The sequence below is a fragment of the Aegilops tauschii genome, chromosome 5 (genome assembly GCF_002575655.3).
Source record: "Aegilops tauschii subsp. strangulata cultivar AL8/78 chromosome 5, Aet v6.0, whole genome shotgun sequence".
NCBI lineage: Eukaryota > Viridiplantae > Streptophyta > Magnoliopsida > Poales > Poaceae > Aegilops > Aegilops tauschii.
The window spans coordinates 409468404-409539932 of record NC_053039.3 but is presented as its reverse complement, the minus strand read 5'-3'; the positions used below and the strand labels follow the sequence as shown (position 1 = coordinate 409539932).

Sequence of the window (71529 nt, the reverse complement as noted above, 5' to 3'; positions counted from 1 at the left end):
ACGATCTTGATGTATCGCGAGCTTTGCTATTATAGTTGGATCTTATGATGTTTCTCCCCCTCTACTCTCTTGTAATGGATTGAGTTTTCCCTTTGAAGTTATCTTATCAGATTGAGTCTTTAAGGATTTGAGAACACTTGATGTATGTCTTGCCGTGCGTATCTGTGGTGACAATGGGATATCACGTGATTCACTTGATGTATGTTTTGGTGATCAACTTGCGGGTTCCGCCCATGAACCTATGCATAGGGGTTGGCACATATTTTCGTCTTGACTCTCCGGTAGAAACTTTGGGGCACTCTTTGAGGTTTTATGTGTTGGTTGAATAGATGAATCTGAGATTGTGTGATGCATATCGTATAATCATACCCACGGATACTTGAGGTGGCATTGGAGTATCTAGGTGACATTAGGGTTTTGGTTGATGTGTGTCTTAAGGTGTTATTTTACTACGAACTCTAGGGCTGTTTGTGACACTTATAGGAATAGCCCAATGGATTGATCGGAAAGAATAACTTTGAGGTGGTTTCGTACCCTACCATAATCTCTTCATTTGTTCTCCGCTATTAGTGGCTTTGGAGTGACTCTTTGTTGCATGTTGAGGGATAGTTATGTGATCCAATTATGTTATTATTGTTGAGAGAACTTGCACTAGTGAAAGTATGAACCCTAGGCCTTGTTTCAACGCATTGCAATACCGTTTGTACTCACTTTTATCATTAGTTACCTTGCTGTTTTTATATTTTCAGATTACAAAAACCTATATCTACCATCCATATTGCACTTGTATCACCATCTCTTCGCCGAACTAGTGCACCTATACAATTTACCATTGTATTGGGTGTGTTGGGGACACAAGAGACTCTTTGTTATTTGGTTGCAGGGTTGTTTGAGAGAGACCATCTTCATCCTACGCCTCCCACGGATTGATAAACCTTAGGTCATCCACTTGAGGGAAATTTGGTACTGTCCTACAAACCTCTGCACTTGGAGACCCAACAACGTCTACAAGAAGAAGGTTGCGTAGTAGACATCAAGCAGTTTCTGGCGCCGTTGCCGGGGAGGTGAGTGCTTGAAGGTATATATTTAGATCTTGCAATCGAATCTTTTAGTTTCTTGTTTTATCAATAGTTTATATTATAAAAGAAAACTACAAAAAAATGGAATTAAGGGTGCCTCATATGCTTCATCTTTTTAATATCTTTCGTGAAAATGATGGGAAGGAAAATTGTGCTCAAGTACTAGAAGAAGAATTACATAGAATGCTTGGCATAAAATATGTGAATAATGACCATGATTGCAATGTTGTTAGTATTAATTCCTTGAATACCCATGATGCTAATGATATGCAAAGCCACAAGCTTGGGGATGCTATGTTTGATGAAGATGATATGTTTAGTCCCCCAAGTTTCGATGAGCAAATTTATTATGATGAAAGCATGCCTCCTATCTATGATGATTATTGTGATGACATGTATGCTATAAAGAATAATGATAACCATGAAACTTGTCATCTTGATCTTAATTTTCATTCACATGATAGTTATTTTGTTGAGTTTGCTCCCACTATTATTCACGAGAAGAATTTTGCTTATGTGGAGAGTAGTAAATTTTCTATGCTTGTAGATCATGAAAATAATGCTTTATGTGATAGTTATATTGTTGAATACATTCATGATGCTACTGAAAATTATTATTAGGGAGGAATATATGCTTGTAGGAATTGCAATAATATCAAGTTTCCTCTCTATGAGCTTAAATTTTCAAAGTTATGCTTGTTTTGCCTTCCTATGCTAGTTGATTATTGTTCCCATAAGTTGTTTCCTCACAAAATCCCTATGCATAGGAAGTGGGTTAGACTTAAATGTGCTAGTCATATTCTTCATGATGCTCTCTTTATGTTTCAGTTCTTATGTCTTTTGTGAGCATCATTGAAATCATCATGCGTACCTAGGGGCGTTAAACGATAGCGCTTGTTGGGAGGCAACCCAACTTTATTTTTGTTTCTTGCTTTTTGGTTTGGTTTAGTAATAAATAATCCATCTAGCCTCTGTTTAGATGTGGTTTTATGTTTTAATTAGTGTTTGTGCCAAGTAGAACCTTTGGAAAGACTTGGGTGAAGTCTTTATGATCATGCTGTAAAAAACAGAAACTTTAGCGCTCACGAGATTAGCTAAAACTTTTTACTGGAGAGTGCTATTTAGTTGATTCTTTTTGCACCTGATCACTAGACAAATTCCTCACGTCCAGCAATTTATTTCAGAATTGTTTGAGTTCCAGAAGTTTGCGTTAGTTACAGATTACTACAGAGTGTTCTGTTTTTGACAGATTCTGTTTTTCGTGTGTTGTTTGCTTATTTTGATGAATCTATGGCTAGTAAAATAGTTTATAAACCATAGAGAAGTTGGAATACAGTAGGTTTAACACCAATACAAATAAAGAATGAGTTCAATACATTACCTTGAAGTGGTGTTTTGTTTTCTTTCGCTAACGGAGCTCACGAGATTTTCTGTTAAGTTTTGTGTTGTGAAGTTTTCAAGTTTTGGGTAAAGATTCGATGGACTACGGAATAAGGAGTGGCAAGAGACTAAGCTTGGGGATGACCAAGGCACCCCAAGGTAATATTCAAGGACAACCAAGAGCCTAAGCTTGGGGATGCCCCGGAAGGCATCCCCTCTTTCGTCTTCGTTCATCGGTAACTTTACTTGGAGCTATATTTTTATTCACCACATGATATGTGTTTTGCTTGGAGTGTCATTTTATTTTGTTAGTATTTGCTTGCTTTTATTTAGATTAATTTTTTTCATCTTTATTTTCAATAAAGTTGTCAAGGATAGCCTTTACAATGCTTATTTTGCAAGTATACATGTTGCTGTTTCAAAACAGAAAGTTTACCGCTGTTGCAAAAATTCCCTAGAAAAGTCAGAATGTGATAAAATGTTGAAATCTTTTGCATAATAAGCTCTGATAAATTTAATACAGTGGGAATTTTCTTTCATAATTTTTGGAGTTAGGGAAGTATGGTGAATCTTGCATTCTTTACAGACTGTACTGTTTTGGCAGATTGCTGTTATGTTTGCATTGTTTGCATATGTTTGCTTGTTTAATGATTCTACTTGATGATAGGAGTACTAAATATGCAGAGGCATTTAGTATGCAATGTTGAATAATAACTTTAGTGATTTGCTATAGTAGAGTATGATAAAGTTTTTGCATTGGTTTATACTAACTTATCTCACAAGTCCTTGTTGAGTTTTGTGTGGATGAAGCTTTTGAGATTTAGGGAGACCGTGATATGAGAGGAATTAAGGAGACACAAAAGCTCAAGCTTGGGGATGCCCAAGGCATCCCAAGATAATATTTAAAGAAGTCTCAAGCGTCTAAGCTTGGGGATGCCCCGGTTGGCATCCCACCTTTCTTCTTCGACAACTATCAGTTAGTATCGGTTGATCCTAAGTTTTTGCTTCTTCACATGATGAGTGCTATCCTTGAAATGTCATGTTATTTTGTTTTGCTTGCTGTTTGAATAAAATATCAAGATCTGAAATTCTTAAATGAGAGATAGTCTTCACATAGCTACATAATTATTTAACTACTCATTGATCTTCACTTATATCTTTTTGGAGTAGTTTGTCATTTACTCGTGTGCTTCACTTATACCCTATGAGTAAATGGTTGAATGATTTGAATGTCATAAATCTGAAATTATATATGTTTCATATGCTTATCCCATGGGGAGTAATGCCTTCACATATAAGAAGTAGAGGTGGTAAATTTATTGAAGGTTAGCAAACATTGTATTGGTCTCTTGAACAATTCATGAAAGAATATTGAAGGAAGAGAGATTTAACATATAAATATACTATCTTGGACATCTTCTATGATTGTGAGCTCCATTAATTATTTTCAAACCTGAGCAAATTAGTTGAAGTTGGACAAGGAAGACAACGTAATGAGTTATGCTTGGGTATATTTGTATAGAAGTTATATTGTTATGGATCCTCTAACATGTGGTGCTTGCTATTTAGAATCCTTTGCTAGCCAAAATATCTGTACTAAGCGGGAATACTACTTGTGCATCCAAACTCCTTGAACCAAGTTTCTTCCATGAGTGTCCACCATATCTACCTATATGCGGTATTTACCTGCCGTTCCAAGTAAATTTGCATGTGCCAAACTCTAAACTTTCAAATAATAATCTGTTTTGTATGCCCGAATCGCTCATGTAGCGACTAGGGGCTAGCAGTATCTTCCATGCTAGGTGGGTTATTCTCACGATGAGTGGACTCCGCTCATCATTCACAAGAAAATGGCTAGTAACTGGGATGCCCAGTCCCATGCTCAAAAGATCGAAATCAAATCAAAAATAATTGCAAACAAAACTCCCCCAGGATTGATGTTAGTTGGAGGCACCCGTTGTTTCGGCAAGCCATGGATTGGTGATTGTTGGTGGAGGGGGAGTAAAAAACTTTACTTTTCTGTTTGGAACCGCCTATAATGTATGTAGTATGAAAGATATTGGTAACTCTTGGTCGTTATGTTGACAATGAAAGCATACCTCTCAAAATTATTTTCATCTCTGTTTTTGCTTCGAGCTCTGGCACCTCTGCAAATCCCTGCTTCCCTCTGCGAAGGGCCTATCTTTTACTTTTATGCAAGAGTCAGTAATATTCCTTCTCATTCCAACCTACTCTTTAGTTGGAAAGCATCATATGATGGAAAGATCTAAGCATATATGGCCATTCAAATATATTTGATCATGAATTATTACTGTTGACATTACCCTTGAGGTAAAAGGTTGGGAGGCGAAATATTAAGCCCCTATCTTTCCCTGTGTTCGATGAATACTATTTGTTCTAAAAATATGCTTTGAGTGGTAGCAATCATGGAAGACTAAATGATAGTTGAGTATGTGGGATTTGCTAAATCAAAGCTCTGACATAGACTCTTCCTGAAAATAAGATGGATTGATTGTTTGATGACTAATAACACGGTTTGTTAGTTTTCAAGAAAGTTTATGATCTATACTTTAACATGTGAATAGTTTGTTACTTGATCATGCAAGGTTTTATGATATGAGCTACTGTTATGACACATAATGATGCTAGAAAAGGTGATTGAAATTATCATTGATCAAACTTATGCACCTGCTAGCATTCACACTTCATAAATTCTTTCTTTTATCATTTACCTACTCGAGGACGATCAGGAATTAAGCTTGGGGATGCTGATACGTCTCCAACGTATCTATAATTTATGAAGTATTCATGCTATTATATTATCCATCTTGGATGTTTATGGGCCTTATTAAACACTTTTATATCACTTTTGGGACTAACCTATTAACCCAGAGCCCAGTGCCAGTTCCTGTTTTTTCCCTTGTTTCAGTGTTTCGAAGAAAAGGAATATCAAACGGAGTCCAAACGGAATGAAACCTTCAGGAAAGTTATTTTTGGAAAGAAAGCAATCCGGGAGACTTGGAGTGCACGTCAGGGGATCAACGAGGAAGGCACGAGGCAGGGGCGCGCCCACCCCCTGGGCGCGCCCTCCACCCTCGTGGGCCCCTCGTGGCTCCCCTGATGTATTTCTTCCTCCTATATATACCAATATACCCTAAAACCATCGGAGAACAGAATAGATCGGGAGTTCCGCCGCCGCAAGCCTCTGTAGCCACCAAAAACCAATCGGAACCCTGTTCCGGCACCCTGCTGGAGGGGGGAACTCTCACCGGTGGCCATCTTCATCACCCCGGTGCTCTCCATGACGAGGAGGGAGTAGTTCACCCTCGAGGCTGAGGGTATGTACCAGTAGCTATGTGTTTGATCTCTCTCTCTCGTCTTCTTGAGGTGGTACGATCTTGATGTATCGCGAGCTTTGCTATTATATTTGGATCTTATGATGTTTCTCCCCCTCTACTCTCTTGTAATGGATTGAGTTTTCCCTTTGAAGTTATCTTATCGGATTGAGTCTTTAAGGATTTGAGAACACTTGATGTATGTCTTCCCGTGCGTATCTGTGGTGACAATGGGATATCACGTGATTCACTTGATGTATGTTTTGGTGATCAACTTGCGGGTTCGGCCCATGAACCTATGCATAGGGGTTGGCACACGTTTTCGTCTTGACTCTCCGGTAGAAACTTTGGGGCACTCTTTGAGGTTCTATGTGTTGGTTGAATAGATGAATCTGAGATTGTGTGATGCATATCGTATAATCATACCCACGGATACTTGAGGTGACATTGGAGTATCTAGGTGACATTAGGGTTTTGGTTGATGTGTGTCTTAAGGTGTTATTTTACTACGAACTCTAGGGCTGTTTGTGACACTTATAGGAATAGCCCAATGGATTGACCGGAGAGAATAACTTTGAGGTGGTTTCGTACCCTACCATAATCTCTTCATTTGTTCTCCGCTATTAGTGGCTTTGGAGTGACTCTTTGTTGCATGTTGAGGGATAGTTATGTGATCCAGTTATGTTATTATTGTTGAGAGAACTTGCACTAGTGAAAGTATGAACCCTAGGCGTTGTTTCAACGCATTGCAATACCGTTTGTGCTCACTTTTATCATTAGTTACCTTGCTATTTTTATATTTTCATATTACAAAAACCTATATCTACCATCCATATTGCACTTGTATCACCATCTCTTCGCCGAACTAGTGCACCTATACAATTTACCATTGTATTGGGTGTGTTGGGGACACAAGAGACTCTTTGTTATTTGGTTGCAGGGTTGTTTGAGAGAGACCATCTTCATCCTACGCCTCCCACGGATTGATAAACCTTAGGTTATCCACTTGAGGGAAATTTTCTACTGTCCTACAAACCTCTGCACTTGGAGGCCCAACAACGTCTACAAGAAGAAGGTTGCGTAGTAGACATCAATCACCAGGGTCATCTCGCGTGATCTTATACCACAATGCACTGCATACCGGGCGTGCATTCAAATCCTCGTATGCACCGCGGTAGAGGATGCAGTCATTAGGGCATGCATGTATCTTCTGCACCTCCAATCCTAGAGGGCATACAACCTTCTTTGCTGCATACGTACTGTCGGGCAATTCGTTATCCTTTGGAAGCTTCTTCGTCAATATTTCCAGTAGCTTCTCAAATCCTTTGTCAGGTAGACAATTCTCTGCCTTCCACTGCAGCAATTCCAGTACGGTACCGAGCTTTGTGTTGCCATCTTCAAAATTGGGGTACAACCCTTTTTTGTGATCCTCTAACATGTGATCGAACTTCAGCTTCTCCTTTTCACTTTTGCATTGTCTCTTTGCATCAACAATGACCCGGCGAAGATCATCATCGGGCACATCGTCTGGTTCCACTTGATCTTCAGCTTCCCCCGTTGCAGCATCACCGTATTCAGGGGGCACATAGTTGTCAGCATCCTCTTCTTCTTCGCTGTCTTCCATCATAACCCCTCTTTTTCCGTGCTTGGTCCAAACATTATAGTGTGGCATGAAACCCTTATAAAGTAGGTGGGTGTGAAGGGTTTTCGAGTCAGAGTAAGACCTCGTATTCCCACAGCTAGGGCATGGACAACACATAAAACCATTCTGCTTGTTTGCCTCAGCCACTACGAGAAAATTATGCACGCCCTCAATGTACTCGGAGGTGCGTCTGTTACCGTACATCCATTGCCAGTTCATCTACGTGCATTCTATATAATTAAGTGTGTCAAAGACCATTGCAAGAACATCATGAATAGATAAGTGACCAAATTAATAGAAGTTCATCGTCACATTAAAACCAAAGTACATACATAGTTCTCATTGAACAACATATAGCTCTCCAGAGCATCTAATTAAATCATACATTGAAACTATGTAAAACATTTCAATGCAACAACAAATGCGATCATAATCGCAACTAAGGTAACAATTGATCCAACGGCATAATGATACCAAGCCACGGTATGAATGGCATATTTTCTAATCTTTCTAATCTTCAAGCGCATTGCATCCATCTTGATCTTGTGATCATCGACGACATCCGCAACATGCAACTCCAATATCATCTTCTCCTCCTCAATTTTTTTTAATTTTTCCTTCAAGTAATTGTTTTCTTCTTCACTAAATTTAACCTGTCGACAATAGGGTCGGTTGGAATTTCCGGTTCACATACCTCCTAGATAAAAAATCTATGTCACGTTGGTCGGCATAATTGTCATAAACACTAAATGAACCAAATAGTTATAAAAGATAATATATACCACATCCGAATCATAGACATGACGAGGGGCGACGGAGGCGGATACCAAAACTATCGCACTATATAATAACAAAAAATAATAAAAGTAAGAAAAATACACAAGTATCTATCTAAATCATACAAGTAAGAACTTTTTTTAGAAAGAAGATAAGATCAAGAGGCTCACCACGGTGGTGCCGGCGACGAGATCGGCGCAGGCGATCGACGGCGGTGAGGACGGGGACGAGACAGGACGGACCGCCAAACCTAGACAAATCTCGAGGAAAGTGGAGCTTGGACAAGGAGCTTCGAGAGGAGAAAGCTTAAGTGTGGCTCGGGCATTTCATCGAACACCTCATGTGCATAGGAGGTGAGCTAGAGCACCACAAAGCTCTCCCACGGCCGGCTAGAAAAACAGAGCACTCCACTGCTCTGCTCGTGGGCGAGGGGGTATATATAGGCATCTCATTGGTCCGGTTTGTGGCTGGAACCGGGACTAAAGGATACCCTTTGGTCCCGGTTCCAGCCACGAACAGGGACCAATGGTTGTGGGCCAGGAGCGGGGCCCATTGGTCCCGGTTCGTGTCTGGAACCGGGACCAAAGGGGCCAGACGAACTGGGACCAATGCCCCACGAGGCTCGGCCGGCCCCCTGGCCTCACGAACCGGGACCTATGCCCCCATGGGTCCCGGTTCATGACTGGACTGGGACTAATGGGCTGGCCCGGCGTGGACCAAAGCCCTGTTTTCTACTAGTGTTGAGATTTGTTAGGGTTTGTCTCCTGCTCAGGAAGGCGAGACGGCGGCGGCTCCCGCCTAGTCCCCGTTTCGGTGGTGGGCCTAACATTGTTGGTGGGCGTGTGAAGGTGTGTCTCCGGCGAATCTATCATCGATGGATTTATTCGGATCTGATTGTTGTTCGTCTATGTTCGTGTTTCTTCAAGTTGAATCCTTTTGATCTACATTATTCTTCATCGGTGGCGGTTGTTGTTCTGGTGCGCTGGTCCTATATGGGCCTTAGCACGATGACTTCCTGACTGTTTACTACAACAAGTTGTGCCCGACTCGGACGAGGGAGGGGCGATGACGGCGGCGTGCCTTTGGCTCGCTTCGGTGCTTGTAGTCGTCGCTAGGTGGTCTACGGACCTGAACGTAATTTTTAGTATTTCTGGTGTTCGGTGTACTGCTATGATTAAAGATGAATAGATCGGAAGTTTTTTTGAAAAAAAAAAGTTTTCTGGATACAAAGTTCTCTATCTATTCCTCGCCTGTCATCATAGTACAAGGTATACCAGAAATAATTAAAATTACATTTAGATCGGTAGACCACCTAGCGACGACTACAAACACTGGAGCGAGTCGAAGGAGCGTCGCCGTCATCACCCCTTCCTCACCGGAGTCGAGCAAAATTTGTTGTGGTAGATAGTTGAGAAATCGTCATTCTAAGACCCCTCGGGACCAGCACACTAGAACTACAACCGCCGTCAATGAATAGGAGGGTAGATCGGAATGACCCAATTTGAGGACACATGAACAAAGACAGGATCCACGGAGATCCATCGAAGACCAACACCGATCGAATCCCACAAGATCCGTCAGAGACACCCCACACGTGCCCTCCGATGATGCTAGACACATTGTCGGGAAGGGGGGGCTAGGCGAAAAGGACATTATTCAATGTTCAGGGAGCCGCCACCACCTCATGTTCCTGAGCAAGACATAAACCCTGATCGACCTAAAAACAGCTAAAAGCAGAGAGGAACACTCTCCCCGATAAGGATCAAGATTTAACGTGTCTCCATGGCCCTAAGGCCATCAAAGACAAAACAGATGAGCGGCACCATCGATAGGAGCAGAAACCCTAGTTTCCTGAGTTGTCGTGAAAGAGGCCAAGGGATGTAAGTTTCTTTGGATACGTATGCTCCTTGTGGCAAATATATGAAGAAAAAATGGGATTATTAATGCTAAGTATACGTGTTTACAGGACAATATGCAGTCCCCTGGGACTATGATGTGATCATCTTGACATAACATTACAAAATACTGGCTGTGCTAGCTCTTCCGGGAAAGGAAACATATGCCTAGTCGACCACTAGCGTTAGGTCAGGGTTCCAAGGAGGTTGCTTGCTCCATGCATGAGACGAGATTCGCCGTGATCGTCACCAATGACCTCACAATCACTCTGGTGTACAATTTATTTTCTCTGGTTTAATTAATCCCATGATAACCTGTCGGTTGCACTTGCCGTGGAGAACAGTTGGAATCTCTTTCTTTCTCGAAGTGTCTTTACTTTTCTTTCAATGCAGAGAGAAGCACTGAATGCACTAAAGCATCTACATTCGGACCCCTAAATATCCGTGGACGTGCCCGAAGCTGTAAGTGCATCTAGTGCCCCTTAGTGATTTTGGTGTATTGAAGACTTATAGGTTAAGGGACTAATGCGTTTGTGAGTGTACATAGGTCTATAAGTCTATGAGGAGTTTGATATTTACAGAGAAAGTCGACCCCTAAAAATGAATATCTTCAACTAAAGACTTTGGCTTTCTGAAGACTTTGAAAGTGAAGAAATTGGTGTGACCGTGAAGACTCTATATTCATGCGAGGAATATGAAGCATGAAGACTTTTGTTTTCATAGTTTAGTTTTCTCTTTATTGAGTCATAGGAAACACCGTACTGTTAAAGGGGGTCGAGGAAAAACTAAGGAAAAGTTTCCAAGTGATGCTCATCTCAAAATCCTACTACTACCAATCCCTTCGAGTGAAGCCATTGGAAATCTCATACAGTTCATTCAAGTTCTTCAGTAACAGAGACGAAGTTCTTCTGGTCTCTGAGGAATTTTTTCTGACTTAGGAGTTAGGAATTCGCCAGTGCAGATTGCCTACAAGTGAGGAACATGATAGCCCTAAGGAATTTGAACCTCACATTTCCGACCGTTGTTGTGCTATGTGCTAGCTGTCCCGAAATATCTTACTCACCTAACGGTCATAACATTGAAGGGCATTTATGTCTTATCATGTCGGGCTTCTCCCTAGGCTATAAATAGCCACCCCCTACAACCACTAGCTGGTTGGCTGCTCCGAGAGAAACTGACACTTGTCATTGGGAGCATCCCATCCTCTGAGGACTTTGAGCGAAAATCATCAAGTGAGGAAAACCCAAACCCAAAGTGATTGAGCATCACTGAAGAGATTGTTCGTGTGTGGATCCGACGCTTGTTACGTTTGAAGGCTGTGCATCTTCCAGACGGTTAGGCGTCATGGTCTAGAGCATCCAAGAGGAAATTGTGGATCGCCGAGTGACCGAGTTCGTGAAGGTTTGGAAGTCACCTGAAGACTTACCACGAGTGATTGGGCGAGGTATGTGTGATCTTAGCTCAAGGATAATACGGTGAGGACTGTGTGTCCGGGACTGTGTGTCCTCAGGTTTAAATACCTAGCCGCTCCAACAATACGTACAACTGTCACAGCAGTTGGAACTGATCTACCAAATCACTGTCTTCACCAAGCCTACTGGTTCTATTTCCTCAACCCTTTCATTTCCTCATTACTATGTTGTGTACTTGATCGTTACTATTTGAAGACTTTGACTGAAGACTTTCTCAATTTCCCTAGTTCAGTTTCTTTAGTCAGTTTGTCTTCAGCCTGCTTATCCTGTGTTTACACTTTCTGTACTCTGTGCTAGTTTTCATTTCATCATGATGACTGTGCTTATGTTATGTTTTGTTTGCATCTGAGTACTTATTCCGTTGCAAGTCGTTCGTGACTTAGGAATTTCCTCACCCTGAAATTCCTCAGTGATGAATTTGTAAAAATTGCCTATTCACCCCCCCCCCCCTCTAGTCGATATAATGCACTTTCAATTGGAATCAGAGCGAGGTACTTCCTTGTTCTATGTGATTTTGGTTTAACCGCCTGGAGTTTTAGTTATGTCGGCCGCAGGTATGATGAAGGTCTCTGCAGGGTGTCCTACCTTCGATGGGACGGACTACCCCTACTGGAAGAATAAGATGAGAATGCATCTTGAGCCAATTGACAACGATCTCTGGTATGTTGTGGAGAATGGTGTTCCCTCTGTCACTCCTACCATCAACGCTGCTGACGTGAAGAGATTCAAGCAACTTGGCTCTCAAGCGAAGAACATCATATGTGGCCATCTGAGCAAAGGGCAGTATGGCAGAGTGAGTGCTTTGGAGACAGCTAAGCTTATCTGGGATAGACTGTCCAAGGTCAATGAAGGAGTCTCAACACAGCGTGACTCTCGAGTTGACGTTCTTCGCAATCTCTTCAACCGCTTCAAAAGACTCGACAATGAAAATGTTCACCAAACCTTCAATCGCCTCACTGACATCTAAAATGAGCTTCAAGCACTTGGTGCCACTGACATCACCGACCACGAGGTGGTGAAGAAATTGCTGAGATCACTTGATTCCTCATTTGACACCCTTGCACTGATGATACAAGAGCGTGGAGACTACAAGTCACTTGATCCCGCTGATATCCTCGAGAGGCTAAACACTCATGAGTTCCAGCTTGCTGAAAAGAGAGATCTCTATGGACCAAGCTATGGCAGATCACGCGCTCTGAATGCCAAGGAAATGTCTGAATCTGAAGGTGAAGATTCTGGTAGCAGCCTTGGTGATCCTGAAGAACTGAGCCAGGAGCTAGCAATGCTCGTGAGGAAATTTCAGAAGTTCTCAAGGCGTGGTCGCTTTGGAAAATCTTCAAGAAGTGATGACGTACAATCAGATTCCTCATCCCGTGACTACAAGAAGAGAACTTGCCACAAATGCAAGAAACCTGGTCACTACATCCAAGATTGTCCTCTGTGGGAAAAGGAATCAAAGAAGAAAAAAAAGGATTACAGTTCTGATGACTCAAAGAAGAAGAAGAAATCTTCAAAGTCTTCATCATCAAAATCCTCGAAGTCTTCATCTCACAAGAAGAGCAGTTCTAAGAAGGCTCGGGCGTTCATTGCCAAGGAAATGGACTCTGAGGCTAAATCTGAGGAAAATGAGGAAGAGGATGTTGGGGAACGTAGCAGAAATTCAAAATTTTCTACGCATCACCAAGATCAATCTATGGATTAACTAGCAACGAGAGAGAGGGGAGTGCATCTTCATACCCTTGAAGATCGTGATGCGGAAGCGTTGCAAGAACGCGGATGAAGGAGTCGTACTCGTAGCGATTCAGATCGCGGTTGATTCCGATCTAAGCGCCGAACCACGGCGCCTCCGCGTTCAACACACGTGCAACCCGGTGACGTCTCCCACGCCTTGATCCAGCAAGGAGAGAGGGAGAGGTTGGGGAAGACTCCGTCCAGCAGCAGCACAACGGCGTGGTGGTGGTGGAGGAGCGTGGCACTCCAGCAGGGCTTCGCCAAGCACCGCAAGAGACGAGGAGGGAGAGGGGTAGGGCTGCCATGAGGGAGATGTTCTCGTGTCTATGGCAGCCCCAAACCCCCACTATATATAGGGGAAAGGGAGGGGCTGCGCCCCCACCTAGGTTTCCACCTCTAGGGGTGGCGGCCAGCCCTAGATGGGACTTGGAGGGGCGGCCAAGGGGGCAGAGAGGGGGGCGCACCACTAGGTGGGCCTTAGGCCCATCTGAGCCTAGGGTTTCCCCTTTTCCCTTCTCTCTTCGCCTTGGGCCCTAGTGGGGGGCGCACTAGCTCACGTAGGGCTGGTCCCCTCCCACACTTGGCCCACGCAGCCCTCTGGGGCCGGTGGCCCCACCTGGTGGACCCCCGGGACCCTCCCGGTGGTCCCGGTACGTTACCGATAGCACCCGAAACTTTTCCGGTGACCAAAACAGGACTTCCCATATATAAATCTTTACCTCCGGACCATTCCGGAACTCCTCGTGACATCCGGGATCTCATCCGGGACTCCGAACAACATTCAGTAACCACGTATATCTATTCCCTATAACCCTAGCGTCATCGAACCTTAAGTGTGTAGACCCTACGGGTTCGGGAACCATGCAGACATGACCGAGACATATCTCCGGACAATAACCAACAGCGGGATCTGGATACCCATGTTGGCTCCCACATGTTCCACGATGATCTCATCGGATGAACCACGATGTCAAGGATTCAATCAATCCCGTATACAATTCCCTTTGTCTACCGGTATAGTACTTGCCCGAGATTCGATCGTCGGTATCCCGATACCTTGTTCAATCTCGTTACCGGCAAGTCTCTTTACTCGTTCCGTAACACATCATCCCGTGATCAACTCCTTGGTCACATTGTGCACATTATGATGATGTCCTACCGAGTGGGCCCAGAGATACCTCTCCGCTTACATGGAGTGACAAATCCCAGTCTCGATTCGTGCCAACCCAACAGACACTTTCGGAGATACCTGTAGTGCACCTTTATAGCCACCCAGTTACGTTGTGACGTTTGGTACACCCAAAGCATTCCTACGGTATCCGGGAGTTGCACAATCTCATGGTCTAAGGAAATGATACTTGACATTAGAAAAGCTTTAGCAGACGAACTACACGACCTTGTGCTAGGCTTAGGATTGGGTCTTGTCCATCACATCATTCTCCTAGTGATGTGATCCCGTTATCAACGACATCCAATGTCCATGATCAAGAAACCGTAACCATCTATTGATCAACGAGCTAGTCAACTAGAGGCTTACTAGGGACATGGTGTTGTCTATGTATCCACACATGTATCTGAGTTTCCTATCAATACAATTTTAGCATGGATAATAAACGATTATCATGAACAAGGAAATATAATAATAACGAATTTATTATTGCCTCTAGGGCATATTTCTAACAGTCTCCCACTTGCACTAGAGTCAATAATCTAGTTCACATCGCCATGTGATTAATACCCAAGAGTTTACTAGAGTCAATAATCTAGTTCACATCACCATGTGATTGTAATGAATCCAACACCCATGGGGTTTGTTCATATCTCGCTTGTGAGAGAGGTTATTAGTCAACGGGTCTGAACCTTTCAGATCCGTGTGTGCTTTACGAATATCTATGTCATCTTGTAGATGCAGCTACCACGCGCTACTTGGAGCTATTCCAAATAACTGCTCTACTATACGAATCCGGTTTACTACTCAGAGTCATCCGGATTAGTGTCAAAGTTTGCATCGACGTAACCCTTTACGACGAACTCCTTTTCCACCTCCATAATCGAGAAAATTCCTTAGTCCACTAGATACTAAGGATAAGTTCGACCGCTGTCATGTGATCCATTCCCGGATCACTATTATACCCCTTGACTAACTCATGGCAAGGCACACTTCATGTGCGGTACACAGCATAGCATATTGTAGAGCCTACGTCTAAAGCATAGGGGACAACCTTCGTCCTTTCTCTCTCTTCTGTTGTGGTCAGGTCTTGAGTCTTACTCAATACTCACACCTTGTAACACAGCCAAGAACTCCTTCTCTGCTGATCTATTTTGAACTCCTTCAAAAACTTGTCACGGTATGTATTCATTTGAAAGTACTATTAAGCGTTTTTTGATCTATCCTTATAGATCTTGATGCTCAATGTTCAAGTAGCTTAATCCAGGTTTTTCATTGAAAAACACTTTTCAAATAACCCTGTATGCTTTCCAGAAATTCTACATCATCTCTGATCAACATATACTCATCAGAAATTCTATAGTGCTCCCACTCACTTCTTTGGAAATACAAGTTTCTCATAAACTTTGCATAAACCCAAAATCTTTGATCATCTCATCAAAGCGTACATTCCAACTCCGAGATGCTTACTCCAGTCCTTAGAAGGATTGCTGGAGCATTGCATACTTGTTAGCATCTTTCAGGATTGACAAAACCTTCTGGTTGTATCACATACAACCTTTCCTCAAGAAAATCGTCGAGGAAACAATGTTTTGACATCCTATCTGCAAGATTTCATAAATAATGCAGTAACTGCTAATACAATTCCAACAGACTCTTAGCATCGCTACGAGTGAGAAAGTCTCATCGCAGTCAACTTCTTGAACTTGCCAAAAAACATCTTAACGACAAGTCGAGCTTTCTTAATGGTGACACTTACCATTATTGTCTGTCTTCCTTTTAAAATCCATCTGCACCCAACAGCCTTACGACCATCAAGTAGTTCTTCCAAAGTCTATACCTTGTTTTATACATGGATCCTCTCTCGGATTTTATGGCCTCGAGCCATTCGTCGGAATCCGGGCCCACCATCGCTTCTCCATAGCTCGTAGGTTCATTGTTGTTTAGCAACATGACTTCCAAGACAGGATCACGTACCACTCTGAAGTAGTACGCATCCTCGTCGTCCTACGAGGTTTGGTAGTGACTTGATCCGAAGTTTCATGATCACTATCATAAGCTTCCACTTCAATTGGTGTAGGTGCCACAGGAACAACTTCTTGTGCCCTGCTACACACTAGTTGAAGTGACGGTTCAATAACCTCATCAAGTCTCTACCATCCTCCCACTCAATTCTTTCGAGAGAAACTTTTCCTCGATAAGGGACCCATTTCTAGAAACAATCACTTTTGCTTCTAGATCTGAAATAGGAGGTATACCCAACTGTTTTGGGTATTCTATGAAGATGCATTTATCCGCTTCGGGTTCGTGCTTATCAGCCTGAAACCTTTTTCACATAAGCGTCGCAGCCCCAAACTTTTAAGAAACGACAGCTTAGGTTTCTAAACCATAGTTCATATGGTGTCGTCTCAACGGAATTGCGTGGTGCCCTATTTAAAGTGAATGCGGTTGTCTCTAATGCCTAACCCATAACCGATAGTTGTAATTCGATAAGAGACATCATGGTATGCACCATATCCAATAGGGTGCAGTTATGATGTTCGGACACACCATCACACTATGGTGCTCCAAGCGGTATTAGTCGTGAAACAATTTCCACAATTTCTTAATTGTGTGCCAAACTCGTAACTCAGATACTCATCTCTATGATCATATCACAGACATTTTATCCTCTTGTCACGACGATCTTCAACTTCACTCTAAAATTACTTGAACCTTTCAATAATTCAGACTTGTGTTTCATCAAGTAAATACACTCAGCATCTACTCAAATCATCTGTGAAGTAAGAACATAACGATATCCACTGCATGCCTCAGCACTCATTGGACTGCACACATCAAAATGTATTACTTCCAACAAGTTGCTCTCTTGTTTCATCTTACTGAAAACGAGGCCTTTTAGTCATCTTGCCCATGTGGTATGATTTGCATGTCTCAAGTGATTCAAAATCAAGTGAGTCCAAACGATCCATCTGCATGGAGTTTCTTCATGCATATATACCAATAGACATGGTTCGCATGTCTCAATCTTTTCAAAAAACGAGTGAGTCCAAAGATCCATCTACATGGAGCTTCTTCATGCGTTCTATACCAATATGACTCAAATGGCAGTGCCACAAGTATGTGGTACTATCATTACTATTTTATATCTTTTGGCACGAACATGTGTATCACTGCAATCGAGATTCAATTTAGGTGCAAGACCATTGAAGGTATTATTCAAATAAACAGAGTAACCATTATTCTCCTTAAATGAATAACCGTATTGTGATAAACATAATCCAATCATGTTTATGCTCAACGCAAACACCAAATAACAATTATTTAGGTTTAACACCAATCTCGATGGTAGAGGGAGCATGCGATGTTTGATCACATCAACCTTGGAAACACTTCCAACACATATCGTCATCTCACCTTTAGCTAGTCTCCGTTTATTCTGCAGCTTTTATTTCAAGTTACTAACATTTAGCAACCGAACCGGTATCTAATACCCTGGTGCTGCTAGGAGTACTAGTAAAGTACACATTCATATAATGTATATCCAATATACTTCTGTCGACCTTGCCTGCCTTCTCATCTACCAAGTATCTAGGGTAGTTCTGCTTCAGTGACCGTTCCCCTCATTACAGAAGCACTTAGTCTCGGGTTTGGGTTCAACCTTGGATTCTTCACTAGAGCAGCAAATGATTTGCTGTTTCATGAAGTATCCCTTTTTCCCTTGCCCTTCTAGAAACTAGTGGTTTTACTAACCATCAACAATTGATGCTCCTTCTTGATTTCTACTTTCGCGGTGTCAAACATCGCGAGTTGCTCAAGGATCATCATGTCTATCCCTGATATGTTATAATTCATCACGAAGCTCTAATAGCTTGGTGGCAGTGACTATGGAGAACCATCACTATCTCATCTGGAAGATTAACTCCCACTCGATTCAAGTGATTGTAGTACTCAGACAATCTGAGCACATGCTCAACGATTGAGCTTTTCTCCCTTAGTTTGCAGGCTTAAGAAACTTGTTAGAGGTCTCATACCTCTTGACGTGGGCATTAGTCTGAAATCCCAATTTCAGTCCTTGGAACATCTCATATGTTCTGCGACGTTTCAAAACCGTCTTGTCGCCACAATTTTAAACTGTTAGCATCACACACTGAACTATCACGTAGTCATCCAAACGTGTATGTCAGATGTTTCATAACATCTACAGACGACGCTCGAGGTTCAGCACATCGAGCGGTGCATTAAGGACATAAGCCTTCTGTGCAGCAATGAGGACAATCCTCAGTTTACGGACCCAGTCCGCATAATTGCTACTATCAACTTTCAACTAAATTTTCTCTAGGAACATATCTTAAACAGTAGAACTAAAGCGTAAGCTATGACATAATTTGCAAAGACCTTTTGACTATGTTCATGATAATTAAGTTCATCTGATTATTTAATGAACTCCCACTCAGATAGACATCCCTCTAGTCACCTAAGTGATACATGATCCGAGTCAAACTAGGCCGTGTCCGATCATCACGTGAGACAGACTAGTCATCATCGGTGAACATCTCCATGTTGATCGCATCAACTATACGACTCATGTTCGACCTTTCGATCTCTTGTGTTCCGAGGCCATGTCTGTACATGCTAGGCTTGTCAAGTCAACCTAAGTGTTTCGCATGTGTTCCGAGGCCATGTCTGTACATGCTAGGCTCGTCAACACCCGTTGTATGCGAACGTTAGAATCTATCACACTCGATCATCACGTGGTGCTTCGAAACAACGAACCTTCGCAACGGTGCACAGTTAGGGGGAACACGTCTCTTGAAATTTTAGTGAGGGGTCATCTTATTTATGCTACCGTCGTTCTAAGCAAATAAGATGTAAACATGACAAACATCACATGCAAATCATAAAGTGACATGATATGGCCAATATCATCTTGCGCCTTTTGATCTCCATCTTCGAGGCGCGACATGATCACCTTCGTCACCGGCATGACACCATGATCTCCATCATCGTGTCTTCATGAAGTTGTCTCGCCAACTATTACTTCTACTACTATGGCTAACGGTTAGCAATAAAGTAAAGTAATTACATGGCGTTTTTCATTGACACGCAGGTCATACAATAAATTAAGACAACTCCTATGGCTCCTGCCGGTTGTCATACTCATCGACATGCAAGTCGTGATTCCTATTACAAGAACATGATCAATCTCATACATCACATATATCATTCATCACATCCTTTTGGCCATATCACATCACATAGCATACCCTGCAAAAACAAGTTAGACGTCCTCTAATTGTTGTTGCATGTTTTACGTGGCTGCTATGGGTTTCTAGCAAGAACGTTTCTTACCTACGCAAAAACCACAACGTGATATGCCAATTTCTATTTACCCTTCATAAGGACCCTTTTCGTCGAATCCGATCCGACTAAAGTGGGAGAGACAGACACCCGCTAGCCACCTTATGCAACTAGTGCATGTCAGTCGGTGGAACCTGTCTCACGTAAGTGTACGTGTAAGGTCGGTCCGGGCCGCTTCATCCCACGATGCCGCCGAATCAAGATAAGACTAGTAACGGCAAGTAAATTGAAAAAATCAACACCCACAACTACTTCGTGTTCTACTCGTGCATAGAAACTACGCATAGACCTAGCTCATGATGCCACTGTTGGGGAACGTAGCAGAAATTCAAAATTTTCTACGCATCACCAAGATCAATCTATGGATTAACTAGCAACGAGAGAGAGGGGAGCGCATCTTCATACCCTTGAAGATTGCGATGCGGAAGCGTTGCAAGAACGCGGATGAAGGAGTCATACTTGTAGCGATTCAGATCGCAGTTGATTCCGATCTAAGCGCCGAACCACGGCGCCTCCGCGTTCAACACACGTGCAGCCCGGTGACATCTCCCATGCCTTGATCCAGCAAGGAGAGAGGGAGAGGTTGGGGAAGACTCCGTCCAGCAGCAGCACAACGGCGTGGTGGTGGTGGAGGAGCGTGGCACTCCAGCAGGGCTTCGCCAAGCACCGCAAGAGACGAGGAGGGAGAGGGGTAGGGCTGCGCCATGAGGGAGATGTTCTCGTGTCTATGGCAGCCCCAAACCCCCACTATATATAGGGGAAAGGGAGGGGCTGCGCCCCCACCTAGGTTTCCACCTCTAGGGGTGGCGGCCAGCCCTAGATGGGACTTGGAGGGGCAGCCAAGGGGGGAGAGAGGGGAGCGCACCACTAGGTGGGCCTTAAGCCCATCTGAGCCTAGGGTTTCCCCTTTTCCCTTCTCTCTTCGCCTTGGGCCCTGGTGGGGGGGCGCACCAGCTCACCTGGGGCTGGTCCCCTCCCACACTTGGCCCACGCAGCCCTCTGGGGGCGGTGGACCCCCGGGACCCTCCCGGTGGTCCCGGTACGTTACCGATAGCACCCGAAACTTTTCCGGTGACCAAAATAGGACTTCCCATATATAAATCTTTACCTCCGGACCATTCCGGAACTCCTCGTGACGTCCGGGATCTCATCCGGGACTCCGAACAACATTCGTTAACCACGTATATCTATTCCCTATAACCCTAGCGTCATCGAACCTTAAGTGTGTAGACCCTACGGGTTCGGGAACCATGCAGACATGACCGAGACATATCTCCGGCCAATAACCAACAGCGGGATCTGGATACCCATGTTGGCTCCCACATGTTCCACGATGATCTCATCGGATGAACCACGATGCCAAGGATTCAATCAATCCCGTATACAATTCCCTTTGTCTACCTGTATAGTACTTGCCCGAGATTCGATCGTCGGTATCCCGATACCTTGTTCAATCTCGTTACCGGCAAGTCTCTTTACTCGTTCTGTAACACATCATCTCGTGATCAACTCCTTGGTCACATTGTGCACATTATGATGATGTCCTACCGAGTGGGCCCAGAGATACCTCTACGCTTACACGGAGTGACAAATCCCAGTCTCGATTCGTGCCAACCCAACAGACACTTTCGGAGATACCTGTAGTGCACCTTTATAGCCACCCAGTTACGTTGTGACGTTTGGTACACCCAAAGCATTCCTACGGTATCCGGGAGTTGCACAATCTCATGGTCTAAGGAAATGATACTTGACATTAGAAAAGCTTTAGCAGACGAACTACACGATCTTGTGCTAGGCTTAGGATTGGGTCTTGTCCATCACATCATTCTCCTAATGATGTGATCCCGTTATCAACGACATCCAATGTCCATGGTCAGGAAACCGTAACCATCTATTGATCAACGAGCTAGTCAACTAGAGGCTTACTAGGGACATGGTGTTGTCTATGTATCCACACATGTATCTGAGTTTCCTATCAATACAATTTTAGCATGGATAATAAACGATTGTCATGAACAAGGAAATATAATAATAACAAATTTATTATTGCCTCTAGGGCATATTTCTAACAGAGGAGGCATCTGAGAAGTCAGAATCTGGTGTGGCAAGCCTAGCCCTCGCTATTGCGTTCGTCAACAAGTCCATCTTCAACGCTGAGGAAAATTGCTTTCCCAACAAGGCTGACGACGGTGATGATGACTACGCTCCCACCTATTGCTTCATGGCAAAGGGTGCAAAGGTACTCAAATATCCCTCCTCTGAATCATCTGAGGATGAATCTGATGAAAACGTCAAGCCTAGCTACTCTAAACTTGCTAAGATTGCTGTGAAACAACAAAAGGCTTTTGAAAAGGTTCAAAATATGCTAGACAAAAGTGATGACCTGTTGGGTGAAGAAATGGATTGCACTCAAACCTTGACTGATAATCTTCAGAGACTTCAGTCCAAGTTTGATAACCTTCAGAGTCATCATAACACTCTCTTATCTGATCATGAGAAGCTTTCTTATGAATTTCTTCAAAAAAAAGCAGGATCTTGAGAAGCTAAGGGGGAGTTATGAAGATCTCCAGAACGAACGTGATTCATTGCTTGCTCAGCAGATTAGCGCTGCTCAGGAAGAATTCATTCCACCATGTGTGAAGTGCCTTGAACGTGAATCTGCTAATTCTTCACCTGAGAGTTCAAATGCTTCTATTGCTGCAATTTCTTCATCTGTCTCTGCTATCACTAATTCCTCATCTGAGGATGCTGCTAGTATCACTAACAATGCATGGCTGAAGGAATTGTATGTGACAGGCATGTACAAAAGCCTCAAAGGGCATCAGGCTCTTTGTGATGTGCTTAAAAAGCAGATCCTCAACAGGAAGCCTAGGAAAGAGGGTATTGCCTTTGAGAGGAAACTCAATGCTGATGGAACATACTGGAAGCTTGAGCAGTACCCCAAAACCTCATTGGTAGCTGCAAAGGGACCTCCAGTAGATCCATCCACTTTATCTGGCTTTACATGCGAATCTTCATATTCTTCTGATGAGTCATTTGACTCCAACTATAAGCTGTTCAAAAATCAGAATGGTGAAGTATTTGCTAGATATGTTGGCACTAACTGCAGGAACGGTCCCCCTATGAAGAAAATCTGGGTTCCCAAAAGGTGCCTTGAAAGTCTTCAGGTGAATGTCATCATGACAGCACCTGTGAAGAATAGGAACCCAGGTCAAATTCTTCATATGGACCAAAGTCTTCATATGGATCCAAGTCCTCATACGGACAAAATTCCTCACGTGGATCAAATTTCTCATATGGATCAAATTCCTCATATGAACATCATCGTGCTAACACTTCTGATTCGCAGGGAAGATCTAAGGGCTATGAATATGTGCATTATTCTTCAAATCATTATGTTCATAAGTCCTCGAAGAATTTCTCTGCTTATTCATATGCTTACCCTAACTCCTATTATGTGAAACAAAGTGGACTGGCTTCTATGCCACCTTTCTCTTATGGAGCTCGCAGGATGATGAACTCTTTGCCACCCCTCCAGATGTGGGTGGTGAAGAAAAAGAACTAATCTCTTATGCAGGGTCAGGTCTCCAGACGAACTTAAACGTCTGAAGCAATTGCTAGAGACCTGAAATAAGCTTGAAAGGACACAAGCTAATCATGAAGAAATGAAATTTCATTTCTCACGTCCTCATACTGCTATATTTGTCTATTGCTTGATGAAATTGATCTGATGAATTTGATGTCATATTCTTCACTGATGAAGTATATGAGTTCGTAAGTTGCACTAATTCATCTGCATGATGATCAACCCAAAGCCACTGAGTGGGTCCTCGATACTGGATGTACAAATCACATGGCTGGTGACAAGAACTTATTGATGGACGCTCCCTTATCTCCATCGCATCTGAAGCATATCACCTACACTGACAAAGGCAAAAGCAAGGTATTGGGTCTTGGTAAGGTTGCGATCTCAAAGGATCGACACATGGACAAAGTCATGCTTGTCGAGTCCTTAGGATTCAACCTCATGACAGTCTCAATGCTTTGTGATCTTGATATGGTTGTTATCTTTGGCAAGTATCGTTGTGTTGTAATCATGGAAGTTGACCATTCCAAAGTCTTCGAAGGCTTTAGGAGAGGAGATCTGTATATTGCTGATTTCTCCACAGGACCACAACCTGCTATATGTCTACTTGCAAAAGCTTCAGAAGGATGGCTATGGCATCGACAACTCGGTCATGCTGGCATGAGGAACTTGCACACACTCGCGAAGAAGAGGCACGTCATTGGCATTGAGAATGTCAAATTCCTCAAGGATCACCTGTGTGGAGCCTGTGGAGCTAGAAAGATGACCAAGGCCAAGCATCCCGCGAAGACTATCATGACTACCACTCGTCCATTTGAATTGCTTCACATGGATCTCTTTGGTCCTAACCATTATTCTGCATTCACTAATGAAGCATCTCTATATGGCTTTGTTATTGTTGATGATTACTCTCATTACACATGGGTGCATATCATCACTTACAAACGTGAAGTGCAGGAAGTCTTCAAACGATTTTCCTCAAGGGCTTCAACCAACTTTGGTGTGAAGATCAAGCACATCAGAAGTGACAATGGAACTGAGTTCAAGAATACTGGTCTTGATGACTATCTTGATGAACTTGGTATTACTCATGAGTTATCTGCTCCTTATACTCCTCAGCAGAATGGCGTCGTGGAGCGCAAGAACCGGACTCTTGTTGAGATGGCTCGCACTATGCTTGATGAATACAAGACGCCTCGTCATTTCTGGATTGAGGCAATCGATATTGTGTGCCACATCATCAAGAGGGTATATCTTCACAAATTCTTCAAAAAGACTGCATATGAACTCCTCACTGACAAGAAACCCAATGTGAGTTATTTCGAAGTCTTCGGTGTTAAATGTTAGATTAGAGATCCTCATCACAATTCTAAATTTGCACCGAAAGCACATGAAGGTTTTATGCTTGGTTACGGAAAGGACTAGCACACCTACAGAGTCTTCAACAACGTTCATCACAAGGTTGTTGAAACTATATATGTGCGGTTTGACGAAACTAATGGCTCGCAAAGAGAGCACCTACCTCCTGTGCTAGATGAGAAGTCACCTAAGGAAACCATCAAGTTCAAAGCTACCGAGGATGTCATTCCTACTGAAGAATCTGCTGAAGAAGTCATCCCGGATCGTGAAGAACATCATGCTGGTGCGCCTGAAGAAAATGAGCAAATTCCTCGTTGTCAACCTGCTCATCCTCGCGTCGCAAATGAAGTGAAAATTGAGAAAATCATCAGGGACATCAACGCACCATGTCCTCTCACACGCTCAAAAGCTTCACACTTGTATAACTTTTGTGGGCACTTTGCTTTCGTCTCTATCACAAAGCCCACTAAGGTAGATGAAGCATTTCTGGAGCCTGAGTGGATTCAAGCTATGCAAGAGGAATTACATCAGTTCTAGCTCAACAATGTCTGGGAACTTGTCAAGCGACCAGACCCTCACAAGCACAATATCATCGGTACCAAATGGATCTACCGCAACAAGCAAGATGAAAATGGCCTTGTGGTGAGGAATAAGGCACGGCTTGTAGCTCAAGGCTACACATAGGTTGAAGGAATTGAATTTGATGAAACTTTTGCACCTGTTGCTAGCTTTGAGGCTATTCGCATATTGCTTGCTTATGCTAACCATCTTGACATCATCTTATATCAAATGGATGTGAAAAGTGCATTTCTCAATGGTAAGCTTGAGGAAGAAGTATATGTTGCTCAACCCCCATGTTTTGAAGATCCAAAGCATCCCAACAAAGTCTTCAGACTCAACAAGGCCCTCTATGGCCTCAAGCAGACCCCTCGGGCGTGGTATGATACTTCGAAGGAATTCCTCATGAAGAAAGGCTTCAAACCCGGTTCACTTGACCCAACTCTTTTCACCAAAACTTACGATGATGAATTATTCGTGTGCCAAATATATGTTGATGATATTATCTTTGGCTGTACTGACCAATGTTACACTGACGAATTTGGTTATATGATGAGAGAGGGATATGAAATGTCTATGATGGGAGAACTGAAATTCTTCTTAGGTCTTCAAATTCGTCAACAGCACAATGGCATCTTCATATCTCAGGAGAAATACCTCAAGGATGTATTGAGGAAATTCGGCATGCAAGATTGCAAAGGCGTCAAAATCCCTATGCCCACAAATGGCCATCTATGCACTGATGAAAATGGTATTGACTTCGATCAAAAGGTATACCACTCCATGATTGGCTCTTTATTGTATTTATGTGCATCTAGGCCAGATATTATGCTTAGTGTTTGCATGTGTGCCCGCTTTCAAGCTACACCGAAGGAATCACACCATAAGGCTGTGAAGCATATTCTTCGATATTAGCTCACACTCCAACACTTGGATTATGGTACCCCAAGGGCTCTGCTTTTGATCTCATTGGATATTCAAACTCTGACTATGTTGGTGATCGTGTGGACCGCAAGTCAACATCAGGCACATGCCATTTCCTCAGACGATCCTTGGTATGTTGGTCCTCGAAGAAACAGAACTGCATATCACTCTCTACTGCTGAAGTTGAGTACATTGTTGCTGGTTCGTGCTGTGCTCAATTGCTATGGATGAAGCAAACCCTCAAGGACTACGGGATCAATGTGAAGAATGTGCCTCTCTACTGTGACAATGAGAGTGCCATCAAGATTGCTCATAACCCAGTTCAGCACTCGAAGACAAAGCACATTCAGATTCGTCATCATTTTCTTCGTGATCATGTGTTGAAGGGGGACATCTCTATCAAGCACGTGAAGACTGAAGAACAGCTAGCCGATATCTTCACAAAGCCCTTGGATGAGAAGAGATTTAGCAAGTTTCGGCCTGAGCTAAATATCTTAGAATCTTCGAATAACCTTTGAAAATGACACACATCCTAACACTTATGCTAAATTGATGACTTATATGTGCAACACATGAAGTAACATTTTTCTTCAATCAATGAAGACTAACCCTCTAAGTGTGAAGAAATTAATGAAGAATTTGATTCTCAAAGCCCTACGACAATTGTAAGCGGCGTCTGAAATCATCATTCTTATACGATGGGTCACGCCACCAACAAAAGTTGAAAATCTTCTATTTGAGTTTTTCTTCAGTTTTTCAAATTCCTCAGTTGTTCAATTTCTTCAACTTTGCATTATCTTCACTGTTTCCGTCATTTTTTTTCATTGACTATATATATATGTGTGTGTGAGTTTAAGTAGGGGCGATTCTACCGTCCGGTCACCCTGGGCAGGTGCCCGGGCTCGAGCGCTGCCAATTTTCCAAGCGCCGGAGTAACAATCTGTGAATACGTATAATATACGCTCAAAAATATATCTGGTTCTTTTTTTGAGGCAAAAATATATCTGGTTCATGGATTGGACTACTTTGGGCGCTAGTTTTGCCTCTTGGGCTTACTTACGTCAAAGGCCCATCCATTAATTACCTTACATGGGCCACAATAGGTAATCAGATCGTGCATGTGAATCCATCGATCAGGAAGCCGGTGGCTGCATTGCTTGCCTCGCTTGAGCGGCTACCTCGCACACCTATTCGTCTGTGCGCCGCGCCGCACGACGTGCCCTAGCAACCCTGGCGGTTGAAGGCAGCGACCGGCGAGGTGGACTGACGGAGCACCGTCCGGCAAGACCTCAAGAGATGATGCACGCCCGGGCCTAATCAGGCTACGACTCCAGCAAGGGAGAATCGGGATAGGAAGCGGAAGCGTCAAAATAAAAGCAGCAGACCCTTGTGTAAATTCCACTCCGGCTCCGGCCGATGGTGCTCGTCCTCGTCACCATCGGCACTTCAATTCAATGAAATTTGTATAATCTGGTGACGTGTTGTATTTTGTAGATTCTCTTTTTTTCACTTCAATTCAATGAAAATTTTATAATTTGATAATGTGTTGTATCTTGTAGATTCTCATATGTGCACAAGGAGGAACATCGGAGATTGGACTTTTATTTGGTATTGTATCTCATGTTTTAATTTATTTATATGATGTATGATATATTAGTGTGTATATTACACATGATGTTTACCTAAATATATGATACTTGTGGTGTTGATGGACCAAAGTAAATTTTAGCTTGTGTCGTGCCCAGGCTTCGACAATTCGCTAGCTCCGCCACTGAGTTTAATTCCTCTACAGCATTCACTCATTGCTATGTCCTCAAGTTGCTTTTTTCTGCTAAGTGAATGTGATCGGACCCTTCCCCCTCTATTCTAAATTCAACCCGGATTGTTCACAAATTCTTCATGTGCGTTATAATTTGAAACCCGTTCGAAATCTTCACGGTGTCCTTGTCAGCTGACGAATTTGCGAACGAAACATTAAAATTTTCTTATCTGAATTTTTGGCTTTTGCTGCTCAAACCGTTCCACATTCCACGATATGATTATCCTATTCATCCACGATCTCCACCTCTCAGTACGTGGGTGACACATTTCGTTAGGATGAGAAGGGTCAGGGGCACGTTCGTCCATTTTCCTTGGGAAAGCGGTTTTTCACCTCGGCTATATATACCCCTCACCCTCCTCAGACTCCATTTACCCCGCTCGACCTCACTCCCCTCGCTCGAGCTCTCAAGACCTAGCGTCGCCACTACTTCCATCATCACCGGTTGGGAAGAGCTTTACTGCCTTGACCTCGTCGCCATCGTACTCGCGCCGGTCGCGGATTTCTTCTCTCCGCCGCCGCCATAGCTGTCTTCCTCTACCAAGTTAGGGCGTGGAAGATCTGGACTGACGAACTTCCAATCTCAAACTCTCAGTTCATCGTGTTCTTCGTCAAGGGTAATTAAAAGTTATTTTTACTGCCCTTGTTGATTCTGATGATTTCTACAAAGTCTTCAAAAGGTTTTTATTCTTCAATTCCCACACTCTAAACACCTCACACAAACATCTGTGCTTGATATGTTTCTCTAAGCAACATTTTTCTTCAAGATTCCTCAATTGTGTGGATTTCCAATCTATACAACTCTGGAACCTAAGTCAAAGAACGCTTAGTGAAATTCCTCAAGACACCTCTGGTCAAATTCCTCAAACTTGTTCTTTTTGCAAAAAACTTCTGAGAACGCATATGACCTCTCCAAATTCTTTGCACCTATACTCTGTTCACAGGTACACATGTCCGCTGCTGAATCACTAGGTTCTCATCAACTTAACTCATTTGCATCATTTCTCGAAGACAAGTTGCATACCTCTTCAAAGAACTCAGTTGTTCAAAATCCTCAGCTGAAGAAAATGGCTGATGGCAAGAAACCTCCGAAGGGAGGGAAGAAATTGGAAGTCAACACGGCCTTTGAAATCCCTGAAGACATCTATGCAGGGTACTACACACCTCCTGAGGAAACAAAGAATGAGCGCAAAGTACGCATTCAGAAGATTGAGAGGAGATGGGCCAGAGAATGGAGGGAATGTTGCTATGTCACTCCCAAGTACATGAAGAAATTCGTTGTACACCCTCCATGCCCAAGACCTCCATTGGCACCAAGCCAAGTTGTGGATCCCTCTAGCATCAGAAGAGGTGAGGACTTTCCTGCTGAATGGGCCAAGCGTCAAGCTAAACTGGCCCAAGTGGCCAAAGAGGCAGTGAGGAAATTCAATGAAGACTCTGCTGCTGCCACTGTTGACGCTTCTACTAGCAAGCCCAGAAAATCTATGCAAAAGAAGCCAGCTCGCAAGCCCAATTCTTCACCAATGCCCTCACGGGTCACAGCCCAGCTCATCCATGCCCTCACGGCAAATTCCTCAAGCTACTCCAGTTCCTCCAAGTGCAAAGCCCTCGGCTCCTTCGGCAAAGTCCTCAGCACCTGTGCATCTCACCTCGTGCCAAAGGACCACAGGCATTTCAATTGCCTCAGGAGCCTCTGCAAGTTCTTCTGCTCCTCCACAGTCCTCAACAGGCCCCACTTTGCTGAAGACTAAGGCTACTGCTGGATGAGGTTCAAGACCAAGTCCTCATAAGAAGCAGGTTGCCTTCCAAGTACCGTCCAGTGAAGACGAAGCTGATGATGAAGAACTCACTGAAATCATCAGAGATAGACAGCAACGGGCCGCTAGAGCCAAAGGAACAAATGTTCCTCTTCTGTTGGATCCCAAGCTGATCCTTGACTTCATATATCTCTGGCACAAGGATCCTAATACTCCTATGCCTGATTTCAAGCTCACACCTGGCCAAAGTCACATGCTGACCGCCTTCATAGGCGAAGAAAAATGGAAATTTGAGAAGGCCAGGCAGCTGAAGAAAGCTCAGTACAAGAAGGAGCGTTATCTGAAGAAGAACGTTGTCACAATGACAACTGATGAACTTGTGACTGCACAGGCTGAGATCAAAAACCTCAGTGATGAATTAGATGCCTACCGTGCAGACTGGCTTGGAGCTAAGGTTAGATTTGTCAAGTTGGCTGAAAGATTCACTTCAAATGTTGCAGCCCCAACGCAACGTGAATCTCCTCAGGCTGAAGCATCTACTCAACCTACTGAAGAACATGCCAGCACCGCTGATGAAAATCAGGCTGCTGATGAAACTGAAAGTACCAGGGCTGATGAAGCTATTCCAGCCGCTGATGAAATTGCCAGGGCAACCACTAGTGTTGCGCCTGAGGATCAAGCCAGTCCAGCTGAGGCATCAACCGCTGAGCCTGAAGAAACTGAACCAATCAGGGCAACTGCATCAGTTGTGCCTGAAGAAAATGATTCAATTTCCTCTGCTCCTCCTACACCAACGCCAAGTCCTATCCTTCCTTCTGCATCAGAAGCGAAGAAAACCAAGGCTCCGGAGCAAGCAGCTGTGAAGAAAAGGAAAGCATCCGCCTCCTCAGAGTCTTCAGTACAAAAGAAGATGCAGACTTTGACAAGCTCTTTTGAGAATCCAATTGATGTTGTTCCAGTTTCAATCATACCATCAAAGGAAATCGTTCCTTTTGGTGAAGATTATGATATCCCAAGCGGATCAGATGAAGATGTTCCTTCTGCTGCTTCTTCAGAGCAGTTGGACAAAGAAATTGAAGTGAATGATATCCCTTCAACCCCAGTGGTATCATCGCCCATGCCTCAGTTCATGGCTGAAGAGGCAGGCGTTGAACAATTGGATGAAGAAGAGGAAGATGTGGACATTGGGAGCACCACTCCAGTTCTGAATGATGACTATTGGGAAAGTCATCACCCCAACTCTCCAATGTTCACCCCACTGCAACAGATTCCTCAGTCCCCAGTACAAACTGAAGAAGTTCAAATGGGCTCTGATGAACCTCAAGCCTCACCTCTTTCCATACCCGAAGAAACTCCAGCCACTAGTGCTGATGTTAATACTGCTGAAGAGATGAAGATCCAGGCTGCTACTGTAGCAGAAACTAAAATTCCTCAGCATGTGGTTCCTAAGATTGTGATTCCAGAGGCTGTGAAGACATTGACCGATACTCCTCAGCCCAAGCCGAAGAATCCCTTCTCAAAGAAGCAGAAATTCAAAGCTGATGACTTCTTTCGTGAGCATGTATTCTTCACTGACTACAACCCATATGACTCTGCTCGTCTTCGAATGAAGCGTTTCGGGACAGCTAGCCAAGCCAACTTCTACTCTTCACTGTTATTTGATAAGGACAAGATCTTTGACCATGAGCATATTCCTCATGTGGATATGGAATCGCTGCCTTGCTTCACCCCAGTTCTCAGTGTTCTTCATGACGCTGGGCTACTCAACTTCTGCACAGATATATACGACTGAAATGAAGAGCTAATTCTTCAGTTCTATGCTACGCTGCACATCACTGGCAATGCTGCAGATGTGAACTCTTGGGTGTTGAACTGGATGACAGAAAACACACATTACAAAGCACCGGCCTCTGAGTTGCTTCATGCCCTGCCTGTCAGTCCTCCCCTTGAAGGTGTGCAACTCATCTACCATGAACCTGAACTATCTGATCACTACATGCAAGTGTTGATGAAGCCGTTGAAGCCTGGTCAAGCCCCCAGAACCAAATTCCTCATGAAAGAATTGCTATATGTGCCAAGGACCGTCTACAGGATTCTGACCAAGACCATGAGTCCAATCAAAGGCCACGACTCTAATGAAGAAGAGGTCGTTGGCATCATGAAGAATCTGCTATTCAACATCATCCATGGCATTCCTGTCAACTACCATGATTTCTTCATGAGGACTCTGGCAAATGTTGCATTGTCACCTTTTGAGTTGAAGCCTTACGCTCCCTGGATTATGAGATTCCTCAGATCAAGGTCTTCAATCAATTACAAGGCTGACACACTGGATGAAGGCATTCGTCCATTGGATGGACAGTTCCGCAAAGCTGCATCCTACTCCACCAATGATGACTCTGCCACTCATGATTCTGCCGCTCATGCTTCAAAGCAAAATCCTCAAGGCACAGCTCCAAGGGTGATGACTGATCGTGAGCTTCTCCTCAGTCTTCACCAGAAGGTCGATCGCAATCATAAGTGGGTCAAGCGTCAGTTTGGTTCAATTCTTCAGAACATGACCATCACTCAGAATTCAGTGAAGAAGAACCATTACTACCTCCATGAAGTATTTGATCGTACCTGGGCTATTCTGTCTCATCTCTACGGTGAAGAAGATCTTAAACAGATGGGCTTCAAGCAGGACTTTGACTGGTCTCAGCCACCTTCGAAGAAATTCAAGAAGGTCAAAGTTCCTCACTTGGTGGCCAGCTCTTATTCTTCATCGCGCGAGACTGATGAAAATGAAGACTTGGACGACACTGCGGCAGGCCCTACTTCAACAACCGACCCCAACAACGCTGGCGCTCCTCAATCGACTTCGTGATGATATTCTTCAGAGGCGTTAGTCCTCATTTTTCGTCCCTTTTGGTCATTTGATGACAAAGCGGGGGGGGATTTGAGTTAGTCTTCAAGCGGGTCTATATATGGGCTTTTTTTCTAAGTTACAACTCTCGTTCTTTTGAAGACTTTGCTGGATAGAGTTGTAATCTTAACTCCGATGGTGGTCTGATACTTTTGCTATGTTCTTCTGCATGCTATTTCCTCATATATGTTAATGCACGCATGCTGAATTACATCAGTCACCATATTTCATCATGCATTTCAAATTCTTCATATTATATGTTAAATGCGTGTATAAATTACAAGATATAGGGGGAGATCTCCATGATGCTACTCTTCAATGTGCAATGCTTCAAAAGCAAAATTCCTCAAATATGCACATCTTCAGGGGGTTCGTCTATATCTTGCAATCAAATTCCTCAATATCAGTATTTACACTTCATATATTTATCCCCGTTGAAAACTTAACCTATATTGTCATCAATCACCAAAAAGGGGGAGATTGTAAGTGCATCTAGTGCCCCTTAGTGATTTTGGTGTATTGAAGACTTATAGGTTAAGGGACTAATGCGTTTGTGAGTGTACACAGGTCTATAAGTCTATGAGGGAGTTTGATATTTATAGAGAAAGTCGGCCTCTAAAATTGAATATCTTCAACTGAAGACTTTGGCTTTCTGAAGACTTTGAAAGTGAAGAAATTGGTGTGACCGTGAAGACTCTATATTCATGCGAGGAATATGAAGTGTGAAGACTTTTTTTCGTAGTTTCGTTTTCTCTTTATTGAGTCATAGGAAACACCGTACTGTTAAAGGGGGTCGAGGAAAAACTAAGGAAAAGTTTCCAAGTGATGCTCATCTCAAAATCCTACTACTACCAATCCCTTCGAGTGAAGCCATTGGAAATCTCATACAGTTCAGTCAATTTCTTCAGTAACAGAGACAAAGTTCTTCTGGTCTCTGAGGAATTTGTTCTGACTGGGGAGTTAGGAATTCGCCAGTGCAGATTGCCTACAAGTGAGGAACATGATAGCCCTGAGGAATTTGAACCTCACATTTTCGACCGTTGCTGTGCTATGTGCCAGCTATCCCAAAATATCTTACTCACCTAACGGTCATAACATTGAAGGGCATTTATGTCTTATCATGTCGGGCTGCTCCCTAGGCTATAAATAGCCGCCCCTACAACCACTAGCTGGTTGGCTGCTCCGAGAGAAACTGACACTTGTCATTGAGAGCATCCCATCCTCCGAGGACTTTGAGCGAAAATCATCAAGTGAGGAAAACCCAAACCCAAACACCTACAAACCCAAAGTGATTGAGCATCACTGAAGAGATTGTTCCTGTGTGTATCTGACGCTTGTTACCTTTGAAGACTGTGCATCTTCCAGACGGTTAGGCGTCATGGTCTAGAGCATCCAAGAGGAATTTGTGTATCGCCGAGTGACCGAGTTTGTGAAGGTTTGGAAGTCACCTGAAGACTTACCAGGAGTGATTGGGCGAGGTCTGTGTGATCTTAGCTCAAGGAGAATACGGTGAGGACTGTGTGTCCAGGACTGTGTGTCCTCAGGTTTAAATACCTAGCCGCTCCAACCAGACGTACAACTGTCACAACAGTTGGAACTGGTCTACCAAATCACTGTCTTCACCAAGCCTACTGGTTCTATTTCCTCAACCCTTTCATTTTCTCATTACGGTGTTGTGTACTTGATCGTTACTGTTTGAAGACTTTGACTAAAGACTTTCTCAATTTCCTCAGTTCAATTTCTTTAGTCAGTTTGTCTTCAGCCTGCTTATCATGTGTTTACGCTTTCTGTACTCTGTGCTAGTTTTCATTTCATCATGATGGCTATGCTTATGTTCTGTTATGTTTGCATCTGAGTACTTATTCCGCTGCAAGTCGTTCGTGACTTAGGAATTTCCTCACCCTGAAATTCCTCAGTGACGAATTTGTAAAAATCGCCTATTCACCCCCCCCCCCGTCTAGTCGATATAACGCACTTTCAGAAGTGACCTACGCTCATACACGAACCCCAGACAGCGCCGAACAACTCTTCATATGCCTAGCATGACAACCACACTCATCATATCTAAACCCTCCGATCCATGCAATCTATGTACATGGATTATATGGCACAAATTCATCACCATTAAATAGCGCAACAAAGCAAAATAAATCACAATTCAACAATCTAGGCATGCCAAAATGAAATTCAACGTCTAGCGCAAGGCTAGACAACGTGATGAATCGCTCGCCAGACGTCATCTGTGTCGCGTGCTCTGTCGCAGCCGCCATCCGTGCCTCGTCCGCTGCTGTCACCGCCTCTCACCCCGCCTCATACTCCTACATACATTGATTTTCTTTTTTATCTGAAGCCACTTCCTGTCTTCCTCATCCAAGAGGCTTGTGTCCGTCAACATTATTCTCGAATCCTCCGTGTCTCGGACAAGTTACAACCTCCCTCACGCTCTATTGACCCAAAAGTTTGGGCCTTCTTGAGCTTCCAGTTGAGACACGTGCCTTTCTTCATCAACTCTATCTTCTTTCTTAATTTGCAACTTGTTTTTACACTTTTGCGGTCCCAATCTATCCTATCTTTCTGCACATCCAACATGAGCTTGTACTTCTCCTCTTTCTTTTCCTTGTGAAGAACAGTCTTGTCTATGTGGTGGAGATTTTTGTCACCAAGGCATCCCAGGTGGCCCTCCCCTTCTCTCACTTGTTTCACATCATCTGCCGGTTATCCATTTGCACAGTGGCTCGTTCATTCTCCCCGACAACTTCTTTGTCTTCATCATCCAATCCAATGGAGTGTTGGAAGCTTGAGCCATCATTTCTCTTTAACCCCTTGTTGCCGGTCTTGAGTTCTTTCGCAAGTTGTGTCCACTTTGTTTTGTCATTCAATTTCAACAAACAATGGCTAAAATCGAATGACTTCTCAGTTTGTTGGTACAAAGTGGCCGCCAATACCATTTATCAAACAATAAGTAACCGTGAGAATGAGACAAAAAAACAAGCAATGTAGATGATGACAAAACAAGTAAGTCAAATTGCCACTCCCATCCCACTTTCATTCCAGCCAATCGATTGTGCATAGTGGCCGGCAAACTTGTTCATGTTGTCTTGATAGGATGATGGGCCATCTATGTTGGAGAGAGGCCACATTATGGGTGGTATTGATAGGATGTGGCTCCACATATTCCTTGTGTTCATGATAGTGCTTGTGGATCTTTACCCAATACTTGGTGCCCCTTTTATCTGTGCCACATATAGTATCCATGCTTGTGGCCAACTAAGATTCAACTAACAAAGCACCCTCAACAATTGTGTGTAGTATCCATGCACTGGGTATCATTAGCGTTCTTTTCTTTGTAGTGAACAATGTCCCCCCAACATCGAAGGTAAGGCAAATTGTATCCCAAAAGTCATATTCCATAGGGTCTGTAGGCTCTTGATCCTCATTGATCATGTCTGACATGAAATTGTCGTAAAATGGTCATGATTTCAAAGAAACTAATGGCATATGCAACATACTGATCCAAAGACATATGCAACTAGTTAATCTAATGGCATAGCGAATATAACGAACGAAGCGATACAAAATGAAGCAAATTTTGTATTGTGTACTGCTGGGACATTTAGTCGAACACGACCTAGGCAAACCGGGCGCTAGCGCTACCCGTTCTTGTCCGCATCTGTTGAAGTTGCGGCGAGTCATACACCTCGTCGTCTGGTGCCTCCCATTCGCGTAAATCTGTCTGGAAGCGCCCATTCAGCTGTCGAATCGGTGTCATTCGTGGTCAGGGCGGACGGCGGCTTCCTTATCGGTGCCAGGGTGGATGCACCTCCTGGTAATGAACCATGGTGCCTTGCCACTGGAATACATGATACTTGGTGTCTATATAGGCAGCACGGTTTATAAGATCCATGGGCAGTGACAGATCCAAACATATTTTCAAAAATTCAAACGTGACTTTTTCAATAAAAAGTAAAATTTATTGAAACAAAAATAATTTCAAATTTGTGAATTTTATTTATTTATTGGAAAGCGCGAACATTTACTGGAAATCTCAATCATTTTTTGAAATGTTGAGCAAATTTGAAAACACAAACATTTCTTGAAAACATGAGCATTTTTTTGAAACTCTGAACAAAATGTTAGCTTTTTTTGCATTTGTGAACAATTTTTGAAACTCCGAACAAAATTAGGGAAAAGGAGATTTTAAAAAAATCACGAATATTTTTAGAATCACAAAAAAATGAATTTATGAACAAAATTAAACAGAACATTTGTTTGAGCTTATGAAGAATTGTTGAAAAGGGTAGACATTTTTAAAATTCCTGAAACTTTTCCGAAAAAGCAAACATTTTAAAAAATTGTGAATAAATTTTGAAAACAGGAACATTTTTTAAAAATATGAAAAGAAAGAAGAGAGAAAATAAATAGGGAAAAGGAAAGTAAACGGTCCAGGAACCTCCTAGAAGATTCCGAAAAGCGGAAAAAAAAAGCGGGGAACCATCCAAAACCGGGATCCCTGAAACTTCTTAACGGGCGGGCCCTCCTCTGTGCGTAGCCCTGACAAATTGACACAATAAGGGCATGTTCAATGCTAGACGCCTAATCAGGCGCTTGATTAGGAATAAAAAAGGATTTTTCTCCTAGCGCCTCGCTTGGAGTCCAGGCATGCAACGCTGGGAGCGAGCGTACGGGCGCCATGCGCAAAAAATAAAATGGGCAGCTCGTTTAGCGCCGGACGACTCTTATGACATCGATGCTAACGAAATTTCAGGATTTGAACGGGATTAGGAGGAAACGGCCAGGATCCTGACCCTGGCGCCTGGCGTTAGCGCCTGCATTGTAGATGCCCTAAGCGTCATATATAGAGGGAGTTCGTCTGCAGCTACTGCTTGCCGGCCCGCATCGAGCAAGCGCAGCAGCCCATGGCAAGATCAGGTACAGCGCGAGTGGGTCAAGCCCGTGGGCATAGAGCGAGGACGGCGGACGAAGACGTCAGACGTGCGGTGCATTTGATTTGGAGCTAAAAAAAAGATTTGGAGCTCTGAACTGAACCACGTACGCGTGCTATGCGAGCAAATTGGCCAACCAAATAAGGTGGACGCCAAATCTGTCACTGTAGCTAGCTACCAAGACAGAGCTAGCTAAACGCAACGTAAACCCACACCTACGTACATACGACAGATGGATAGATAGATAGCCCGGCGGAACTTCTCATCTCCCCGGCGAGGTGAGGTGAGGTAGGCAGGTCTTCGCCGCCGACCGGAGACCAACCGATCGACATCGACCAGCTGCACTGCATGCATGCACAGCTTTCCTTTCACCGGGCTACAAGTCTATATCTTCTTTCTTTTCGGGATACAAGTTAGAAGTGCTTCCCCACACGTACGATGTCCAGCCGGCTGGCTAGTGCGTCCACATCCGGGGAGGAGCGTGCGTGGCTGCGTGTCCCATCGCTCCGCAGGGTTTGGCTGGTACCACTCTTGCCACGTCGCTGCAGGCATCTGGCCATAGAGAAGACACGGAGTGAATACCTAACATGAAACTATTCTGCCACGTGGGGCTCACCCGTCATAACGGCCAGCAAAACGGTTCGTATTAGGTTGGTCATAGTGGGGAGCATGTTAGAGCATGGTTAATAGCGCAGCCGGCTGCTGGCTATAAGCCAGCTCCACATCATCTATAAAGCCTTCACATACAATAGTCTGGCTTTTAGGTTGGCTATAAGAGTGACTCTAATAAAGACTTGGATATTTAATACTTGCATGTATATGTTACTTGTTGTGATCCAACGTAAACAACATCTTTGTGGCAAACATTTCACACAGACTAATTGACTAACTCTCCTCAATTTTGTTAGTTGACTACTTCCAAAGTGTAGGCAAGTATTCTGAAGCTTTGTACTAGCTACTAGGTAGCACAGCCAATATTCTCTGTTTTTCATACTGTACATTATATTTTCTGTTCCCTGTTCTTCACTCTCTTTTTTGCTTCCACAAAGCCTGATTCAGATAAACTTGGTGCTAATACAAAAGGAAATTTCAGTAGATTTAGTGATCTTGTACACTACTTTATTTTTTTTTCATTGCACAATGCTTACAGATGGGTATGGAGCTTCTTAGATTAAGATTAATGTGCATGTTTCTCCTTTTCTGTCCACTATGAAGGATGGCCTTGCACTAGGATCAGGTACTAATTCAAGTTCTATAATTACCTATATGGCTGCAATCTTCTTGCAGTTGAGATAAACATGCACACTAGGATGGGTATGGATCTGAGTCGTCAATATATGATTGTTCAGAGTTGAGATAAACATGGACACAGGTGCAGCAACTAGCAGGGACACATACAATACTTGTAGATCTGAGTCGTCAATATACCAAGGAGATGTAGACCACCAATGTTGGGCCGTCGGTGCCCAGCAAGGACCTTCAGCCGAAGAATCTGCTGCAGTCGGCCTGGCGGGTCAGCATGTTGATGGGGAGGCCGGCGGCATGATCTGGGCCGGGACGAAGTGAGGCACCGGCGGCATGACGAGTTCAGGCGTCCGCTGAACGAACCGATGCCCCTGCGGCCGGATGAGATCAGGCGCCGGCGGCATGTCAACCTGAGGCTCCGATGGAGGGACCTCCAGAGGCGCCGGTGCACGCATCCTTCTAGGATGCTGGCCCATCTCGTTGATGCTGCACCGCCGGCGATTCTAGGGTTCACCCGGGGCAAATTGGGGCTGATTTTGGGGCTTTATATCTTCGATTTGGCGCACAAGAAACGACTTTGGGCAAGGGAAGGAAGGAGTTGTGCGGTGGTAAACTGGTGATGGAAGAAGCGCGGGAGGTGAGGAAGACGCACGGGATCGAGAGCGCCGGCTCCGGCGCTCGCAATGGGCTGCAAGCGGGCGGCTGTTCATCGGTTTGTGCGTTGTAGCCGGGCGACTCAGGGAGCGCCCGCTCCCTTCTCCCTCCTGCCTTCTCTCCCCTTCAGCTAGATTTTTTCTGACGTGGAACGGCTTGTAGCCGGCTGACTAGGCATTATTGTACTTGCGCTTACCTACCTATGTTACTACCTCTATAGTGGGTAGTAAAATATATATTGATGTCCAGGCTCTTTGCCTAGATGCCGTTGGATCATACTAGATTTTGTTGATAAGATGTGTTTAAATTTTGCATGCATACCTACATTACTACTTTCCTATTTGTTTGCATGGCGTTATTGTTATGTTAAGTAATAATGGTTGTCTAATTAATACGTGTCATTATTTGTCCCTTCTTGATTGGAAATTGCAATTATTTATTTATCATAATTTTTCGCATGAATGGTAGATGCAAGATAAATTTATTAAAAAAATAATACCCAACATTTTTAGCACGTACACCAACACGTACATATTTTGATCGAGTATAACACCAACACGTATATATATTCTCATTGGGTATAACACCAACACGTACATATTTTCATTGGGTATAACACCACATGTGCATATTTTTATTAGGTATAATACTCGCTAACTGGTATCACGGTCTAATAAAATGTATATGTGGATTTCTCGGGTACATGTACCACTTATTAAAAGGTGTGAAATTTATGGGTATATACAAATAAAATTTAAATCGAGTTATATATATTTATGTGAATATTTTCATTGGGTATAACACCAATGCGTACATATTCATGTGTATATTAACATGGAGGTATGTATATTCATGTGTATATTCACATTAAGGTATCTATATGTATGTGTATATTTCCATTGAATATAACACCAACAAGTATTTATTAAAATTTATGACATTTATGTGTATATTTTTATTGAGTATAAAACAACACGTACATATTTTCATTAGGTATAATACCCATTAACTGGTGTCATGGTCAAATAACATGTACACGTGGTTATCTCTTTGTTACATGTACATGTATACGCACCCAGGTATGAGTGTTTAGATTATTTTTGTTTTGGAAAAAAATCATTGACCATTTAGGTTACTAGTGCATGCAAAAGAAATGGAAAGCCATTAATTATCAATTGTATGCCATGCACTAATGAATATGAGTTACCATAACAGCCCCAGGCACCTAGGTGTCCCAAACAATTTACCTATATATATGTGTGTGTAGTGTTATGCATCACCTCATTTATTACTTCATAGACTCATTTAGTATTGGGAACCGTTATGTGATGGTAACATATTATGTTACTCTATTTGTCTCTTTCCTTTTTAATTACTTGCCACATCACATTTTTTGCTTATGTGGCATGCATGTTACTACCTATGTTACTCTCATTATGATTAGCTTTAACGGAGTTGACTTTCGAGCCAGGTGGACCTAATGGGTGGGCTCCAGCTGTCATAAGCCTGATTACATTTTAATCATGCATCCATTTGTGTTTTTTGAAACAGAAAACAACTGAAGTGGTAGGTAGCTGTCATGTTTTTAAAAGAGGTAGGTTTTCAGAACCAGTTTGTCTAATTCACATCTAGATGTTTTTTAAGGATGTCACATCTAAACTCCCACAAGTATATAATGTAGCAACAAGAAACAAAAAAACTAGGACAAAAGAAATAGATCACAAACAGAGTGGACATCAACTTATGTCACATCTAGATGTGTCCTAGACAGACCTTTTCAGAACCCTAACCTGAAAAATGATGATTTTATGTTATTCACTGAAAAATACGCTACTGTCCCCTGACATGTGCGATTAGCAGCATAGGTCAAAGATGCTAGTGTACTCAACTAAAAAGGAAGGAGATGCTAGTATACTCAAAATACTAGGAAGAAGTGTCGACGATGGCGCCTGCATGCAGATATAGCTTTACGATGGTCGTTCTTCTTGATGGCGTGTTTGATTTCTTGTTGGTTGCCGCATCGGTCTTGCGGTCGTCTCTGCAGTTTTGCGGACGCGGGAGTTTTTCTTCAAGATGCACATGAACCTGTGTGAACAATAAAATCTAGACAATTACCTAGAAAGCCCAAAGAAAATTCCATATAGTATATTTTTTGACAACAAACATGGTTGTCTATTCTACGCACCAATGAATTTGAAGAAATGTCATTCGCCGTGCTCTAAAAACATTTTTTAAACACTCTGTATATTATATCTTCACGGAAATATGCACCTAGGTAAACACCAAATCAGGTTTGTTTAAAAAATGCAAGTAGATGTTTGTATTTGAAATTTTTTGTCATTTTTTAAGATTTTGTTACTGTGCATTTGAGCCGACACGACTTTTGAGTGTTTCACACGCATGAAAGATCCTGTAGCGTGAAGTCCTGAACGGCGTGCCTATAAACCTCTGCACGGGCGTGCTGATTACAGAAGCTACCGAGCACCCTTCTCGAATACACGTCTCCCGCCCTCACACCACGACACACAACAAGCGCGGCAGCACGCACGAACCAGCGACCAAGAACTGAGCAGCGCCCGATCATGGCCGCCGCCGCTGCCACGGCCACGCCGTCGGCCATCGCGCCGCCGGGCCCGCGTCTCCTCCCTCATCGGGCATCGCCAGGCTCACGCAGAAGGGTGACGCCGCTGCCGCGGTGGGTCGCGTCCGCGTCCGCGTCCAAGAGCCGAGCCCCGAGGCCGCGGCCCGCGTCGCCGGCGGCGTCGTCGTCGATGCACGCGACGATCAAGTCCGGGAGTAGACCAGGGGTGAGGGAGTACGTGGAGGCTGCGCGGGAGATGGCGCGGCGGCCGGACGGCGGGCCGCCGAGGTGGTTCGCGCCGCTCGGGTGCGCCGGCGGCGAGCGCGTCCCCGGCGCGCCGACGCTGCTCTACTTGCCTGGTATGTGTGCACGCGCACCTCTTCGTGGTATCTTTTCGCCGTCGTGCGCGCATTTCTTCTACCGCTCGCGTTGAAAATTTCTGCCGCATATGGTCAGAGCATACTGCATGAACATTCTCAGGCTTTCTGGACTCATGGCAAAGCGTGTAAAAATAAGACTCGTGGCAGCAATATGTTCTTGACCAGAAACCATAAAAAAAAACACTTTGAAAACCTCACAGACATGCTCCGGTGCTTTCTTCAGCAGTTGGCAGCCGCAGGATCAGATGGACAGTGACCTCTGTACTACTAGAATAATTCCCTATTCCTGGGTTCAGTTGTGGAGCCACCGAACCAGGGCTTTGATTCTTTTTGCCAGATTCAGACGTGTACCAGAAAATACAACTCTCCTCCTATGAAGTCGTTGCCTGATCGTTCTTGTCATGCGTCTGCATGACTGCAACATTTTCTCATTCATCGAGTCCCTTTGCTTCCTGAGAAATGGAGTGACAGTCTTCAGTAACTGTGGTCTTGCAGGCATCGATGGAGTTGGATTAGGGCTCATCCGGCACCACGAGAGATTAGCAAAGTATAAGACCAATCACAAGAGATCCAAGGTTGTGTCTCTCTTTTTTCACCCACCACTGCAGCTAATGACAGTTTGTGTTCTACTCTGCAGAATGTTCGACGTTTGGTGCTTGCATATACCCGTCCAAGACCGCACGACCTTCCAAGGTGCGTGTTTCTCGTGCGGATTTCCAGAACTGAAGTACACAAATGCCATGCTTCATTCTTCAAGAAAATGTTCATCTTGGAGTATTCCAGTATGACTATTGCCACATATTCTGGGGCCTTGCTGATAAGCAATCTGGATGGAACTTGGGAGATGAATGCAGGTCTTGTTGAGTACGTGGAGAGGACAGTGAAATCAGAGAGGTCACGGGCACCGGACAGACCAGTCTATCTTGTTGGAGAATCCATCGGAGCGTGCATTGCTCTCGCCGTGGCGGCGCGGAACCGAGACGTCGATTTGGTATTGGTCCTAGTCAACCCAGGTCTAGCTTCCATCATCCATGCATTGCTCTGTTTTTCCTTTCGGTGACAGTAACTTCTTACTAACCAATCTGCATTTTGGCATCTATTTACAGGAACATCTTTCCACAGGTCACAGCTGCAGTCTCTCTCAGCATTCCTGGATTTGGTCCCTGATCCATTCCATTTAAGCACTCCGCAGTTCCTAAATTTCCTCACAGGTTTGGCACCATCTCCGCGAGGAAAATTTCTGACTTGCTGTTAGATGAACAGCAGACTTTGATGTGCATCTACTGATCACAGCTCAACTCTTTTAGGCAACTTCATGAAGATGTCTCCAAGATTTGATGAAGCTGGTCAGGCATTGTCAGAGGTCACCACTGGTTTGCTGCCTTCTCTCATGGTGAGCTGCAAAATATTGAGGAAATTGCTTCTCTGCATATGTTTTTTTGCCGCAGTCCTAATGATGCTTTTGTGTGCTTCTTTCTGCAGTACCTGACTGATATTTTGCCAAAGGAATCCATTGTGTGGAAGTTGAAAATGTTGAGGACGGCGGCATCATATGTCAATTCTCGCTTACATGCAGTCAAAGCCCAGACCCTGGTGGTTGCTAGGTATGATCTGCAATAGTCACACTGACAAAATATATGCTCATTTTGTCCAAATGCTTTACATTAATCCTTACAAATGATGAGAAGAGTACAGTGTCCAAATGCTTTACATGAATCCTCTGCAACATTCCAATGATTTTCCTTTTGAGCCTATGATGCACATTTACCAGAAATTGGTGATCTTTTTTTCAGTGGAAATGATGAACTGCTGCCAAGCCGCGACGAGGCTGAAAGGCTACGTGCCAAGCTAAAGAACTGCAGAATCCGTCACTTCAGGGACAATGGCCACAAAATCTTGCTGGTAATGAAGATAAATAACAGAGTTCTTTACCTATGTATATCCTTGGTTGCACTTGAAACCCACTTCTTCCATGGACCAAATTACCAATATCACCATTTGCATCAACTGTAGCATTCAAGCGTTTCAAAATTCTAACCTGTTACTGCCCAAAAACCTGGCAGGAAGATGGGTTTGATCTAGCGACAAGCATTAAAGGATCTACATACTATCGCCGCTCCAGGCAGCCAGACTTTGTTTCAGACTATCTACCGCCAACTCCCGATGAGCTCGAAAAGGCGATTGATCACGACAGGTGCCGTTTCTGTAAAATTAAAGGTTGATGGATTGTTATGTGACTACTAAACTGCTGCTGAATTTCCTGAAACTTCAGGCTCCTGAATTTTGCCACTGACCCGGTGATGCTATCGACACTGACTGATGGGAGGATAGTGAGGGGACTGGCAGGGCTGCCAAGGGAGGGCCCTGTCCTGTTCGTTGGGTACCACATGCTCATGGGGTTTGAGCTTGGACCCTTGGTCACAGGAGTGCTGAAAAGCACTGGAATCCACATCCGCGGCTTAGCGCATCCATTCTTGTTCAACGAGAGTTCAGAGCAGCTCATGCCGGATACGTCGTATTTCGATCTCCCCCGGATCATGGGTGCGGTGCCTGTTACCGGGGTGAACTTTTACAAGCTCCTTTCAGAGAAGCAGTTCGTGCTGCTGTTCCCGGGAGGCGCGCGTGAAGCTCTTCATAGGAAGGTAAGAATTTGGTATGGAGAGCAAAACATATCTTGTGGGCAGTGAAAACACCGATTGTTTTGGGAGATGACATAGTTGTTTACAGGGGGAGGAATACAAGCTGTTTTGGCCTGAGCAATCTGAGTTCGTGCGGATGGCGTCAAGGTTTGGAGCAACAATCGTACCATTTGGAGTGGTCGGAGAAGATGATATATGTGATGTAAGTGCCACCTCAAAAAATATGTCGTCTTTTAAAAAAAAGTAAAAATAAGTAAAATATGCCGTCTTAGTTTGCCATCTCCTTGATTTATCTAATGCATAGAAACAATGTTTTTCACCTCAGTTGTTGTTAGACTACAATGATCTTGTGAAGCTCCCATTTTATGACACCATTGACAAGAAGATAAATGAAGGTGGTCTAAGAAAGCTAAGGTATATTATGATTTTAATTCAGAACCAGAAGTTTCTTTTTGGTGTCCCATATATTTTGCCTGTAAGAGATTAATGATCTTGATGTATCTTGTTGTTTCAAAGGACTGATTCTACGGGAGAGATAAAAAACCAAGATATGCATCCTGTAGTGCTTACGCCAAAAGTGCCAGGGAGGTTTTACTTCATCTTTGGGAAGCCTATTGAAACAAGAGGTAACCAGTTGTACTAGCAAATACTCCCTCCGTCCCGAAATACTTGTCGGAGAAATGTATAAAAATGAATGCATCTAGAACTAAAATACATCTAGATACATCCATTTCTCCGATGAGTATTTCCGGACAGAGGGAGTGGTAATCTGAAAACATGTTTTAGATGTTCTCATGGCAAATCAACATACACTACTTCATATAGTTATTCTTTTTCGATAATCGAAAAATGAGTCAGAATGCATGCAGCCTTATTTCGAAGACCCAATGTCTGATCAGGTTTGCTTCTTGTGTTTTCGATTGGTTTACTTGTTTGCACAGGGAGGGAGAAGGAGCTAAGAGACAAAGAGAAGGCCCAGCACCTGTATTTGCATGTCAAATCTGAAGTGGAGAGCTGCATCAAGTATCTGAAGGAGAAGAGAGAGGAGGATCCCTACAGGAGCATACTGCCCAGGCTTCTGTATCAGGCAACTCATGGTTCTGATGCAGAAATACCCACATTTGAACCCTGAGGCTGAGAAGAGCACTTCCAGAACACTATTAGTTAGGACCCAAACCAATTGTTTATATTCTTCGTGTTAACATTTTACATACATAGTTATTTGTTATTAATTTACCTGAAGATAATTGTAGTTTATTCATTTTTTTCAGGGAAATTATAGTTGTCGGAGTGTAAACTCCGGACACCAGGGATCAAGGATACCCTGTATTTGCGTGTTCGGTAAAGGCTCTAGGTTTCTCTGAGTAAGCGGCAAATTTTGTTTCGCTCTATTTGAACCTGGTTAGTTAGGGACCTTATTCGAAAAGAACATTTCAGAATCCATCCAATTTTTATGAAATTTCCGAAAAAGGATTTTTCCCCGCTTTATATTATAAAGCAACTTCCATCGATCACAAGATAACTGATGAGGCAAACAGCACATCAAGCCTAAAAGAGAAAGAAAGAAGAACTAAATGTCAACAACGGCAGCTCGACAAAGCACGAATGATCCACCACCGTTGGGCCCTTCAGATTCGTCCCACCGCACAAGGCTCCGAACCGCCGCGTACCAAGAAGCACCTCCAAGAAGGGATGCGACGTCAATGACGCTGCTGCTCGGATGTGTCCTAAGGTTCCCCCAGGCACGCGAAAAGGAGTGCGGGATGGGTAACACCGACGCCCTTCAGGAAGGAAACGCGGCACCCGCAGGCGACACCGCGTCGGCGCCGGATGAACCGGCACGGATTTCTCCCGCACCCCAACCACCACTACCCGCCCGATTCGGAGCCAACCAGCCAGCTTGCCACCCGCCAGTATACGCCACCACGGTCTTGAAATCATCTATGCCGCCTCACTGAGATCGCCATCACGAGGCCTAGAGGATGGAGAGAGGAACGCCGGGAATTGGGAGGGGCAGCATTGGAGCCGCGCCGGAGGGAACCGCCTCCACTGCCATCGTGCCCGAGGCCTGTGCCTCCAACACCGTCGCGGTAGCCGACCGGACGCGACAGCAGAGGCACACCATGCTACCCGGGCCCGCAAAGCCTCCCTACGCCCCAACTCCACCTCTAGGGGGCTCCGCCGCCCATGAGAAGCCCCGGCCCAGATCTGGGCCGAGCAGGCGCTACCATCCCGCAGCACCGCGAAGCTCCGCCGCGCAGCCAACCTCCCTCACCCGCGCCAGGTTGCCCCGCCGCCTGAGCGCACCACCAGGAGACGCGCCTCCCCGCGCAAGATCGCCTCCGGGAGGGGAAAAGCAGGGGCCGCCGCCGCCGGCACCGCACGACGACGACGACGCGGGAGAGGTGGCGGGGGAGGGCCTCTAGGCCGGCGGATGGAGGCGCGGCCGGTTGAGCCCAACTCGACTTTTTATGAAGCTTGCCAGAACAGTTACAAGAAATTCGGCAATTCTCAAATTGATCATTTCGCCGAGGACCAAAAGGCCTTCCACCGCAACACGTGTGCCTATAAATTTTAAGGGAACACACGGTGGTTTACAGAAGTGAAGTCAACAACAAGCCACCATCTTCTGTTGGGCAACCCCGAAGACACACACGTCTCCCTCAAAGTCCATACACACGAGACACGACGACACACAAGCGCAGGCAGCAGCACGCGCGCACCAGCGAGGCAGCGATCGTCAAGAGCACGGCGCGCGCATGGCTGCCGCCGCCGCGACCACGCCGTCGGCCTTCGCTCCGCCGAGGCCGCGTCTCCTCTCCTGCCGGGCGCCGCGCAGGAGGACGGCGCAGCTACCGCGGTGGACCGCGTCCGCCACCAGGAGCGGGGCGCCGAGGCCGGCGCCATTGTCGTCGATGGACGCGACGGCGAAGGCCGGGAGGAGGCCAGGGGTGAGGGAGTACGCGGAGGCGGCGCGGGAGATGGCGCGGCGGCCGGACGGCGGGCCGCCCAGATGGTTCGCGCCGCTCGAGTGCGGCGGCGGCGGCGAGCGCGTCCCCGGCGCGCCGACGCTGCTCTACTTGCCCGGTATGTAATGTATACGTGGGCGCATTTCTTTCTTCTTTCTTTTGCGTAGTATACGTAGTAACGTAGGCGCATTTCTTCGACCTCGGAGGCGGTCAAAACGCAGTGTTTGAGCATCGTCATGGAAACTTACTTGGATATCCTTTTTAATCGGAAAATGAATCTGAGTAGTGTTGCTTAAGTAATCCTGCTCTCCATCAGCAGCCTAAAGTTAATTTTAGAGAAATATATCGAAGCCTTGACCACATATTATTATTATTCAAGCACATCAACAACAGTGCAGCAGCACTAAAATAAGAGGGATGATGGTCGAAGATGAGCACTGCTTTTTAAACAATGGATGGATGGATGGATATCCAAGATTAGGTAGGTGGGCTTGCACTGTCACACACATGGGCTCATGGCAGCCAATCTTCTTGACCTGCCAGATCGTGCCGAAACCATAAGCAACGATTTAAAAAGTACGTACGCTTGAAAATCCCACACACATGCGTCGGTGCACGGGACCGCGTGATGCTCAGTTTCTCGCTATAATTAGCATGGCAAAACTGCACTGGGCTTTCTCCAGCTGGTGGGCAGCAGGATCAGATGGACAGTGACTTGTACAATACCACATGAATACAATGCTGTCCTATTCCTGGGTTCAGTTGTGGAGACACCGGATCAGGGCCTTGATTCTTTTGCCAGATTCAGTACCAAACAAAATACTACTAGTAGTGCGAAAATGCCAAACGGAGACCAAGCTCCATGGAGGCCTTAGTCTGAAAACATCAAAATTCAAACTTTTCAGTTTCAATTTTTTTTGAGATAAATACACATATACCTAGTAGATACATAATGACATGTATGCAAATTTCAGGTCGAAATATGCTAAATTGAGATCTACACAAAAAAGACAAATCTGGGGCTTTTATCATACGCACTGTTCATCCTCAAAGTTCATGATTTTGTTCTTTTTGTGCAGCTCGCAATTCAAGGTATTTCATCCTGAAATTTTATTCATGCACATTACATCCCTGCATGCATGTGTATTCATTTTTCAGAATTTTTTGAAACTGAAAATTTTGAATTTTAAAATTTTCAAAATAAAGGCCTTCATGGAGCTTGGTCTCTAAAATGCCCTACCCCTACTAGTGATCCTATGAACTTGTTGCCAAATCTCTCTTTTTGTGTGGCTGGTACCAACTGCATATGGCTGGATGATTGGAGGAGCTTCCAAACATTTTCTCATTGATGATCAAGTCACTTTGTTGTTCCTTGCCACTTGAAAGATGAGAAGAAATGGAGTAACTGTCTGCAGTAACTGTGGTCTTGCAGGAATCGATGGAGTTGGCCTAGGGCTGATCCGGCACCACGAGAGATTAGCAAAGTACGAGCAATCACAAGGGATCCAAAATCGCCTCTCTGTTTATTCATCGCTGCAGCTAGTGACTGTTTCTGCTCTGCAGGATGTTCGACATGTGGTGCTTGCATATACCCGTCCAGGACCGTACCACCTTCCAAGGTGCGTCGACTTTCAGAACTGAACCAAAAACAAAGCCATGCTTCATTCTTCAAATGATCATCTTGCAATCCCGGTTTGCATATCTACTTTGAGGCCCTGACTGACCAAAAAGGCTCTGACACCTCACCGATGAACGCAGGACTTGTCGAGCACGTGGAGAGGACGGTGAAATCAGAGAGCTCGAGGGCACCCGACAGGCCAGTCTATCTTGTTGGAGAATCCGTCGGAGCGTGCATTGCTCTTGCCGTGGCGGCGCGGAACCGAGACGTCGATTTGGTACTGGTCCTAGTCAACCCAGGTCTTGCCTCCCATCACTCTGTTCTTTCTTTCGGTGACAGTAACTTGTTATTGACCAGCCTGCGTTTTGGTATTCATTTTGCAGGGACATCTTTCCACAGGTCACAGCTGCAGTCTCTCTCAGCACTCCTAGACTTGGTCCCTGATCCCTTCCATTCGAGCACTCCACAACTCCTAAATTTTCTCACAGGTTTAGCACCACCTCCATGAGGAAAATTTCAGCAGGCTTGAACTTGATGTGCACCTACTCATCACAGTAACTCTTTCAGGCAACTTCATGAAGATGTCGCCGAGATTCGGTGGAGCTGGTCAGGCATTATCGGAGGTCGCCAGTGGTTTGTTGCCTTCTCTCATGGTGAGCTGCAAAATATTGAGGAAATTTCTTCTCTGTATATTTTTTTTGCCACAGTCGTAATGATGCTTCTTTCTGCAGTATTTGGCTGATATTTTGCCAAAGGAATCCATTGTCTGGAAGATGAAGATGTTGAGGACAGCGTCGTCGTTTGTCAATTCTCGCTTACATGCAGTCAAAGCCCAGACCCTGGTGGTCGCTAGGTATGAATGACCTGCAGTAGTCACACTCATAAAGTATAGCTGAGATCTGAGGAGAATGTTCCCTTGCAAATGCTAAGAAGAGCAGTGTCCAAATGCTTTCATCAATTCACTGCCACACTCCCATGATTCTCCTTTCGAGCATATTGCACTTGCTTAGACATATCTGAAGTTGGTAATCTTTTTTGTCAGTGGAAATGATGAACTCCTGCCAAGCCGCGACGAGGCTGAAAGACTGCGTGGCACGCTAAAGAAATGCAGAGTCCGTCACTTCAGGGATAATGGGCACAAAATCTTGTTGGTAATACAGATAAATAATCCTTACTGATAAAAGACATACAGAAACAACCTATTATTTTAGCAATGTGTCTGCAGTCATATCCTTGGCATGCACTTGGACCCCATTTCTTCCATGGTCCAAATCACCATTTGCATCAACCATAGCATTCGATCTCTCAAGAAAGAAAATTCTACAGTATTCGAGCATTTCAAAATTCTACCCTATAATTGCATGAAAACCTGGCAGGAAGATGGATTTGATCTAGTGACAACCATTAAAGGAGCCGGAGACTATCGCCGCTCCAGGCAGACAGACTATGTTTTAGACTTTCTACCGCTGAGCGATGATGAGCTCGAAAAGGCGATCGATCGTGACAGGTACCATTCCTCTAAGGCTCAAGCTTGATGGGTTGTGACATGAGTACTGAACTGCTGTTGCATTTCCTGAAACTTCAGGCTCCTGACTTTTGCCACTGATCCGGTGATGTTATCAACACTGCCTGATGGGAAAATAGTGAGGGGACTGGCAGGGCTGCCAAGGGCGGGCCCTGTCTTGCTTGTTGGGTACCACATGCTCATGGGGTTTGAGCTTGGACCCCTGGTAACAGGAGTTCTGAGAAGTACTGGAATCCACATCCGCGGGTTAGCGCATCCATTCATGTTCAACGAGAGTTCAGACCAGCTCATACCGGATTCGTCGAACTACGACCTCCACCGGATCATGGGTGCGGTGCCTGTTACGGCGGTGAACTTTTACAAGCTCCTTTCAGAGAAGCAATTCGTTTTGCTGTATCCGGGAGGCGCGCGTGAAGCTCTTCATAGGAAGGTAAGAATTTGTTAGAGCATAATATATCTTTGGAGACAGTAAAAACATCGATTGTTCTGGAAGGTGACAGTTGTTTACAGGGCGAGGAATACAGGCTATTTTGGCCTGAGCAGTCTGAATTTGTGCGGATGGCATCAAGGTTTGGAGCAACAATAATACCATTTGGAGTGGTTGGAGAAGATGATATATGTGATGTAAGTGCCACCTCAAGAGTATGTTATCTTGCTCTGCTATTTCTAATGTACAGAAACAATGTTTTTCACCTCAGATGTTGTTAGACTACAACGATCTTATGAAGCTTCCATTTTATGACATCCTTGACAAGAAGCTAAATGAAGAGGGGCTAAAGCTAAGGTATATTTTGATTTTATTTTAGAAGCAAAATTTTATTTAGTTTTGTAGTCTCCCAAATGTTTGCCCATAAGAAATCAATTATCTTGATTTACCTTGTTGTTTCAAAGGACTGATTCTACGGGAGAGATAAAGAATCAAGATATGCATCCTGTAGTGCTGACGCCAAAAATGCCAGGAAGGTTTTACTTCATCTTTGGGGAGCCTATTGAAACAAAAGGTAACCAGTTGCACTAGCAAATAGTAATCTGAAAAGATTTTTCTAAATGTTCCCATGGCAAGTCAACACACACTACACTGTTATTCTTTTCTGATGATTGAAAAACAAGAATGCATGCAAACAAATTGCTGTGACCCGATGTCTGATTAGGTTTGCTTCTTGTTTGCATAGGGAGGGAGAAGGAGCTAAGAGACAAAGAGAAGGCCCAGCACCTCTATTTGCATGTCAAATCTGAAGTGGAGAGCTGCATCAAGTATCTGAAGGAGAAGAGAGAGGAGGATCCCTACAGGAGCATACTGCCCAGGCTTCTATATCAGGCAGCTCATGGTTCTGATGCAGAAATACCCACATTTGAACCCTGAGGCTGAGATGATCACTTCCAGAATACCATTAGTTAGGATCCAAGCCAATTGTTTACGTTGTTCATGTTAATCTTTTATATACATAGTTATTTTTAATTGCAGTTTATTCAAATTAGAAGGGTCAATAAATATAAAAAACTAAGTTCAGAACTGTAAATTTCTATGTGAAGTAGATTAGCGGATTTACTAAGCTGGGCAGGGGCTCTGATTCCAAATGATGACTGGGTGAAGGACCAGAAGCTTTTCCAGTCACTAAATGTTCTTTCGTTAATATCTACCAGTATATTGTGCTAAAGAACAACAAAAAGAAACTAAGCACAGTGGTTGTGCGTCACTAGAATGGCAATTTCCCAAATAAAAGAAAACACACACCATGACAGAGATTGTGTTGACCATGTTCTAGACAAAACACGAAATTGGAAGAAATGGGATATTCCATTGCAATTATTAATTCTGTACATGGTAATGGTAATAAACACAAAGAGACTAACTGACAAGTTAGTGATGGCATGATATGTACACATTTCATGTTAGGTGTTCAAGCATCAGTTGCTTATGTCGAAGTACTTGGGATCAGCAGGGAAGTCATGCTCAACCCGGAGCTGCAACAAGACAGAAAATTCAGTTAGAGATACAGATGTAACTTTAAGACAGGAAAATCAAAGCAATAAATATAATAATAAGATATGCAACGCCGCACTTTTAATAACACCATATACTATTTTATGTTAATATCTGCATGTGCCAAATTGATGTGCCCTATAATGTAATCTGTCAGAATGTAGAGGTCAAAAGAGCAACAGCAAAATCTCAGTATTTTAGCATCCTAATCAGCAATTTTGGGAAATCTAGAATACTATCCATGTGTCAAGGCCCTGTGGAGGCTGCCACTGCACCCTAGGATTCTCCGCTAGCTTTGCATGCGCCAACCCTTTTCTGCTGATCTTTTTCGCTTTTTTGTAGTGCTGTGCAGGCTTGTTGTTTTTGCCAAGTCCAATTTCGTTCGGTTTGTTTGCCTTTGTAGTTCTGTTACGGTGCTTGGTCTTGCAAGTTTTTGGCCTTGTCACATATTACTGCATGTTCGAGGAAAAGAAGAATACTATACGTGCTATAGGCAAAATTACTCAGTTTCACTAGTGCAGAAAGGAACAAAAAGGAAGTTGTGTTAAAGGAGACAGCTACACAACCTAGAGTGATCTCAGTTTCTACATACCTCGCCTTCGTCTGAATCTGAGTGCCTTTGAGGAAAGACAACTCTAATATCATTGTAGAGATAAAATCGCTTCTCTTCCTCGGTAGCGGTACTCCGATTGAGTGGTTCTGATGACATGCCAGGTTTGGTCCGCTGCATCGATCTTGATGATTTCTTGGAAAGGGGGCTCAGAAAACGCAGGTGCAAAGCATAACGAAGAACGCCTCCAGCTGAACTATCATTCACTTTGGAAGGTCTGCAGCAAGACTTCTTTTCACTGTCTATTTGACAGCAGCAACCATTGGCATTAGTCCGACTTTCTGAGCTCCCAATGGGACTCGATTCATTTGATTCGCTAATGTCACATTCCATTGAGCAACATGTTCTGTTGGTGTGACCTCCCTTCTCTGATTCATCAGTCAAGTAGCAGTTCTGCCCCTGTTCACAGCCTGCAAAATTAAAATAATTCATCAGCAAATTGAACTCGACAATTTCACTTTAGCTATCAATGGTATTGGCATTACATTCAGAAAACAGAGTGCCGCATTCTCTAAGTTCACTTCCATATTGGACTGACTCGACCTTTGTGTGACTGGCATCGCTTCCTTCTTTCACTGGATTAGAAGGAGGAACAGATGATAGAGTGACCTTTTGCCGCACGAAAGTCTGTCCCATTTTAAAATAAAAGAAATAAGATGAACTCGAGAAAAGAAGTTAAAAAAAAGACGAATAATCACGACACACTTTCTTATTCAAAACAAATAAAGCACGTCTTGATGCAAGTTTGGGACAAAAAGGCGAATAATTATGAGCCCTTCTAAATAGGCAAACACCATTACTCGAAATACTTCAAAATGGCTCCTTTTGACAAACGTCAAGTTAGCTTTTTCCAGTGTATCAGTATATTGCAGGTCAAATTTACTGACATCCAATGAAATGGTAACATTTTCAGTTACAGCCAGACGATCAGTATACTGGCCTAGTCGCCACAGCGGCAACCAGTGTCGCTAACTACAAAACGAACCTGGGACAATTCTACTATCATCTCACAGTAAGACTACTGATATGAGGGAAAACCTTTTGCTTGTTATATCTACCAAAAATAGAAGTTTATGAATGGCATTGGCATACAACCACATTTAAGATATATGTTTCATGTATAAACTTAAAGGGAGGGGGGAGGGGCATTTCACCTATGAAACAGTTGCATATATGTCATTGTAATAACTTGACAAAATTGAGAAATACACCATCATAGGAACTCAACTAAATTGAGAATCCCTATGGAGTAATCAGCACGATAATAAAATTCTATATATTTCCAAGTTCTGATATAACAGCTATAAACAGTTGCAGATATGGGATCCCAGTAACTCAACAAAGTTGACAAATATGCCATAGGAACTCGGAAATATTGAGAATCTCAACAGAGCAAGTCTACACAATAAATATTCTGCTGGTAACCCATATGGAAACAAGAAATCCAAGCCATGGCGGTAAAGAAAATCTGTGATTGTCTTCAGTATTTAGGTCTACATGACAATGAAAATAGTGAGAAGTTACAGGCCTTGCAACAACTCCCTACTTCACATACCTTGGTTCCAGCAGGCATGCCACTCAAATCATAGTTGCAAAAGAAGGTGTGCAGCGGTGTCTTCTCTGGGTTACTGACCACCTGTCAAGGGCAACAGTTTGCTTCTTGTAAAACAGGTGCATCAAAGTATGACGGTTAAATAGAACTTTAAATAGATTAGCCAAGAAAAGAATGACTCGAGGGTGGTGGAGATTGAGACAGTACATCAGCCTCACAATTAGCGTCAGATATTGACATGCACACACGAAGAGCAAACTTTGAATTTCATATTCCATTTTCGAAATGGCAGAAAATAGTAAACAGATACTTGAGGCATCAATTATAGTGAATTGAGGATGTTTTATTTGTTTAGATAGTTCAGCACAGTGGTGTGAGCTTGTGAAGATTAGCAATAGGGTGAGAAAGAAAAAGAAATTATCAGTACAAAATCAAAAACCCAGGCCTGCACCCATGCCCCACCTATTGTATATTCTAATATTTTCATCATTCGATTAGCTTATTAAAACTTCAGGGCTTCACACACAGGCAAAATGAGTCAAGTGTTATATTGGGAAAAGAGCGAGAGACTACCATACTAGCAAGGGCGGGCATCCCAGAGAAAGTTGAACTCATGCCCAGTGCAAAAACATATACATAGTAATGCACCAATTCATCAGAAACAATCCAGTATTTAGTAAGGCCAATAATTTAGTACCAGCTGAATGCGCCCTTTAATTGGGATGTGTAAGCGACTTCTCGATGATCTTGAATCATTATTGTTGGAGCTTCTTTTAAGTTTTGGGCTTTTGCTGTTGTTAGTAGGCAACCTCCCAGCAAGATCAATCGACGAATAGTACAGCAGGGAGCTATCCTCATCAATGCTGGTTACTGCAAATGGAAGCTTCTGAGTTGGGGGAGAGAAGTTGCCGCCGGTCACATTCAGGACAGCCAGAAAACCATCAATATTCTGCATTTCAAGAAAAAACAGAATAAATACCAAAAAAATGTGTGCGGTGTCCAACTGAAAAACTCAGTTAGGAGGAAAGTAGTAAAAGACACACTGCGGACCTGCTTATCTTTTCCACACGAATAGCGACCAGATAAAAGGGACTCCTCGAAGGAGCCAACTAGTGACCTTCTTACAGGAAAGAGGCTTAAACCCCAAAGACATCCAATGCGTGGGGATACAGGTGCAGATTCTGGGACCCGATTTTGGAGTCTTCTATCTGAACACCTCTTAGGGGTCATCGCATCAAAGTTAACATGCAAGATGGTTGTTTTACCTGCTGCATCCCTTGCCCTGATTCTATCGCCATGTTCAGAACCATCTTCACCTATTGATATTTCTGTTTCCTTTGAGTCTAGAAAATCATTTTCAATTTCTCTGGCTAAATCTCTCTGAGCCCCCACATTCTTCCCTCTCTGCATCCATTTTGGGCCGAGAGGGGACAAGCTGAGTGGAGGGGAATGTGCTAATTTTGGTAGTGGAACAGCTACCGCAACCCTTTTGAGATTCACAATCCTTTCGGCCTCTAGGTGATCTGAACAAGAATATGACTCCCTGCCCTCAAGCAAAGGACCATCGGTGAATATATTACTGCTAAACTTATCAACTACCTGTGTTTTGCTCCAACTGGAGTGTCTGAAGGCTGGCCAAGTAGGTGATTCAAACGAATCAAGAGACGCAGTGTGGGCTTTTTTACAATCTTGAAATCCAGAGGTGCAAAGCTGCCTAACTTGATCAGAATGCTGCATTTTGGCATCAGCAGAACCAATATTTAGCGCATCGCCGCTGAAGTGTCCATGGAGCACATTAGTTAAAGGCGATAACACCCTTTTCCTTGCTTGAGGCCCATGCTGTTCAGTAGATGAACGGCAAGTGTTGATGACTAAAGATGAATTCATTTTGTCAGCTACCATTGTATCAGAATCTCCCTTGAAACCAGCAAAACCTGATTCAAACCCAATAACCCTCCTCGCAGGCATCTGAACAGAAGGTCGCAACTTAGGGCATGATCTAGAACTTGGATTCCTCGAATCAAGTTTTAGGCCTTGGGAGTCTGCATGCCCATCGACAGCATGGCTGGCTCCAAAATTTCCATCAAATCCATTCAGAGAATCTAACGCAGCTTTTCTCTTCAGCTCGCTGATGGATGGGTATGGAAATGCCCTGTTACTTGAGCCTCCGGTGGGAAGCCTGCCCAAATCACTATTATCACTACCACCAAAACAAGGAGGACTAACTACACATGTACTCAGCTTAGGAGGCTCCTCCTCCTTAATTGCAGGAACCTGAGGCAAACCCATCACAATGTACCTTCAACAAAAGGAGAACAAACTAGAAGTTGCTCCTAAAATGTGCTAATTTGGATCTTCCAATGACCCCTTCAGCTATTACTTCCAATCTCCAAAACTGTTGCAATTGTTCTAGTAACAACTAACTCTGACTCTGCACGAAGGCTTCAACTGCATTGAGGTTTCTGATTCGAATCCATCAGCAGTGAAGATGCCATCGTCGAACCGCCAATCATGCTCTTGAAGTTACTGCAACAATTGGAGATGAAGCACAGTTTAGAGCCTGAACAAGCAACAAGGAACCTACGATGAACCATGCCAACAGTTCAGGAAGCAGTCCTGCATAAACAAATCAAAGGCTGTCACCACATTGTCGAATTGATTCCTAGCCATTTATCTCTGCAGAAACAGTATGGCATTGTCCATTTACAGAGCTCTACACATCAGAAACAACAATGAACTACAAATTATGTAATATATGATGTAATGCAGCAAAATCAGCAAATAAAAACTGTCCGTTGCACATCAACAGTGTTAAAAATTAATCTTGGGGCTAAATCTATGGGCGACAGAGGGGAACAGAAGGCAATCTAGATGGACTCAGATCGAGGAAACTAGGAACGATCTGAAAGCGATCACCGCATCGACGACCAGAGCAAAAGAACTAGAATCACACATGAAGGCATCCAAGATCCCCCACCACACGGACCAAAAATCCATACATACAAAGGAGAAAAGGGTGCCGCAGAAATCCAGGGCGGCAGGCATCAGCCCGCGAACCAGATCAAGAAACTGACCGGAAAAGCAGCCGCGGAGCAGCGATCGGGGGATTTCTTTGGTTCAGGAAAAGAGGGAAACCAGATTGGGTTTCCTGCGGCAACCGGAGCGATTCGATCGGAAGCACGGGGAATTTAGGCAGGACGATGATCTTGCTAGCGGATTTACCGAGGAAGGGATTGGGCCATTCGCCTGAGCGATCCCCTTCTCCGGTCCCGGGTTATCTTGTGCGATTGTTCTCGGCCTCCGCGTCCGCCTCATGATGTGCTAGCTTGGGCATTGGGTTCTTCTCTCTCCCGTCTCCGCCATGGCTTAAATAGATTCCTACCGTCCAAGGATTTTCTCCCTGCGGCCCATTCCTTTTCACCATTTTTTTTTTTAAATTGCGGTTTGCGCCAAATTGAAAAATAATATTTGTTTTCCAATTTCCACTGTATGGAAACCAATATTTGTCAGCACCCTATTTGTGCAGGGAAAAAGGTAATGTAGCAATACCAAATCAAACTACGCACGAAAAGGTTAGGGTTAGTAATGCTCGATGTTTTCCCACTTTGGCGATAGCCATCGGATGTGGCATTGCTCTCCCCCCCCCCCTCCCCCCCACACACACCCACCCACCCACCCACACATATTGCCTACCTCCGGCAATGGGCTATGATATGTCGGAGCTCCTGAGCTCAGTGAAAATACTCGAGATGGCAAAGCCTTGTTGATAAGTGATGGAAGTGAGATTGACAAAACGTTGGTCATGTGTTGGTAGGGAAGGTTGGGATATGGTGGTGGACGCTCGTGGATACGCTGGTGACATAGCCGAGATAGTGTTGTGGGGCCAGCATGTGGCAGGGAGGGAGTGTGTGGGCAAGGAACTGGGGAGGGCCAATGAGTGATATCGCTGGCAATGTAGGTAGTAATGGTGGTCGGCAAGAAGTCACTCAGCTGCTCAGAATTTATAGTTTGGTTGGAAAGGACATTGTACTTTCTGAGAGAATCGCTCAGCTGTGTGGGTGGCAATTGTGATGTGTCAGTGGTGTTGAGAGCCGACGGGCGTGGTGAGTTCCTGCATGTCTCCATGGTTTTGTTTCTCAGTCTTCAAGCCATGTCTTCGATGGCGACCTCTCCTATATGTTATGCCCATTTTGTGTGCTTCCTACCGTAGGCGTGGGCTATTCTCCTTGGGTTCTCTTTGTGGTAAGGTGGTCGTGTTTGATGGTGTGCGCTATTGGCAGATTGTTGTGTGTCCATGTCTGCTCTTGGGGAGCTTCTCCACCTAGCCGACGGTGCAGTGCCCTCCGTTCTAGGGTGAGAAGATAGTGGCCTTCATCGACGGTAGAGGCGGGTGGCATCGTCACGCCGTCTTGTCAAGTAGGTGTGAGCGATGGCTGTACCGTTATCTGGTGGCTTAATTTTCCCCATGATTCACATCTCACTCTGATCATTCAGCATTGATGGTCGAGACTTCAATGATGTAGCTTGTGCTTCTAATTTTATAGTCAGTAGTTTGCCTTCTTCCCCTTGTATCGCCATATGGGGTTGCGTCTCTGTTGTCCTTTTATTTTCCCGTTGTTTGTAAGATGTTGTTCGTTGTAATCATCATCGGTTGATGGTTTTGTTAATCCAGAGTCGAGCTAGACCCGAGCCTTTTCTTGAGCTCGGCTTAAGCGTTTTCACTCGAAAAAACTTTCCGAGAGATTTCCTTACTTGGCCCTGAAAAAGAATCTATTTGACACTCGTCTATTTCCCTATGTGACACTTGCATCAACTAGTAAATGCCTACGTACAATGCATGTTAATATTAAGTAGGATATTAATAGAATTTTAGTTTCATGTTTATATTAGGTAGAATATCAGTTACACGTTAATTATTGTATGTGATTAGCACAAACGTTGATATTTGGTATGATATTAATTACACGCTAAGCATATTAAACGCTCACCATTGAAGCAATCTAGATCATTAAATTGGCATGATTTGATGGCCAAGATTAATTAGATCTGTCCCTTTGAGTCTTTTTATTATGTATTGGTTTAGATTACACATGTCGGTTTTTTCCTCCACATACTAAATTGTCCATGCCCCTTAAACCATGGAAGTATACATTATATTATTAAAATCTAATGTAATTAATTAGAGGTCGATGTATTTCTCTAGACCTGATGACCAAGCTAACAGAGAAAAAAAATAATTCAAAACGAAGGGAGTACTTGGGGCTGCATTCATTCACCCGCCTCCCATTTTCCATGCTCGTGAAAGGTGACACCCCCTACGGAATCAAAAGCGTAAAGAAAAGCCGCCGGGGTGAACAAGACCAGGCGAGGCACGTGAAAGCGTCGTTGCGTGCCTTCCGAGGCGTCGCGGGTTCGTCCAAGCCTGTTCCACGGGGAAAGAAGAAGACGCCAACCTTGCCATCTCATCTCGCCAATAAAAAAGGCGCCGAAACGCATAGGCAACATCTACACTTTTCTTTCGGTTGCGCAAAGGAAGAAGTTGGCATACGCTCGCTGCTCATGCACGCACCAACTTGGTCTCATTTTTTTTCGAACCAACCTCTGATTGGATGGTTAAGGTATCCCTAGCCTACCAGGGTTCAAGTCCTGATGCTCGCATTTATTCCTAGATTATTTCAGGATTTCCGGCGATGCGCATTTAGTGGGAGGAGACGTTCCCGTCGACGACAAGGTGCCTACGGTGACTTCATAAATTTCATGTTGATATGCCGGCTCAGTCTTTCGGAGGTGCTCACAGGGGTAGGGTGTGCGTCCATAGGGGTGAGCGTCCATAGGGGTGAGTGTACGCGCGTGTATATGAGCGCTTGCGTCTGTACTGTGTTAAAAAAACTTGGTCCCATCTTCCCTTTTTAACAAGAAGCTGTCGAGGCGATGAGCTCGTTCGTTCGTTCGTTCTTTCTCCCAGCAGGATTTACTTTTTTATGAGTGCCATTTCATTCCCAGCACACGGACCTACGTACATTCCGTCGTGGCACCGCTGCTGGTCCAGCGTCGTCCTTCCGCTGCTCATGATCGAGATCGTCGGTCGACGCCACCTTTAATCTTTAGAAAAAGGTGCCAAATCTGGTTGGTTGGTTGGTTCTTGATATGTGTACCTCGATCGTACATGTACCCCTTAACTCACAGCTAAGAGACTTGCTGATTGCTTGTGCTCGTACTACCCTCTGAAACAATCCTATGTCTCTCCAAGAGACTTTCGTGCTACTCCAACTTCACAAGCCGGTCATCCGTACGCACCATGAGAGATCAATCAATCGAGAGATGCAGTGGATCGCAGAACTCGCGATGAATGATTGCGCGGTTGCTGCGGACCAACGACAAATGTTGGCCCAGAAATCACATGAACAGGTCTCCAGCAAATCTTCTGAATAAATAAATAAATAGGTTGGGCAGACGGACCGAACTAGCCAGGAGGACCAAACGAAAAGGAACAAAATCTTGGCGTGTTAAAACAGGCCAAACTTCTTGCTTGCTCCTGGAAGCAGGGTCAAAAGTTCAACCCAGAGTGCGAGAATTACTACCAAGCACGACGACAACGACAGGCATACTTCGGTCTTCGGCGTTCAGTTAAACCCCCACCGAACCTACCTTACCTATGCATCTTTCAACGCCACACCAAAATCCGCTCGCACCGAAAGACACGTAGCTCAGAAGGCCAGGAAGCAACTGCACGCGTGCATGTGTGGTGGTCCTGTTCTAGTGCGCGCCGAAACGCTTCGCGATCATCTCGCTCATGTCGACGAACCTCTGCGCGCAGTTGCTCAGGCAGCTGGTCTCGCCAGAGCTCAGCTTGCTCCCGGGGGCGCCTGTGATGCACTTGTCCCAGCACTCGCTCGTCACCTTGCCGATCATCTCGCTCACCATCATCTTCTCCTTCTCTTGCTGCGTATATAAATACAGAATTTGGGTTAAGACTTGCAAGTCGGGGCACACCAACGGGTAATGGACAAGCTGTCTGCGTCAACTAATGGATCACCCTGGTAACAGATGGGTAATGGTCAGGGCCAGCACTTAAAATGAACCACCCCGGTAACAAAAATAAGTACGGTACCACGAGGTAAACGGAATGTATGCTTTACAGTTTTCAAGCAAGACATGAGTCTGACAGCAGAGCATACTGATGATAACGCCCTAATTTGTACACAAATATAGCAAATTGTGTCACTGGCTATCCATTTCAGCCCCAACGACCCAAACCAACATGACAACTACTTGCAGACAGATGACAAAATTATGACAACATTATGATATTTGTACACATATCGCCTGTTCATCCATAAAACAAACAAACTGGGGCCAACAGATACCAGCTGGATCAACCCTTATGTGTTGTTTGTTCAACCATGAAAGCTTAGAGAAAATAATAAAGTAGCTTTAATCACATGTCGTAGTCGTAGAGATGCCACTAAAGAATCCTTACAAATTCCAAGCTAACTGCAGAATGAGATTTCGTTTAGTAGTAGTACAAGTTAAGTGGAGAAGCTAGAAACAGCTGCTGTCCACAGCCACTGCACCACAAGGTCCGCCCGCAGCCCCTCTGCAGGCATTCGCGACCAGCAGATGGACCAGCAGGGCCACAATCAGAGATTCAGAGGAAACTGCTTGCACATCACAACCACTGGCAGGTTTGGAACAGAGTAGCTAATCACAAGCACGAGAAGAGCCTGTTATGATGAACGGAATCACTGACAGGCACAGCCGCTACCACCGGTTGGTTGCACGACAGAAATGCAAACATGAAGGCCTCTGAAACCAAAGTTAACAGGCACTAGGCACTAACATGTAAGAACAGGCAGTGTGGACCGTGCCACCGCTGCTCACCCGCTCCAGTCACCCACACAATCAGCGCCCCAAATCCCCCACCTCTACAACCCAGGGAGCACAGCCTCAGCCTGTGCCTACCAACAGACGGATCCGCGCAACAGCCGAAGCCGGCCCGCTTCATAGAAAACAAAAAATCTACTACCACGCGACGCCTGGAACGAGCACGGGCACGGGCGACCCCCCGCCCGCGGCCGCGCCTAGGGCAGGGCAGGTGCGCCGCGAAGGGGAGCGCGCGGGGCTCGGACATCCGAAGGCCAGCGGCGGCCGAGATGGCGCGTGCTTCGGGCGGGCCTCGAGAAATTTTGAAATCGATTGAGGGGATGCTGCGCAGAGGGAGGTCTCACCTCGATGAACCGCTGCAGCTCGGCCGTGTCGTCCATGGCTGATGGTGATGGATCCCGAGGGGGACGGGCGAGGACCGCCAAAACCCTAGTTCCGGCGGAGGAGGGGGAAGGGGGCAAGACGAAGAGGAGAGCGCTAGAAGATTGTCGGAGAGAGACAGGGGAGAAGCAGGGGTTTATGTGGCGAGCCTGGCGGCCGTTGACCCGCTCCACAAGACTTTGTTTGGGTTTGGATTCGAAGCTGGCCCAGTTCTACCAGGCCGAACTAAGCTGGCCCAGTCATCTGGGGTGGGCTGAGAGCGCTCTAGGCCGCCGCCACGTATCGCGCTCTGGGTGCTCCCTCTAACTTTTTTTAATTTATCTGTACATGTTTTCGGCTTTTTAGATGATTTTTTTTAATGATTTTTCACTGGTTTTTCTTAGCTTTTCGAGAAAAATGCACGAACAAAATGCAATTTTTTTCTTCCGCGAGAGGCACAGCTGTGCCTCTTGAAAACGGAAAAACGTATTTTTTTTCTTTCGCGAGAGGCACTGCCGAAAAAGGAAAAAATCGCGTTTCTTTTTTTCCTTCCGCGAGAGACACTACTACCGTGTCTCTCGAAAACGGGGAAAAACGCGTTTCTTTTTTTCTTCCACGAGAGACACTCCGTGCCTCTCGGAAACGGAAAAAAATTGTGTTTCTTTTTTTTTCTTCTGCGAGCCATGCCTCTCGGAAACGGAAAACACGTTTTTTCCCTTCTGTGAGAGGCACGGCCATGCTCTCTCGAAAACGAAAAAACACGTTTTCATTTTTTTCTTCTTCCGCGAGAGACACTACCGTGCCTCTCGGGAACGAAAAAACGCGTTTCTTTTTTTTTTCCTTCTGCGAGAGACACTATCATGCCACTCGGAAACGAAAAAAAACACGTTTTTTCTTCTACGAGAGGCACTGCTGTGCTCTCTTGGAAACGAAAAAACACGTTTTTAATTTTTTTTCCTTTCATGAGAGCTACGGATTTGCTTCCGCGAGAGGCATGGTTGTGCCTCTCGAAAACGAAAAAAATGAGTTTTTTCCGTCCATGAGAGGCACAGATTTGCTTCTCGTGGAGGAACGGTTTTGCTTCCGCGAGAGGCACGGTCATGCCTCTCGAAAATAGGGAAAAGATGCATTTTCTTTTTTTCCTTCCGCGAGAAACACAGTCGTGATTCTTTTCGGAAAGGGAAAACTTTGTTTTTGTCACTCTAGCTTTTGCCAATTTTGCTTATGCCACTCTAGAATTTAACACCTCATTTTTACCACTCTTGGCTTTTGACAATACATCACTGAAGGAAATATGCCCTAGAGGCAATAATAAAGTTATTATTTATTTCCTTATATCATGATAAATGTTTATTATTCATGCTAGAATTGTATTAACTGGAAACATAATACTTGTGTGAATACATAGACAAACAGAGTGTCACTAGTATGCCTTTACTTGACTAGCTCGTTGATCAAAGATGGTTATGTTTCCTAGCCATAGACATGAGTTGTCATTTGATTAACGGGATCACATCATTAGGAGAATGATGTGATTGACTTGACCCATTCCGTTAGCTTAGCACTCGATCGTTTAGTATGTTGCTATTGCTTTCTTCATGACTTATACATGTTCCTATGACTATGAGATTATGCAACTCCCGTTTACCGGAGGAACACTTTGTGTGCTACCAAACGTCACAACGTAACTGGATGATTATAAAGGTGCTCTACAGGTGTCTCCAAAGGTACTTGTTGGGTTGGCGTATTTCGAGATTAAGATTTGTCACTCAGATTGTCGGAGAGGTATCTCTGGGCCCACTCAGTAATACACATCACTATAAGCCTTGCAAGCATTGTAACTAATGAGTTAGTTGCGGGATGATGTATTACGGAACGAGTAAAGAGACTTGCCGTTAATGAGATTGAACTAGGTATCGAGATATCGACGATCGAATCTCGGGCAAGTAACATACCGATGACAAAGGGAACAACGTATGTTGTTATGCGGTCTGACCGATAAAGATCTTCGTAGAATATGTGGGAACCAATATGAGCATCCAGGTTCCGCTATTGGTTATTGACCAGAGAGGTGTCTCGGTCATGTCTACATAGTTCTCGAACCCGTAGGGTCCGCACGCTTAACGTTACGATGACAGTTATATTATGAGTTTATATGTTTTGATGTACCGAAGGTTGTTCGGAGTCCCGGATGTGATCCCGGACATGACGAGGAGTCTCGAAATGGTCAAGACATAAAGATTGATATATTGGAAGCCCATGTTTGGATATCGGAAGTGTTCCGGGTGATATCGGGATTTTTCCGGAGTACCGGGAGGTTACCGGAACCCCCCGGTAACTTAATGGGCCTTAGTGGGCCTAGGTGGAAGAGAGGAGAGGAGGCCAGGGCAGGGCCGCACGCCCCTCCCCCCAGTCCGAATAGGACAAGGAGAGGGGGGCGGCGCCCCCCCTTTCCTTCCTCCCCTCCACCTCTTCCCCCTTTCTCTCCTAGTCCAACATGGAAAAGGGGGGAGTCCTACTCCCGGTAGGAGTAGGACTCCTCTTGGCGCGCCTCTCCCCTTGGCCGGCCGAACCCCCCCTTGGCCGGCCGAACCCCCCCTTGCTCCTTTATATACGGGGGCAGGGGGCACCTCTAGACACACAATTGATCATTGATCTCTTAGCCGTGTGCGGTGCCCCCTCCACCATATTACACCTCGATAATATCGTAGCAGTGCTTAGGCGAAGCCCTGCGTCGGTAGAACATCATCATTGTCACCACGCCGTTGTGCTGACGAAACTCTCCCTCGACACTCGGCTGGATCGGAGTTCGAGGGACGTCATCGAGCTGAACGTGTGCTGAACTCGGAGGTGCCGTGCGTTCGGTACTTGATCGGTCGGATCGTGAAGACGTACGACTACATCAACCGCGTTGTGTTAACGCTTCCGCTTTCGGTCTACGAGGGTACGTGGACTACACTCTCCCCTCTCGTTGCTATGCATCACCATGATCTTGCGTGTGCGTAGGAATTTTTTTGAAATTACTACGTTCCCCAACAGTGGCATCCGAGCCAGGTTTTATGCGTTGATGTTATATGCACGAGTAGAACACAGGTGAGTTGTGGGCGATATAAGTCATACTGCTTACCAGCATGTCATATTTTGGTTCAGCGGTATTGTGAGATGAAGCGGCCCGGACCGACATTACGCGTACGCTTACGCGAGACTGGTTTCACCGTTGCGAGCACTCGTTGCTTAAAGGTGACTGGCGGGTGTCTGTCTCTCTCACTTTAGTTGAAATGAGTGTGGCTACGCCCGGTCCTTGCGAAGGTTAAAACAACACCAACTTGACAAACTATCGTTGTGGTTTTGATGCGTAGGTAAGAACGGTTCTTGCTAAGCCCGTAGCAGCCACGTAAAACTTGCAACAACAAAGTAGAGGACGTCTAACTTGTTTTTGCAGGGCATGTTGTGATGTGATATGGTCAAGACATGATGCTATATTTTATTGTATGAGATGATCATGTTTTGTAACCGAGTTATCGGCAACTGGCAGGAGCCATATGGTTGTCGCTTTATTGTATGCAATGCAATCGCCATGTAATTGTTTTACTTTATCACTAAGCGGTAGCAATAGTCGTAAAAGCAATAGTTGGCGAGACAACAACGATGCTACGATGGAGATCAAGGTGTCGCGCCGGTGACGATGGTGATCATGACGGTGCTTCGGAGATGGAGATCACAAGCACAAGATGATGATGGCCATATCATATCACTTATATTGATTGCATGTGATGTTTATCTTTTATGCATCTTATCTTGCTTTGATTGATGGTAGCATTATAAGATGATCTCTCACTAAAAATTTCAAGATAAAAGTGTTCTCCCTGAGTATGCACCGTTGCCAAAGTTCGTCGTGCCCAGACACCACGTGATGATCGGATGTGATAAGCTCTATGTCCATCTACAACGGGTGCAAGCCAGTTTTGCACACGCAGAATACTCAGGTTAAACTTGACGAGCCTAGCATATGCAGATATGGCCTCGGAACACTGAGACCGAAAGGTCGAGCGTGAATCATATAGTAGATATGATCAACATAGTGATGTTCACCATTGAAAACTACTCCATTTCATGTGATGATCGGTTATGGTTTAGTTGATTTGGATCACGTAATCACTTAGATGATTAGAGGGATTTCTATCTAAGTGGGAGTTCTTAAGTAATATGATTAATAGAACTTAAATTTATCATGAACTTAGTACCTGATAGTATCTTGCTTGTCTATGTTAAATGTAGATAGATGGCCCGTGCTGTTGTTCCGTTGAAGTTTAATGCGTTCCTTGAGAAAGCAAAGTTGAAAGATGATGGTAGCAATTACACGGACTGGGTCCGTAACTTGAGGATTATCCTCATTGCTGCACAGAAGAATTACGTCCTGGAAGCACCGCTGGGTGCCAGGCCTGCTGCAAGAGCAACACCAGAGGTTATGAACGTCTGGCAGAGCAAAGCTGATGACTACTCGATAGTTCAGTGTGCCATGCTTTACGGCTTAGAACCGGGTCTTCAACGACGTTTTGAACGTCATGGAGCATATGAGATGTTCCAGGAGTTGAAGTTAATATTTCAAGCAAATGCCCGGATTGAGAGATATGAAGTCTCCAATAAGTTCTACAGCTGCAAGATGGAAGAGAATAGTTCTGTCAGTGAACATATACTCAAAATGTCTGGGTATAACAATCACTTGATTCAACTGGGAGTTAATCTTCCGGATGATAGCGTCATTGACAGAATTCTTCAATCACTGCCACCAAGCTACAAGAGCTTCGTGATGAACTATAACATGCAAGGGATGAATAAGACAATTCCCGAGCTCTTCGCAATGCTAAAGGCAGCGGAGGTAGAAATCAAAAAGGAGCATCAAGTGTTGATGGTCAATAAGACCACTAGTTTCAAGAAAAAGGGCAAAGGGAAGAAGAAGGGGGAACTTCAAGAAGAACAGCAAGCAAGTTGCTGTTCAGGAGAAGAAACCCAAATCTGGACCTAAGCCTGAGATTGAGTGCTTCTACTGCAAGCAGACTGGTCACTGGAAGCGGAACTGCCCCAAGTATTTGGCAGATAAGAAGGATGGCAAGGTGAACAAAGGTATATGTGATATACATGTTATTGATGTGTACCTTACCAGAGCTCGCAGTAGCACCTGGGTATTTGATACTGGTTCTGTTGCTAATATTTGCAACTCGAAACAGGGACTACGGATTAAGCGAACACTGGCCAAGGACGAGGTGACGATGCGCGTGGGAAACGGTTCCAAAGTCGATGTGACCGCCGTCGGCACGCTACCTCTACATCTACCTTCGGGATTAGTATTAGACCTAAATAATTGTTATTTGGTGCCAGCGTTGAGCATGAACATTATATCTGGATCTTGTTTAATGCGAGACGGTTATTCATTTGAATCAAAGAATAATGGTTGTTCTATTTATATGAGTAATATCTTTTATGGTCATGCACCCTTGAAGAGTGGTCTATTTTTAATGAATCTCGGTACTAGTGACACACATATTCATAATGTCGAAGCCAAAAGGTGCAGAGTTGATAATGATACTGCAACTTATTTGTGGCACTGCCGTCTAGGTCATATCGGTGTAAAGCGCATGAAGAAACTCCATAATGATGGACTTTTGGAATCACTTGATTATGAATCACTTGGTACTTGCGAACCGTGTCTCATGGACAAGATGACTAAAACACCGTCCTCCGGAACTATGGAGAGAGCAACTAATTTGTTGGAAATCATACATACAGATGTATGTGGTCCGATGAATATTGAGGCTCGTGGCGGATATCGTTATTTTCTCACCTTCACAGATGATTTGAGCAGATATGGGTATATCTACTTAATGAAACATAAGTCTGAAACATTTGAAAAGTTCAAAGAATTTCAGAGCGAAGTTGAAAATCATCGTAACAAGAAAATAAAGTTTCTACGATCAGATCGTGGAGGAGAATATTTGAGTTACGAGTTTGGCCTACATTTGAAACAATGCGGAATAGTTTCGCAACTCACGCCACCCGGAACACCACAACATAATGGTGTGTCCGAACGTCGTAATCGTACTTTACTAGATATGGTGCGATCTATGATGTCTCTTACTGATTTACCGCTATCGTTTTGGGGTTATGCTTTAGAGACGGCTGCATTCACTCTAAATAGGGCACCATCGAAATCCGTTGAGACGACGCCTTATGAACTATGGTTTGGCAAGAAACCAAAGTTGTCGTTTCTTAAAGTTTGGGGTTGCGATGCTTATGTGAAGAAACTTCAACCTGATAAGCTCGAACCTAAATCGGAGAAATGTGTCTTCATAGGATACCCAAAGGAGACTGTTGGGTACACCTTCTATCACAGATCCGAAGGCAAGACATTCGTTGCTAAGAATGGATCCTTTCTAGAGAAGGAGTTTCTCTCGAAAGAAGTGAGTGGGAGGAAAGTAGAACTTGATGAGGTAACTGTACCTGCTCCCTTATTGAAAAGTAGATCATCACAGAAACCAGTTTCTGCGACACCTACACCAATTTGTGAGGAAGTTAATGATAATGATCATGAAACTTCAGATCAAGTTATTACTGAACCTCGTAGGTCAAACAGATTAAGATCCGCACCAGAGTGGTACGGTAATCCTATTCTGGAGGTTATGTTACTAGACCATGACGAACCTACGAACTATGCAGAAGCGATGGTGAGCCCAGATTCCGCAAAATGGCTTGAGGCCATGAAATCCGAGATGGGATCCATGTATGAGAACAAAGTATGGACTTTGGTTGACTTGCCCGATGATTGGCAAGCCATTGAAAATAAATGGATCTTCAAGAAGAAGACTGACGCTGACGGTAATGTTACTGTCTATAAAGCTCGACTTGTTGCGAAAGGTTTTCGACAAGTTCAAGGGATTGACTACGATGAGACCTTCTCACCCGTAGCGATGCTTAAGTCTGTCCGAATCATGTTAGCAATTGCCGCATTTTATGATTATGAAATTTGGCAAATGGATGTCAAAACTGCATTCCTGAATGGATTTCTGGAAGAAGAGTTGTATATGATGCAACCGGAAGGTTTTGTCGATCCAAAGGGAGCTAACAAAGTGTGCAAGCTCCAGCGATCCATTTATGGACTGGTGCAAGTCTCTCAGAGTTGGAATAAACGCTTTGATAGTGTGATCAAAGCATTTGGTTTTATACAGACTTTTGGAGAAGCCTATATTTACAAGAAAGTGAGTGGGAGCTCAGTAGCATTTCTGATATTATATGTGGATGACATATTGCTAATTGGAAATGATATAGAATTTCTGGATAGCATAAAGGGATACTTGAATAAGAGTTTTTCAATGAAAGACCTCGGTGAAGCTGCATATATATTGGGCATCAAGATCTATAGAGATAGATCAAGACGCTTAATTGGACTTTCACAAAGCACATACCTTGACAAAGTTTTGAAGAAGTTCAAAATGGATCAAGCAAAGAAAGGGTTCTTGCCTGTATTACAAGGTGTGAGATTGAGTAAGACTCAATGCCCGACCACTGCAGAAGATAGAGAGAAGATGAAAGATGTTCCCTATGCTTCAGCCATAGGCTCTATCATGTATGCAATGCTGTGTACCAGACCTGATGTGTGCCTTGCTATAAGTTTAGCAGGGAGGTACCAAAGTAATCCAGGAGTGGATCACTGGACAGCGGTCAAGAACATCCTGAAATACCTGAAAAGGACTAAGGATATGTTTCTCGTTTATGGAGGTGACAAAGTGCTCATCGTAAATGGTTACGTTGATGCAAGCTTTGACACTGATCCGGACGATTC

General features: G+C 44.3%; 3 protein-coding genes across 8 annotated transcripts; 2 read left to right on the top strand and 1 right to left on the bottom strand.

Annotated features, from left to right (window-relative positions):
* Nucleotides 1-42065: 42065 nt before the first annotated feature.
* On the top strand, nt 42066-46556 carry LOC109753941 (phytyl ester synthase 2, chloroplastic). Of its 3 annotated transcripts, XM_045229038.2 has the most exons (14): nt 42066-42530; nt 43047-43098; nt 43189-43244; nt 43406-43564; nt 43658-43762; nt 43859-43944; nt 44034-44155; nt 44345-44453; nt 44615-44745; nt 44824-45193; nt 45279-45392; nt 45516-45604; nt 45707-45816; nt 46132-46555. In XM_045229038.2, the coding sequence occupies exons 1-14, from the start codon at nt 42173-42175 to the stop codon at nt 46320-46322; spliced, it is 2052 nt and encodes a 683-aa protein (XP_045084973.1). In that variant the 5' UTR covers nt 42066-42172; the 3' UTR covers nt 46323-46555. The 3 variants fall into 3 exon arrangements, with proteins under 3 accessions (XP_045084973.1, XP_045084972.1, XP_073356616.1); XM_045229037.2 differs by having other exon boundaries at nt 43047-43244; nt 46132-46556; XM_073500515.1 differs by lacking the exons at nt 42066-42530; nt 43047-43098; nt 43189-43244; ... (4 more) ...; nt 44345-44453; nt 44615-44745 and having other exon boundaries at nt 44833-45193; nt 46132-46554.
* Nucleotides 46557-47762: 1206 nt separating this feature from the next.
* On the top strand, nt 47763-52855 carry LOC109753940 (phytyl ester synthase 1, chloroplastic). Its single transcript, XM_020312862.4, has 14 exons — nt 47763-48277; nt 49592-49643; nt 49723-49778; nt 49918-50076; nt 50161-50265; nt 50345-50430; nt 50509-50630; nt 50820-50928; nt 51154-51284; nt 51363-51732; nt 51813-51926; nt 52001-52086; nt 52194-52303; nt 52475-52855. The coding sequence occupies exons 1-14, from the start codon at nt 47950-47952 to the stop codon at nt 52663-52665; spliced, it is 2019 nt and encodes a 672-aa protein (XP_020168451.1). The 5' UTR covers nt 47763-47949; the 3' UTR covers nt 52666-52855.
* A 226-nt stretch (nt 52856-53081) lies between these two features.
* On the bottom strand, nt 53082-58806 carry LOC109744522 (uncharacterized). 4 transcript variants are annotated; one of them, XM_020312850.4, is made up of 7 exons: nt 58671-58806; nt 56499-57974; nt 56146-56397; nt 55452-55532; nt 54382-54523; nt 53879-54306; nt 53082-53267 (listed from the first exon to the last, which is right to left on the bottom strand). In XM_020312850.4, exons 2-7 carry the CDS (start codon nt 57735-57737, stop codon nt 53211-53213), a joined length of 2199 nt encoding a protein of 732 aa, XP_020168439.1. In that variant the 5' UTR covers nt 57738-57974; nt 58671-58806; the 3' UTR covers nt 53082-53210. The 4 variants fall into 4 exon arrangements, with proteins under 4 accessions (XP_020168439.1, XP_020168437.1, XP_020168436.1 ...); XM_020312848.4 differs by having other exon boundaries at nt 56499-58064; nt 58671-58804; XM_020312847.4 differs by having other exon boundaries at nt 56499-58064; nt 58523-58792.
* Between the last annotated feature and the right edge of the window lie 12723 nt (nt 58807-71529).

Excerpts from the sequence above, each read along its gene's own strand:
- LOC109753941 (XM_045229037.2), top strand. The coding sequence starts at position 42,173 with ATGGCCGCCGCCGCTGCCACGGCCACGCCGTCGGCCATCGCGCCGCCG. Across the intron at positions 44,156-44,344 it reads CAGACCCTGGTGGTTGCTAG|TGGAAATGATGAACTGCTGC; the intron begins GTATGATCTGCA and ends TCTTTTTTTCAG. Across the intron at positions 45,194-45,278 it reads GTGAAGCTCTTCATAGGAAG|GGGGAGGAATACAAGCTGTT; the intron begins GTAAGAATTTGG and ends AGTTGTTTACAG.
- LOC109753940 (XM_020312862.4), top strand. The coding sequence starts at position 47,950 with ATGGCTGCCGCCGCCGCGACCACGCCGTCGGCCTTCGCTCCGCCGAGG. Across the intron at positions 50,431-50,508 it reads GTTTGTTGCCTTCTCTCATG|TATTTGGCTGATATTTTGCC; the intron begins GTGAGCTGCAAA and ends TTCTTTCTGCAG. Across the intron at positions 50,631-50,819 it reads CAGACCCTGGTGGTCGCTAG|TGGAAATGATGAACTCCTGC; the intron begins GTATGAATGACC and ends CTTTTTTGTCAG.
- LOC109744522 (XM_020312850.4), bottom strand. The coding sequence starts at position 57,737 with ATGGGTTTGCCTCAGGTTCCTGCAATTAAGGAGGAGGAGCCTCCTAAG. Across the intron at positions 56,398-56,498 it reads CGTGTGGAAAAGATAAGCAG|AATATTGATGGTTTTCTGGC; the intron begins GTCCGCAGTGTG and ends CTTGAAATGCAG. Across the intron at positions 55,533-56,145 it reads TTAAAGGGCGCATTCAGCTG|GTGGTCAGTAACCCAGAGAA; the intron begins GTACTAAATTAT and ends TGCCCTTGACAG.